Source organism: Dermacentor andersoni, chromosome 1, assembly GCF_023375885.2.
Source record: "Dermacentor andersoni chromosome 1, qqDerAnde1_hic_scaffold, whole genome shotgun sequence".
NCBI classification, from domain to species: Eukaryota; Metazoa; Arthropoda; class Arachnida; order Ixodida; family Ixodidae; genus Dermacentor; species Dermacentor andersoni.
Genome location: NC_092814.1, coordinates 70,897,695 through 70,969,783, shown reverse-complemented (window position 1 = coordinate 70,969,783; position 72,089 = coordinate 70,897,695). Strand labels below are relative to the sequence as shown.

At 44.2% G+C, this 72,089-nt stretch overlaps 2 protein-coding genes across 4 annotated transcripts; both read right to left on the bottom strand.

The window, feature by feature from the left end:
* Positions 1–13,057: 13,057 nt before the first annotated feature.
* On the bottom strand, positions 13,058–16,250 carry LOC126543101 (uncharacterized). Its single transcript, XM_050190243.2, has 2 exons — positions 14,932–16,250; positions 13,058–14,236 (listed from the first exon to the last, which is right to left on the bottom strand). The coding sequence occupies exons 1-2, from the start codon at positions 15,287–15,289 to the stop codon at positions 13,467–13,469; spliced, it is 1,128 nt and encodes a 375-aa protein (XP_050046200.1). The 5' UTR covers positions 15,290–16,250; the 3' UTR covers positions 13,058–13,466.
* Positions 16,251–26,371: 10,121 nt separating this feature from the next.
* LOC126543092 (alanine--tRNA ligase, cytoplasmic-like) lies at positions 26,372–62,656 on the bottom strand. Of its 3 annotated transcripts, none has more exons than XM_055061598.1 (21): positions 62,395–62,656; positions 61,827–62,076; positions 59,614–59,802; positions 56,970–57,115; positions 55,093–55,296; positions 54,822–54,966; positions 52,711–52,850; positions 51,300–51,441; positions 49,897–49,996; positions 49,641–49,765; positions 44,939–45,083; positions 42,069–42,229; positions 37,579–37,695; positions 34,912–35,049; positions 34,201–34,341; positions 33,489–33,565; positions 30,306–30,495; positions 30,084–30,137; positions 29,721–29,843; positions 29,430–29,618; positions 26,372–28,732 (listed from the first exon to the last, which is right to left on the bottom strand). In XM_055061598.1, exons 2-21 carry the CDS (start codon positions 62,055–62,057, stop codon positions 28,499–28,501), a joined length of 2,991 nt encoding a protein of 996 aa, XP_054917573.1. In that variant the 5' UTR covers positions 62,058–62,076; positions 62,395–62,656; the 3' UTR covers positions 26,372–28,498. The 3 variants fall into 3 exon arrangements, with proteins under 3 accessions (XP_054917573.1, XP_054917572.1, XP_050046186.1); XM_055061597.1 differs by having other exon boundaries at positions 62,493–62,656; XM_050190229.2 differs by having other exon boundaries at positions 62,507–62,656.
* Positions 62,657–72,089: the final 9,433 nt, after the last annotated feature.

Below are 72,089 nucleotides of genomic sequence, written 5' to 3'. Positions count from 1 at the left end.
TACTGTTTATTACTGCTTTTCCGCGCCCTATAATTTTTATCTGTAAGTGATGAAACTTTCAAATTGTAAATTCATCTCTTCCTCCTTGTCCGCTTCTATACTACCCACTGGCCAATCCCGCGCTGTGGGTATGCGCCACGAACACTCAGGACGACAACGACGATAAGAACAACTAGCCGCAAAATTACAAGCACAACAATAATTCAGTGAAAATAACTTGCTCATGTCACAGATTGCATGCGTCGTCGACGCTCTGTTTTGATCGTTGCTATATATACAGGGTGTTTAAGCTAACTTTAGCCAGAGTTTAAAAATATGCCCCGATGCACTCTAAGACGACGCGACCAAATGCATGTTGCTCGCTTTTGTATGTAGTGTGTCACGCTACTTTCGTATATTGCTTAATTAGATAATTAGTTAATATTAATTAACCAACTTCTGAAACAACAAAGCTAGAAAAAAATTCCAATCAGAAAGATGCAGAGCGTCTAGCAAAACGTCTGATTAGACAGTTTTTAACTTTCTATCTATTAGGCATTAGTGTTTCTCCGCTTACTGCAGACGCCCGCGAAATACAAAAGATAGCACGTGATGTGTGTGCGTGTGCGTGCGTGCGTACACGGGCGCTTTTAGCATTCCGCCCCAGCCTCTCTCGAAATTCGGCCGCCGCGGCTGGGATTTGATCCCGCGAACTCTTGCTTAGCACCGCAACGCCAAAGCCACCAAGTGATCACGGCGAGTGTTTTTTTGCAGATGAACCGCAGCATATATATTCCCGCCTGCTATCTACAGCCTTCAGTTGTCTAAATATTGTTCAGAAATTGTGAGAACCTGCAAGTGCCTGCAGCATTGAGCCATTCTTAGCCAGCGTATATTACAAATTAAATGATGAGATTTAACGTTGTAGAGAGGAAAAGTTGATGGGTCTTAGCCGAAGCCCGGGTCAGCAGGTAGTGGAACGAAGCGCAGAGGCTTAAATCCAGACGCAGGAGCTGAACATGGGCCAGAAGAAACTACACAAGCTACAAAACTAATCTTCGCTCTCTTATGCTTGCGTCACTTGCTCAATGAGTACCATATTTGTACTGTCTCACACGTTGTTCCCTTTTCTCACGCGCTCTAGTGTTTATATGACAGATAACATACACAGCTTCAAAACTCCTACGAGAGTTATAGGACACCACCTTTATACCTTACCCAATGTACCCAATGTACTCCAAGTGATCAGGTCATCGTCATCGCCGCCTTCACGAACTCGACCCAGAGAAGAAAATACGGGTATCACCCACTATGAAGAAGTGCAATGCAAGCTTGCTGCACAGATTACGATTACTTGTGGCCTTCACCCGGCGCTACCTGTATCTTATCGGCTGGACGGACACACGTTAAAGTGGGGCACAAAAAAGAAACAGAAAGGCCGGACGGACAGTCCGAATTGTGAGGAAAGCGGTATTCCTGAGACGACAGAACACCTCTTGTACACCTGCCCGCGACGTGATGTACAGAGAAAATCGCTGACAGATATCCTGTCGAACTTTGTCGTTGCACCATTGACTGAAAAGGTTCTATTGGGACCTTCGCCTGATCCTCGTCATCAGCCTGATAGTCTGAAGGCTCTCAACAAAGTTTTGTATGAGAACGGACTGGACAAGAGACTTTGAAGAGTCTTGGAGCGCGTGCAAGATTTTCCCCACCATCTTCGTCCTCATAATCAATATCTTCTCCATTCTTTCTTTCTACATCCATTCCCCTTCCCCGCCAACGCCGAGTAGCAGGTCAGAACATTGATTCAGGCCGACCTCTCAGCTTTTCTCTCATAATAAATACCTCTTTCTCTCTCTCCATGTGATAAATAAAGAACTTGAACTTGAACAAAAGATCCGCATTATGCCGGGTGCGCCAACCACGCACTCTTCCGGGCCCATGCGTCTGCGAGAAGTACAAAGTTGAGCAAGACTGTACTGTGCGGCCGCGAAGCTTCCCGGGAAAGCCGCCGTAGATAAATAGCGACGGTGGAAGAAATTGCACAAATCACTGTGATGGACGCCGCATTGGAGGGCTGCGGATTAATTTCGGCCACGTGGTGGTCCTTTAAGGTGCGCCTAAATCGAAGTACGGAAGCATTTTAATGCTATGAGCATTCTCCGAGAGTGAGTGAGAAAAGTTTATTTCGAATCGGAACGATTTATTTCCGGCAATCCTCTAGGAACTTCACCCAGTTTTCTGTATGTGTGTCCGCGCCTAACCTTTTTCACGCCAACCTGGGAAGCCGGATATGTGACACTGAGTGTGTGCTGCTCTTCAATGAACCTCTTGAACGCCAACTTGGGTCACTGAGTATGTGGCGCAGGGTAAATGCTACTTTAAAAAAAAATCATGATATAAAACATGTATCATCACGAATTTCACACCCATCAGAAATATATCGCTAATTGCATTAAACTTGCCAATCATTTTTTTGGAAAATGTTTTTTGGCGCCGCCATTTTCTTTTTTCAACCCGCCCCCATCCGAACGTGGCCGCCGCGGCCGGGAATCATACCCTCGACCTCGTGACCTGCAGCAGAACGCTGACTGAGTCACCACATTTGGTACGTATACCTTTCATTCTACAAGGAGAGATCTACAAAACTGGTTTTTCTACCCAAAATTGGGTACTTGCGCAGGAGGGCTTGGCTAAACAAGGCAGCCAGGGGCGGCTTGCACGTGCGTTTAATAACGAAAATAACGAATTTAAGAACGCGTTCTAGTGTGGAATATGAGTTGTCTAGGAAACATCAAGAACACGTTCTCAAGTTCGTTATTATTTTCGTTATTAAATATTCGTGCAAGCCGCCCCAGACGACTTGAGCCAAAAAGTGCATCCGGCTTTGCTTTTAATTGAAAATTACCACAAGCCCATCTGGTGTTTGCGAAGTAATTTAGCAATGCCAACTGTAATGACACTGCTCAGAATTCATATGACATAATCATATAAGCTGTCAGCACACTTAGGATCTCAGTTCACTCTAATTATGCAACAAATATTTTTTCGGGAGGTGCAGCGGTGGCGTAGAGGTAGAACACCCGCCTCGCGTGCAACAGGTCCGTGGTTCGAATCCCGGTGCCGCGCAATTTTCCACCGGATTAAAAAAAAACGCGTGTTGATAAAATTGCATAAACAGGCTTGGAGTGTGGCCTGATCCCGGTGACCAGAACCGGTAACGCACTCCCTCACCAGAGCAGGATTGGCCACCCTGGTGCAGTACTTGGCCATAACCTCCTATATGAACACAACAATCAAACCCCGGCCCTCAGTCCCCAGCAGCTGCGAAGCAACTGACCACGGCGGCGGTCAGACCTGCGACGCTGCAGAGGGTGCTAAGAATCCCTGTCTCCGGACAGGCCGCCATTGGAATATAAACCTGGCAACGTTTAACGCTAGAACGTTATCTAGTGAGGCAAGTCTAGCAGTGCTATTGGAAGAATTAGAGGGCAGTAAATGGGATATAATAGGGCTCAGTGAAGTTAGGAGGCCAAAAGAAGCATATACAGTGCTCAGAAGCGGGCACGTCCTGTGCTACCGGGGCTTAGCGGAGAGACGAGAAATAGGAGTCGGATTCCTGATTAATAAGAATATAGCTGGTAACATACAGGAATTCTATAGCATTAACGAGAGGGTGGCATGTCTTGTTCTGAAACTTAATAAGAGGTACAAAATGAAGGTTGTACAGGTCTACGCTCCTACATCCAGTCATGATGACCAGGAAGTCGAAAGCTTCTATGAAGACGTGGAATCGGCGATGGGTAGAGTGAAAACAAAATACACAATACTGATGGGCGATTTCAATGCCAAGGTAGGCAAGAAGCAGGCTGGAGACAAGGCAGTGGGGGAATACGGCATAGGCACTAGGGATAGCAGGGGAGAGTTATTAGTAGAATTTGCAGAACAGAATAATATGCGGACAATGAATACCTTCTTCCGCAAGCGGGATAGCCGAAAGTGGACGTGGAGGAGCCCGAACGGCGAGACTAGAAATGAAATAGACCTCATACTCTGCGCTAACCCTGGCATCATACAAGATGTGCGCGTGCTCGGTAAGGTGCGCTGCAGTGTCCACAGGATGGTAAGAACTCGAATTAGCCTAGACTTGAGGAGGGAACGGAAGAAACTGGTACATAAGAAGCCGATCAATGAGTTAGCGGTAAGAGGGAAAATAGAGGAATTCCAGATCAAGCTACAGAACAGGTATTCGGCTTTATCTCAGGAAGAGGACCTTAGTGTTGAAGCAATGAACGACAATCTTGTGGGCATCATTATGGAGTGTGCAATAGAAGTCCGCGGTAGCTCTGTTAGACAGGATACCAGTAAGCTATCGCAGGAGACGAAAGATCTGATCAAGAAACGCCAATGTATGAAAGCCTCTAACCCTACAGCTAGAATAGAACTGGCAGAACTTTCGAAGTTAATCAACAAGCGTAAGACAGCTGACATAAGGAAGTATAATATGGATAGAATTGAACAAGCTCTCAGGAACGGAGGAAGCCTAAAAGCAGAGAAGAAGAAACTAGGAATTGGCAAGAATCAGATGTATGCGCTAAGAGACAAAGCCGGCAATATCATTACTAATATGAATGAGATAGTCCAAGTGGCTGAGGAGTTCTATAGAGATTTATACAGTACGAGTGGAACCCACGATGATAATGGAAGAGAGAATAGTCTAGAGGAATTCGAAATCCCAGAAGTAACGCCGGAAGAAGTAAGGAAAGCCTTGGGAGCTATGCAAAGGGGGAAGGCAGCTGGGGAGGATCAGGTAACAGCAGATTTGTTGAAAGACGGTGGGCAGATTGTTCTAGAAAAACTGGCCACCCTGTATACACAATGCCTCATGACCTCGAGCGTACCGGAATCTTGGAAGAACGCTAACATAATCCTAATCCATAAGAAAGGGGACGCCAAAGACTTGAAAAATTATAGACCGATCAGCTTACTGTCCGTTGCCTACAAAGTATTTACTAAGGTAATTGCAAATAGAATCAGGAACACCTTAGACTTCCGTCAACCAAAGGACCAGACAGGATTCAGTAAAGGCTACTCAACAATATACCATATTCACACTATCAATCAGGTGATAGAGAAATGTGCGGAATATAACCAACCATTATATATAGCTTTCATTGATTATGAGAAAGCGTTTGATTCAGTCGAAACCTCAGCAGTCATGGAGGCATTGCGGAATCAGGGTGTAGAGGAGCCGTACGTAAAAATACTGATAGATATCTATAGCGGCTCCACAGCCACTGTAGTCCTCCATAAAGAAAGCAACAAAATCCCTATAAAGAAAGGCGTCAGGCAGGGAGATACGATCTCTCCAATGCTATTCACAGCATGTTAACAGGAGGTATTCAGAGACCTGGATTGGGAAGAATTGGGGATAAGAGTAAATGGAGAATACCTTAGTAACAGCGCTTCGCTGATGATATTGCCTTGCTTAGTAACTCAGGGGACCAACTGCAATGCATGCTCACTGACGTGGAGAGGCAGAGCAGAAGGGTGGGACTAAAAATTAATCTGCAGAAAACTAAAGTAATGTTTAACAGTCTCGGAAGGGAACAGCAGTTTACGATAGGTAGCGAGGCACTGGAAGTGGTAAGGGAATACATCTACTTAGGGCAGGTAGTGACTGCTGATCCGGATCATGAGAGTGAAATAATCAGAAGAATAAGAATGGGCTGGGGTGCGTTTGGCAGGCATTCTGAGATCATGAACAGCAGGTTGCCATTATCCCTCAAGAGAAAAGTTTATAACAGCTGTGTCTTACCAGTACTCACGTACAGGGCAGAAACCTGGAGGCTTACGAAAAGGGTTCTAGTTAAATTGAGGACGACGCAACGAGCTATGGAAAGAAGAATGATAGGTGTAACATTAAGGGATAAGAAAAGAGCAGATTGGGTGAGGGAACAAACGCGCGTTAATGACATCTTAGTTGAAATCAAGAAAAAGAAACGGGCATGGGCAGGACATGTAATGAGGAGGGAAGATAACCGATGGTCATTAAGGGTTACGGACTGGATTCCAAGGGAAGGGAAGCGTAGCAGGGGGCGGCAGAAGGTTAGGTGGGCGGATGAGATTAAGAAGTTTGCAGGGACAATATGGTCACAATTAGTACATGACCGGGGTAGTTGGAGAAGTATGGGAGAGGCCTTTGCCCTGCAGTGGGCGTAACCAGGCTGATGATGATGATGATGGTGATTTTTTTCGGGAGATCTGTCTGCGTTCCTGAACGCATACAGTTGATTGGTTCGCGCTGGCCAGGCTTACACCTTCCACAATGTTTTTACGTACATCTCTGTTGATTCTAAGTGCGTTCATCTGCTTCACTGTCATGTGCTGGCTCTTCACCTCCAAATGCAGAGCGCAAATCACGTGCCTATAACAGCTTCAAAAACGATGCAAGCCGTGTATCTATTACATACACCATAATCTTTAAGTCGGTACGAGTGCTAAGCTGTGGGGCGAACGCAGCCCAAGCCAATGAAAAAAAAAAGATTTAAAGAATGGTACATTTGCTATTTTCCCGTTTATGTCTTATTTTCTACTAAGCACACGGCTCCTCATCGCTTCTTCAGATGACAATTCATGTTGAGTTTCTTATTGCATAACTTGAGCTGACTTAACAAACTGTATGTTTCTAATGCTGCTGGTCCCAGTCGCCTTACCTTGCACTAATAGTTTGCTTTGGAGTGCATCCTGCTACGCGCTGCGGCCCAGTAAGACGCTTGGAGTGCTCGTCTTGAACCCAGCTTTGTCAAGCTTTGTCAAGTACGCCTAGCAAAAGCAAACGTGACATTGAACAAAGAGAAACGCTTGTTTGGGTTTAAGCAAGTACGTTTTCTGGGCCATATTTTTAATGAAAATCACATTCATCCTGATCCGACTAGGATCAATGCTATCCAAGATTTGAAGCCACCCAAAAACGTAACTGAGCTACAAAGCCTCCTAGGCACGGCCAATCATTTGGGACGCTTGCTGCCACATTTGGCTGAGGTCACTGTTCCTATACGCTTTCTTTTGCACAAAGATAGAGACTGGCTTTGGGGCTGTGATCAGGAAAAAGCGTTCCAGAACCTCAAATATCTCATTTGTTCAGCACAGTGTATGGCGATGTACGACGCTTTGCTGCCAACAATTCTTTCTGCTGACGCCTTGTATTTTGGTCTGGGAGCAGTTTTGTTTCAAAAACAAAAAGATGGCGAACGCAGACCAGTTGCGTTCGCGTCTCGTTCGCTAACTAAAACCGAGCAACGCTACTCGCAGATTGAGAAGGAAGCGCTTGCGCTGACATGAACAACGGAAAGGTTTGATGAGTATATGTACACGTGGTTTGGACTTAGTTTTCGAAACGGACAATAAACCCTTAGTATCATTGTTGGGTCACATGGCTATGCCACCAAGAATTCAACGATTTCGCTTACGGCTGATGCGATACAGTTTTTCTGTTGTATATGTTCCCGGAAAATCGCTCATCACTGCAGACGCTCTCTCACGTTCTCCGTTAGCTCACACAAATCTGTCAAGCTACCTGGCGGTCTCTGAAGTTACAGCCTACTCGAAAGCTTGTTTATTGGGCGCAGAAACAGGAGATGATTTCCTGACAAGGGTGAGAGAGGGTCAAGCGAGCGACGCAGTGTGTAGAAGCCTGCGAAAACTGTGCACTGCAGGTTGGCCGAAGAAACAAAATGTTCCTGGCTATCTTGCACCTTACTGGCAAAATCGAGCATGCATTACGTTGGTGAATGGGCTGTTGCTAAATGGAATGAGCTTGATCATTCCTCAATCTCTTCGAAAAGAAACACTACGTAAGCTGCATGACGGTCAACAAGGCATCTCACGATGCCGTAGTATAGCTAAAGGTTCCATCTGGTGGCCAGGACTTAGCACTGAAATAGCGTCTTTCGTGAAACAGTGTAGCGTTTGCGCAATGCATGCCCCTGAGATGATGGAACCAATGATGGCATCGCCAACACCCTCTTATCCGTGGGAAAGAGTCGGTGCAGATCTGTGTCAAATTAACGGACAACCGTATCTTGTCGTAGTAGATTATCTTTCACGCTACCCAGAAGTAGCCATTCTTCCGTTTACACAGTCTGCCACTGTGATACACAGACTAAAAAGCGTTTTCGCTAGACATGGTATTCCTGAATGTATGGTGACCGACAATGGTCCCCAGTTTGTGAGCACAGAGTTCGAGCAATTTGCCAAATCATATGGTTTCCGTCATGTTACCTCGAGTCCGAGGCACCCCCAGGGAAACGGAGAAGTGGAGCGTATGGTACAGACGGTTAAGCATCTCATTTTGAAATCGAATGACCCTTACTTGGCCTTACTAGCTTATAGAGCAACACCTGGTGTTTTAGGAGTCAGCCCAGCGGAGATCCTAATGAATAGAAGGCTCAGGACTCGAGTCGCAATGCTGCCTCAGCACCGTACTCCGGGACAGTGCTTCCGAAAAAGGCGGTGAATAATGATCGGAAGGTCAGGAAGAGGCAGAGCCGCTACATTGACCGACATCTAAACATCTCCCCATGCTGGAAACAGGCGATGTGGTGTGGGTGACTGACCTCCGTACAAAAGGTACCGTGCTCGGAGCAGCGCCACAACCACGTTCGTATCGTATTCAGACGGAGAACGGGGTCGAAGTTCGACGAAATAGGCGGATGCTCAGCCGTCTTTCGAAAGATGAGATAAACAGTGGAAGTTACGAGTTTCTAGATAGTCAGGAACAGCCCAGCAGTGTTCCGTGGAATACTAGAACAGGTGGCAAAAGGAACGAATCCTGGGTGCGCCTGACTCAAAAGGAAACAAACGCTAACAATTCCCACACTAAGATTGTGACGACTACTAGGTCCGGTAGAGTAGTTGGAAAACCCACAAGGCTGGGTGTAGACGAGTGATGTATGAAGTGATTTTGTTTTTGTGGTCCTTTGTTGGTGCGTATCCAACCTGCCGGCCCCCTTGTATAATTGTATAAATGCTTGAAAAGGGGGATGTGTTGGAATCAGTTATGTGTTCTGTTATGTACGCGCGTATGAGAGGGGTGGACAATAGCTTGCTTCCTTGGGCAGTTGCTTTAAATGTTCTTCCTTTAATAACACTCTGACACCGAGCGCAGACACACAACTACTTTGGCTCGTTGGCGTTGTCGATGCAGAGCCTGCAGAAGTTAGTGGTATCGTTTTACGGACGTCGTCGACGTTCGTATGGGGAGCAGGTGTACCTTCTTCTTCTTTTTTATCCTGTGGCACACACAAACAGCGGGGAATTAGCCAAGCAGACAGGTAAAGTTTCTAATGTGCTTTCTCCTCTTAAACACAGCTAGCTTTCACACTGCAAATACACAACCACCTTCGTGGATAGCGGTGGCTTTTTCCGCAGTGTTTCAGACAACAAAGTCGGCGCCTGTAAGCCACGTCGTCTTTTTAGTACGCCACCATCATTATTCCGCACCTCGCGCGCCATAGCAATTAACGCTCGCACACGCGGACACTAAAAACCGCGCCACATCTATCAAGTGCGCCAGAAGACGATGACGACCCAGCACATGCTACACGAAGTTCACTTATAAGTTTCTCAAACTTTTCTTTTTTCGTCTCTTCATACCACCAACTTGTTGGCCTACCCTGAGTTTGCGTCGCTTCACTTAAATAATAATAACAGAGGCCAACTGCAAGGCATCATGCAGAGATGGTTTGAGAAGATTACCGACAGCAACATAGTAAACATTTTGTTTGTTTCTTTCTTTTTCTAACCATTGGAGCCCCAGTCAAAGAGCTGTTGTACTCTTTGCCAACCAAATTGCAGGTACCAGAGGAGACCGTTTAAGAAAGTATACGCTTCCGCTTTCCCAAAGGAAAAGAGAAACTGCTGCAAATTACCACATCGGCGCCGCGCAGGAAATTACACTGATCCCATGCGGTCATTGCGCAACGAAACAGGAGCACATCACTAAAAGAAGGAGCACGTCTTCACGTGCTCGTAGACCGCAGGTGCAGTGAAGGACGAAGTGCCAAGCGTCTCGCGAGCGCATGACACGCGGATCGAACGCGACCGGCGAATACCGGCCAGAGGCGCGTGAGCTCTCGGACGTTCCAGACGCGTTCTCGAGCCCAGCTCGATCAGCGGTGGTCTGCCGGCGTCCAGCTCCCAGGAACGTAGCTGCTGCCCCAGGGATGGCGACGCTCTCGGCTGTGCTGCTCTTGGCGGTGGCGGCGGCGATTCCGCTGGCGGCAGTCGCCGATGCGCCCACGGCTGCGCAGTACGTCGGTAGGCCCAAACCCGACGGCGGCGCCGGGGAACAGCAGGTCGGGCTGTCGCAGGTTGGCAAGGCTCCTGGCGTCGGGCAACAGCAGGTCGGGCTGTCGCAGGCTGGCCAGGCTCCCGCTGTCGGGCTGCAGCAGGGCGCGCTGCCGCCCGCTGACGGGGCTCCCGGAACCCTAACGGGCGTCTATCCTGGCGGTCAGCGGCACAGCGCGGCCAGTTTGCGAGCCCTGGCGGCGCAGAAGGTTCGTGGCGGAAGGCGGGATGACTACGAGGAGGAATATGACGACGACGACGACGAAATCATGGACGTCTCGGGCGCAGCGCGCCTCAAGAAGGACGACTTGGAGAAGTTGCAGCCTTTCCTGAAGGACATCGAGAAGCTCTACTCGCGCGGCTTCCGGCGCTCGCACGTGATGCGCAGTAAGAAGACTCGCGACGGCTGGCTTAGCATGGTTCACATGCAGCGCCACGAAGACCAACAACTCATGGCCGGAGAAGCGATGGACAAGAACGCTACCGTGGGCGGCGAAGCGCAGCCGTTCGTCGTCGTCGCAGGTCGCAAGCCAGTAAACATTTCAGCTCTGCCCTACCTACTCAAGCAGCCCACGCTGACCGTACAAACGAGGGATCTGAACCGTGACGACAAAGTGGCCTTTTACATGTCTGTGTCATTCGAAGACCAGGTAGCGTTCCATTGGTACCTGAACGGCCGCCTGCTCGAGGAGTACGACAGCATGCAGATCTTGGACATGAACGCGCCCATAGATGCTGGAAACAAGAGCACCCGCTCTCGCGTCTCGCAGATCGAGATAGAGCATCTTCTGAAGCTACCTACCAGCACTGGCAAGTACGAAATCAACTGCACCGCCACCGTCGACTACACGCAATACAGCCTCAAGTACGTCATCGAGCCGCAGTTAACAGACGATTGCCCCCCAGCAAACTGCTACGATCGTCACGCTATCTGCCGGAACGGCAAGTGCGTCTGCGATTCGCCTTACCCGGTCAGGCTAAGCTCCGTACACACTACTTGCCGCACCGAATCGTTCCTGGAGACTCCCTGCCACCACCACGAGCAATGCCAGTACACCACCAACAACAGCGAGTGTCTTGAGCAAGGCTGGTGCGCCTGCAAAACGAGCTTTGGACGGACGCCGCAGCACGTATGCGTCAAGAAGACTGGCGTCAACTCTCGCTGCGATAGCGACGGCCAGTGCGCCGTCTACAACGCCACCTGCATCCTGAGCCACTGCACCTGCAACTCCGACTCCATGGAAGAGAATGATCATTGCGTCGTCGTCAGCCGCTCCGTGAACCGACTGCACTCCAGCACTACTGCCGTCCAGCCACGCTGGGCCGCTCTGGCTCTCGCGGGCGCCTTCACCATCGGAAACTTCCGCATGCTGCTCGTCTCGTGAGCCTACGCCGCAAGCACAAAATAAATTCATTTTTCAGACACTCTGTGCTTTGGATGGCTTCTTTCTTTTCTTTCGTACGCCATGTCTCTTATAGTTATCTCCGTGGAACAATATTACCTGGCGGTTACCCTTGGACACGGCCAAAAATGTTCACGCGACTTTGTTACGAAATGACTAGCCTTCTAGGAGCGTTGCTAAGGATCTTGGATCCGCTACTCAGCAGTGAAATGACGGGCGGAGACAAGCGGCGATAAGGCAGCACTGTCTCATGCCAACGTCCGTTCGTTGAGGGCAGAACCTAAATATGATGCCAAAGGGGTTAAGAAGACTGGCGTCAAATTTCTGCGACGCAAAGCCTAAGAAGGAAAAGCTGGGAACAGTTCAGGTCTGGGGCCCCACGGCAACCTATCACGGGGGATCGACCATGAATCGGGCGGTACGTAGTAAGGAGAAAGTTTAGTAAAAAAAGGAGAATATATTAAATGGATAATAATTGTTAATATAAATTTTAGGGCTATATTATAGAATAGGTGCTATTAGTATATTTGGTACTTGCGATGAGGAAAAAAATAAAAACACAGCGAAAATTAACACGGTAGTCTCTGTTTCAATTACAAAATTAAGTATGGCATAACCTACGTGCCTACTGCAGCATCCTATACTCCGTTTCAAACACCAGGAGCTACGCAAGAAGTGCGGTGACGAAAATTTATCACTCGATCCGCGCGTTCCGTCCACGCTTCGTTGCACGTCAACGTCGTTTGCTCGCGCGAGCGTGCACGTGACGCTTCCGCGACGGGCTGCCGGCAACCCGGTACAGAGAACAGTTCCGCATAGTTGCGAACAAGAACATCGGACTATTTCTAAGTGCGGACGCAGTCACTACTAGAAGTTTCTCTGGCCTCCACAGCGTTGCACCTGATGTGTGAAAGGGAGTACAGTGCCGATGCCCCAAGAGAGAGTATAACAGGACGCGTAATGCCTAGTCTAAGACGGCGAAGGGGACCTTCCAGAAGTCTTTTTTGCAGGTTAAACCTACGACATTCTATTATGAAATGTTCCATAGTTTCCGGTTCACTGCAACAACATTGAGTGGAAAGAGCCAAACCAGACTTGTGGAAATAAAGCAAGCATTGGTATGGGCAACCCTTTCTGATAAACGAAACTTTAAATTTTCCATCGGAACACCGTCTGCTTTGCCAAGGGAATATAAGATGCTGAAAATCTGTGTTATTTAATACATATGACTTGGTGTGTAGCTCATGAACAGAATTTCTTTTAGATCTTGCAGCAGTGATATATGCCGAACGTCATAGAATTCTCAGTACCGGGCCTTTAAGCTCAGATCCGTGTGAGGCGCCCTTTCAAGTGATGGTATGTCGACTGCCATAGAGCGCGGGGCCTTTAGATTTGATCTAATGCACAACAAAATTTCGTAGCATAGATTCCTCTTTGTTCAACACCAACAAAATAATGCGCTTTCTTAGAACAGACACGTCAACATGACTTCGCTGCAACTAAGTTACAAAACGGACCTTTGGATATGTGTTCCACACAGGTTTATACATTCCTACAGACAACAGCCCTGCCCTACGTCCAGCGCCGTCTGCGTTTCTAGAAACTGCTGCATCACCTCGACGAACCGAGGTCCAGCCACGGGGGCCCCACTCGCCGCAGTTCCTTCCAGCGACGCTGTGACCCACCGGCCGGCCACTGCCGAGCCTATGTACAGCGCACATCGCAGCGGCGCTACGCTAACCTTAGTAGCGCGGCTAGAACCACGACCACCGCCGCCGGGGAGTGGCGCACTCCTCTGCCGTACGGCAGTTTCTTTCCTTCCAAGTGTTCGGCCAAGTTCACGCAGCGATCGTTAAGCTCCTTCTTGTGGCTAAAGCAGGTGCAGTGGTTTAGGATGCACGTGGCATCGTAATCGGCACACTCCTCTTCCGAGTTGCAACGCGAACGCGCGCCGACTTTTGGCACACACTTGTGGTCCTCAGTGCGACCGTAGCCCTTGAGGCAGGCACACCAGCCTCGGCTGGTGCACTCGCTGTGCTCCGTGGTGTTTAAGCACTGCTCGTCATACATGCAGGGCGTCTCCAGGTAGGCTTCGCTGCGGCAGGTCACATGCTTCGACAGGAGTCGCACCTTGTAGTAGCCCTCGCAGACACACAACGCGTCCCTGCAGACGCCCATCCGTTCGGCGCACTCCGTGCCGGGTTCCTGGCACGCGTCGCTCAGCGGCACAGTCACGTCCACGTGCACCGTGGCTAGGTCGTAGTCAGTGAGAGTGGTGCAGTTGAACGTGTACACCCCAGTCACGGTTGGCAACCGCGTCAAGCTCTTGATGAGAACGCTGGAAACGCGCCCCTCTGGCACCGTCTCCTCAGATAGCGAGTCGTAGTCTTCCAGCGGTTTGCCATTTAGTGTCCAGAATATGGACACTTGGGACTGATACGCGACGCTACAGTACAGCTGTAAGCCCTTGCCGAGGTGTACGTCGTAAATGTGCGGCTTGCCTGGAAAGGAAAATAGAATTCAGGCTCTGCACGGGTGCATTTTCTATATACTATACGATCCCTATATACGCGTATACTATATTATATGTATATACAGTTGCAAACCGTGCACAACTTCCATTCATGGCTTTTAATTAAAGGGCAGTATTTCCTGGCTTCTAATTTAATCTCGTGTACACCGCAGTTAAGTATGGACGTGCAATCAGTAGGCCAGTAAGACATTTATTCTTCTGCTTCGAGCAAAATGTAAACCAAATGTAAAACTGATCATGAGAGAAAGCAAGTACTCGCTTGTATTTGGAATCCCTCATGTCACCATCCAGCCATAAATAAGCAGGAGGTTGTCACCATACGTCTGTTCAACGCACATACCGATTATAGAAATCCTCACAAAAGCGTCTGTAACTGCAACTTGAAAGTCAACTGCTCTAATTTGGCATAATATTGAGAATTTCAAAGCTTCCTCTCATCAAAACTTATCTCACTGACAAAACCTAGACAGTGGTAATCCAAAGACTGAGCTATTTCTAGGACATTAAAAACAACTACAATGCCACGCGTAAAATTTGCATTTAATGGTACGTTACACGACTATACGAGCGCAGTAGCCGGGTTTGGCGGCATTGTGTAGAACTAGAAGCGCACCAAAATATGCCCACATGATAGCTAGGAGACGGGGCCGGATGTGACCGCACCTTTCTCGAATTTCATGTTTGGCAGGCCGTTCTTGGCAGTGAGAATGGAACCACCGACGGGCGATCCCGAGCGGTGCTCGGGTCGGATCCTCGGCTGCCGGGACTCCTTCGCGGCCCCGCTGCCGAATGCCTGCAGACCTCCGATAAACGGCACTCGACGCCGGTGCAGCAGGCCCGGTGATGGCTGTCGCTCGAGGATGCCCAGCACCGACCTGCGCAGCTCCTCTGAGAGGCGCGAGTCGTGCTGCCACGACATGTTCTGAACGTATTGCGAAAGCTCCGCCCCGGGCCCCCAGCGGGCGCCGGCCGACGGAGCCACCAACAGCGGCAGGAGGATCGAGAGTCGCAGCGACAGCATGGCGCGGGCGGGCCGCGGCTGAACACTTGTTCCCTGGCGGCCCGCCGGCGACGACGAAAAAGTCTCCAGTCGAAATCACGCGCTCGGCGAATTCCACTCTTCCGGCAATTCTTTCTTTTGGGGCTACCGTACTGGGTTACAGCCACAGGAACGTTTGCGAGGCCCTCTGCAACTTTCCGCGCGAGACAAAAAGGATTGCGCGCTAAAAGTGATCTTGATACTTCTGATGCTCACATAATTTTCACTGCAATATTTTGTTATTTGAGCCTTCATACATGTCACAGCACACTTTAATACACATTCACACGATACTAATTTCATTTCACCTTATTTTCCTAAAAAAACTATAACAGTATTTTCCACCACCCGATTCATGGCAGATTCCAAGAGTGGATTGCGCCATTTTACTATAGAGCACAACAGAACAACAGCTTGTCACTTTCTTACCGCTGACCCAGTGGCGTCGAGTTCATGCTCGTTAGTAGACAGCTCATGACAACGCTAACCCTACTAACACAATCAACGCCATTTCACCAATAAAACTTCAGAGTACCTAAGCTTTTCCCGCAAATCAACGACGGGCCATCAGCTAGGATATAAGCCTCGTATTTCATGCGCATAGAAACAGTGTCCATTGCAGTTCTTGTAGAGCAGTGAAACGCACACCGCACCGAAGCAGAGAAAGAGCGGCCCACAAGGAAACCGGAAACGACCACAGGTTACACAGAATAAGGGACCATGCAGCTTGAGGTGACGCCCCGTGACGCAGCCGCGGCCATATCGGCAGCGCATGATTCCGCGCAGGCGCACAGTATGGCGCAGGAAAATAAGCCTTCTGAGATCACTGAACTTTTGTATGTGAATTAGAGAGATGACCTGGGTCGCATACCGGCTTTAGCGGCCGCAGACCGATGAATAATGACATGTTGTTACTGCGAATTCGTTTAGTGTCAAACATTCAATTGCGCGATATACTGGGTGAGTGACTAAAAACTTTATTGGAAATAAATAAAAGAAGGTACAATGGTTGGGCCCCCTATTCCAGGGCCCCACTGGCACGAGCAGCACGCTGGGATTGGTCCAGAAGAGCCAATAAGGCATGGCTTGCGGACGAGGGCCGGGATAGCCATTGGCTCTCCCAGCCCTAGACGGCAAGTCATGCCTCCCACTGCCCATTCCTCGATATGGAGAGTGGCAAGAAGCAGAGACGAGAAGCAGAGCAAAGAAGTTTTGTTCAAGACTGGGCGGCGCGTACGCAGAGCGTGCCCACGTGACACGTCCCAAGCGGTATTGCCCGACGGCCGACGGTTGGAAAACTGCTGCTGGGAGGTCGGCTGCCAACTGTCGTGGCCAGCCATGGAGAGAAAAAAGTCGGGCCAAGGTTGTTTACAAACCACGTCGGCACATAAGTAGCAAAAATACATGGGACCGAGGTTGCAATACAACCATTCTCCAGGGCCGGCTGCGACAGGTTGGTATGCGAAGTGGAAACGTCGTGCCGAAGCACGTTGCCAGCGTATTATGTTAGGCAGTTTCAAAAACGATTTTGCGCCTTTCGACCCCAGCATGAGGCTTTTTCAAAAGCGCCTAACTTAATTAGATTTTACTGAATAATAATTCTAAAATGACGTGTTTTTTTTCTACCTTATTATATGAATAAGGATATTTTTTTTCATTGCTTAGTGCAGTGTATTGTCTTCCCGAAACCAATGTGCCACATAATGTATCTACATTCTTTTCTCTTGAATACTTTCTTGCCTATATGTCATATTGCGTCTCGTATGGTTGCTTCTCTGTTGTGATATCTTTAATGGCACCAAGCGTTGCCTTTAATGCAAGGCAGATACATACAGTCTTTTTAAAATGCGTATTCATATTTTGATAATGTGGTTTCAGCAGTGGCGTAGCTAGGTCGTCTGTCACCTCCCCCCCTCCCCCCGGGTGTAGTGAGGAAGGCGAGGTTATCGAAAATTTTCGGGGAGGGGGAGTATTGTTTCAGCACCAGCACAGCCGCCTTGGATACCGCACATGTCCCCTCTCTCCTTTCTTCACTTTCGTTCCCAGAGATCGCGAATGTAGCAGGTATACACACTGTTTTATTTTCTGCACTGAATACCACAGGGTGCTGTACTGATAACGTGTCATAAGCGCATTTGCACATATGCTGTCAGACTGTAACGCTTGGCAGCCAATACAGATGCGGCATTGTGGGAAATATGGCTCACAAGTAACCAAACAATTCTAATGGAATTTTAATTAGCGACTTTAGAGACGATATTACATTTCCAAAATTGAAGCCCGACAGTCATATGTCCCCCAACAGCAACGTCACAGAATTCGTCGTAGGTACTACGGCGTGCAGTATTTTGGCTGTAGGTAGCCCTGAACCCAAACGAAAATCAAATAGCGCGTCAGTGACAATGATTTCCTGATCCTATTAGGAAACTCCATCTGCTTTCCTGCTGCGCGGTTGACAACGCTATGACAATTGCGAGTTCTCTTCATTCTGATCCATAAAGCCTTTCTTTATTTGCTGCTATTGGCAAACGTCATTATCCGAGCTGCTGTACCGCCACAAGGTTGGGAACGGAATAGAGCACGTTTCGCGTAGATTCCTGGCGTTAACATGCAAACAAAAAACGAGAGAGAGAGAGAGAGAGAGAGAGAGAGAGAGAGAGAGAGAGAGAGAGAGAGAGAGAGAGAGAGAGAGAGAGAGAGAGAGGGGGGCGTAATGAAGCCCGTGCCAGCGAAACCTTGTGCTACTGTTGGTCTGCACTCGTAATGGAGAGGATTGAAATATTGACGTTACTGGTGCAGTATTTCATATTTATTTCGGTACTGCCATACTGGGCCACCCACAGTGCCAAAGTACTGCAGGCTCTAGCACCCAAGACGATTTTGTTTAGAGAAAAAAAATTTTTTGAGTTATTAATATGACTTGAGGTCCTCAATTCCAGAATTGCAATGCCTCTAGAATTGTTATTTACGCTGTTACTTAAGATATCCTACTTTAATATAGCGCGGACTAAACGGAAGAGGGACCCAAGAGCCACATGGCCTAACTGTATGTTTAACGACGTCCGCTCCGATCATGAGCGCAGGCCGAGTGGTTTAGTGACCACTTAGCAAATTAATTTTCTTAGCCCGCACATTCGTGCAATTATTACATAGGATGTTGATAAAGCTGCAGCCTACAATTCTGCGGCACTGCACTTCCGGTACATCGGGTACATAAGCTCGGGCTGCTGGTTATCGGAGTATGTTAACCATTTACGCCCAGTCAAGCCGGGGAAAAGAGGGGGGTCTTCAGACATATATGACACTCCCCACCCCCAACTGGCACCCGGGGCCCACGGCCCCACGGCCCCCCTCCCCTGTTACTACGCCATTGGGTTTCAGTGATCCATTTGTTCTAGTTTACTTGCACAGGGTTTGTTAGGTCGCACAAGCTTAAGCATTTTGCGATTTTTGTAAGATAACTGTTCTGTAATAATTTTCTTAATATGTTCTCTGTGGGGCAGCACATGTTGTACTGTGTATGCTGTACAGCAAGAAGGATGCATGCTTGCTTTTTATCGACCAGGAATATGTACCTTCATAAGCATGAGACATGCTAGAAATCAATCTAAGCCTAATGTAGGCCCAGACATAAGCCGACCTTCAAATTGGCGTGGGCCATCCCAGTGAAAACACTTCGTCCGTAGGACATCCGAATCAGGTTCCAATGTCCATGCATCATTACGGAGGCAAATAGGACATCCACCGAACGTCCAGTTGCGGATATCCTTCCACGGATATCTCAAGGTTATCCCATATGTGCCTTTTTCGGTATACGCGTGAATATTTGGCCTTCAATTGAGGCTTAGTCTTTGAGTTTCCTCATAATCGAATTATGTTTATCACATGTTCGAATTACAATCCCAAACTACCATGCTTGCAGCTCATGTGTGCGTCGCACTTTACGAATTTTCTAAGCAATTTACTTTGGAAACTTCAGTTAGTTCATAACTCATTTGCGCTTGGCGGAAGGCATAGATGAATGAGTAGTTCTGCTGCATTTCTGCACAAATGCGTGCACGCATAACGTGTGCACAAAATATACCGTAACACACAATATAGCAAACACTGTGCAAAACGCCCTGACATGTCCGTGAAATATACGCGGAAAGTCCCCATGATGTCCCTTGTGCACGTGCGAGGGATGTCCGCAGGACACGGAAAATGCGACCAAAGGGTCATGTGAGAGACGTCCGCAGGACGTATTCGACACATCCCTAGGTTATCCATGTCCTGGCAGTGGATGCTTATATCTATAGGACCTCAAAGGATGTTAGGTTCGATGTAGGACCAGGCATAAGCCGACATACAAGTTTTCGCGGCTATGCTAGGTTCAATGCAGGCCCAGACAGGGGCCAGCCTTTAAATTTTCATAGGCCATGCTAGGTTCGAACTAGGCCCTGACATGGACCGACCTACAGATTGTCATGGGTCTTGCTAGGTTTGAAGTTGGCCAGGTTAGCAGCACTCCAGCGGCCACGATGATGCCATTTGGACGGAAGTTTAGGCGGCTGACGAAACAAAGTGCGTCGTTCTCCTCAGTATTCACGCAAAGGCACATTTGAGGCGCAACAGAGGCAAGATTCCCCAGCAAAAAAGTTTCCAAATTACTCTCTGTGGATTGTTTGGGTCGGGCAACCCCAAAAACTTTAGATTCGTTCGGTGCTTTGTCAACCGCTCTGTGCGCATCTTTCTATATGCTTGTGCAAATTCGCTAGTTTGTTGAAACGTTTACATTCATCGCCATCATTGCAATGTGCGCGAGTGCGGCAGCTGCACGTTGCTGGTGCATGTTTATTTTTTTTGAAGAGCGTGCGCCGCGGGCACATGGAGTTTATTTCCTTCCTCCATTCGCGAGTAGCGCGGCGGTGGATGACACAAAAACTTACAGCAGAATGATCACTTGTTGGGCCGCTGGATTGGATTCAATTATTTTACGTAATGATGCATATCATAGTTCTTTCTGCATGCCTGAAGCAACCTGCCTGGCGCACGGGGCCGTACTAGGCTTAGTGCACGGACAGCCCAGCCGTAGTCCGGCCGTACCTGACGTCATGCTCTCAACTCCGCCATATATTTGGCATCTTGTCATATAATTGTCCCATCGTTCTGCCAGCGCTACAACAAATTAAGTGGAAAATGCCATGCCACCAAACCCATGTAGCTACCCTCATCGACTTAACGAGCATTGTCAAACTGTGCAATGGCGGAATTTTAAGCCTATCAGAGAAGCCGCAGGGGCCCTGTGGGCCAATCAGAGCTGACAAGATGGCAAATTCGACGATGAGGCGGAATTCAAACAGAATAGCACTAGGGTTCTACGGGGTACAGAATACACAAATGCCTGGCGCCTACTGCGATACCACTACGACGAAATGCGACAACCAGCAAGGCTGAAGGCCTAGACTGCGATTGGCGGAACGCTCGATTCTGTGGGTGCCGAGTAGTGCTGCGGGGGTTCTCCGGCGCAAGTGCGTTTTGTCGTAGGCGAGAAAACGTGGGCACTCGCGGGTTCCAGTTGTGTGTTAACATATGAAGGAAAGGTCACCCAACAGCAGCTCCGAGCCGAAAAGAATGATTCGTTGTGCCACACCCTCCACCCCATTTGGCTTCGTTCAGTGCTGCGTCAAGGTAAGCGTACTCACTTCAAAGCGGTATCGCAACACGGCCGAAGAAACGCATCAGCACAGCTTGAAACGGGGAAGAATGCTCACGCCTTTATAGGACATCGTTATCCGATGTGATGCACGGCTATTGTTAGGGCGTTTCCACGGCCGGACAAGAGCGTGCGTGTGCTCCAGTCCAGCCTTGACATTTCAATGAAAATGGCACGCGCGTGCTATGCGACGTGACGCACGCAAAGAGATGGTAAGTATGCATACGATTGCGGCCTAATTCACAGAATCCGAAAACGTTTTACTTCATAAAAATTTAAATATTTATGTATTTTACGCGCAAAAGCAGGCAATAAAGAAACAAAAACTGACCTAATGGTATTGAGCTTCAGGCTGTTGTGCTGCGAGACCGAGGTTCTTTAAGCGAGAACTTGCCTGGTATGAGGCAAAGAACGCTTTTCTTTAAGACAACTGCATCTCGGACAAAAATCCAAGAAAAGTGTGCTGGAATTAAGAAAAGTATGTACAATATAAAATTATAACTACCATGTTATGCTCTTGAATACGAAAAAACGAAATTGAGCAAAGCGAATTACACTGTGCAAACCATGTCTGACCGTTTGTAAATGTAAATGTCTTGCCAACCATTTGCTCACTGACCCAAACATGCTAATAATTTTAAGGAACACAACAAAAATGTCAACTCTCCTTATTTGTTAAATCAAATCTATTTGACATATATATAGTGAGGTAAAAAAATCGCAGAAATGTTTTATTGTGCAGTAACAAGTTGTTTCATTATAAAGGCAGTAGCATGGATTCAATGCAATGATTCTCCACAATTTATCAAGCTCTTTCATAAGCTGACAATAAAAATGTGCTCTTTAGTAACCAAAGCCACAGCATTGAATAAAAAATATCAAAAATTGCATCTTGCTTTTCACCATGAGTCTGGAAATGCAAATGATGTACAGTATGATTTTACACTTGTCTAGAATGGTCTAGTGGCTAGCTACAGACTGCGTGTCTGCAGCGGCTACTGCTGGGCTCCAGATCTATTTGTTGCCTATTTGGCAATAGGCATATAGCAGTGACTACAACAAGGTCTTATTGGTGGGTCAGCCTGTCAGCCTGGGAAAGCTGGCAACCAAATTGGCCAATTGACCACTCTCGACAAGTGTGATTCACACTGTACTCATCATCATGGAAATTTTAGTTTTCGAAGGATAAATAAAAATCTTTTCATGCAGCATAACTCTTTCATTGAAATTTCACTTGTTTTGAAATAGAAGATCGAGAAGCACCCTGTTTTTGTCATAATTGTTTGGGTCACAATCACCAGCGTATCGTAGATGACAACTTGATGACAACAGTGTCATTTAATCAACCTAAAGTGACTGAATGAAGTTAGGTTCTCACTTGTAATGAATAATATTCTTCTTAGTTTGGATGATTTAAGTAGTAACTTAGCGCGATAAAAACACGGAAACAAGAAAGGTGGACAAGGACAAGCGCTACTCACAACTGTTTAATGGAAGGATGGATAGCACATATATATCCTCTTGTCACACATGCGCATGCCCAGCAGAAGAGAACAGGCACATGCACATCAAAGGCGATTGTGCAAGAAGTCAAATTCGGCATCTAGTAAGGAGATAGAAGGCTCACTTACACACCTATCTCTATTCTTTTTGATAAAGAAGGCCTCAAGAGCGAGCCTGGAAGAGGAGTTGCCGCTCCTGCCGAGAATAGTAGTCGCAGAAAATCGAGCGTCACAACCACACGCCCTAACATGAACCACCAAATGTGCGCCCTTATCCTCCTTTCTCTTTAGTTTTTGCGCATGTTCCCTTAAACGGTCATTCACGCAACGCTCGGTTTGTCCAATGTAGAGCTGCCCACAAGGGTGCAAGGGAATTGCATACACAACCCCTCTGGAGCACTCAACAAAGGGCTTCTCATGCCTCAAGCGGCAGCCCCGCCTGCTCTCACAGCAAACTCGAGAGCACAGCTTCGAAAGCTTGTTGGACGCAGAAAAAACCAGAGGAATACCATGACGGTTAGCAACCTTTTGAAGGTTGTATGACACCTTGTGCACGTAGGGTATAACCTCTGGTCTTACCTTCAGTCGTTTGACCACTGCTCTCGCCCTTCGTGCTCCAAGCTTCACTTTTTGCAGAAGAGACTCTACTATAGCGTTGACGACCGTCAAAGGGAAACCAGCTGCCAAAAGGCGTCCAACTTGGTACGTAAAACTAGACCACATTTGGTGTACACACGATTTCCGATTTCCGGTCGTCAACGCTATAGTGTTCTCAACCTTTTTTCACTTGTAGACACGAACTCAGAGTAACTGACAGATCAGTTTATTGGGGGCATCGCATTATTTTGCTCGAGAGGGCGCGTTCCTTCATGCTGCAAGAGTTGCATGAAACCCATCCGGACATGACAGCAATGAAAAGCATCGCTAGCACAGTCTTTTGGTATCTGAGGCTGGACCGCAATATAGAAAGCCTGGTAAAAAGTTGTTTGCAATGTGTGCAGTGTTTGCCACTACCTGCGGCTCCGTTTCCTTCAAGTTGGCTGAAAACCAACAAGCGCTGGTCAAGGCTGCACATAGGCTTTGCTGGTCCAGTGGAACGGCATATGATCCTTGTCTCGGTGGATGCAGGGACGAAAGGGATAGAGGTGGTGCCACTCAAAACTGCAATGGTTGATACTACAGGAGAAGTGCTTCGGAGCATCTTTGCCCATTTCGGTCTGCATCACACAGTTGTGTCCGATAATGGACCCCAATTTACCAGCGCAGTGACAAAGATATTTTTCCGAGATAACCATGTGCGTCACGTAACAACTGCTCCTCATTATCTGCACTCGAATGGAGCAGCAGAGCGCGTGGTGCGCACCGTCAAAGGAGCACTAAAGAAAAATAAAGTAGGGTCGCTGCAATGTCAACTCGCTAAATTCTTGCGTTACTACAGGATAACGCCGATGAAAGACGGGAAATCACCTGTAGAGATGTTGCTGGGACTCCAACCAAGGACCAGACTAAGTGCTCACTTCCCAGACCAGGAGGCCCCAAGTGTTCCAGTCAGGAGTCAGGTCTCGGTACCACGTACCCCGTTGTTTCCTCCCAGAACACGCATCTGGTTGAGACAGTATAACTGCACTGGACAGAGCTGGCTGCCTGGCGCAGTGACTACTGCTGTTGATGGATGCTTGATCACGGCCGGCAGGGTAGGTGGAGAACAGCGGCGACATGTATACCAAGTGCAAATTCGGGAAGTCCAGCAGGAAACCGCCGTAACAAAACAAAGAGAGAGTGAAATGGAGAACAGTGGCAGAGGTTCGCCACCTCATGAACTATCAACAGATGAAGTCTGTGAGAAAACCAACACAGGGTTGAGTACAGGTCAAGCTGCAAGTACTGAGGAAGACCTGAGCCTACTCAGACGATCAACTAGGAAAAGGAAACCCCCAGACAGATTTTAGGAGCAGGAAGTGCTGTATCGTGCCCACAGCAGAACTGTGCATACGCGCATCAGCACGGCGCATACATCCATGAGCTCTCTGACTGAATAAGACGACGACCAGATGTGTCTGCAATAAACCCTGTTTTTACTTGTAGCTCTGGCGTGAGTCGGGATCTGGAGGACACTTCAGGACCACCGCTGTATTTCGTCACACACTTTGTGAATCAATATCTCAAAACTGGTGTCATCCTTAACTCGTTCCAAGTGCCTTGCTTCATCAGACACAATTTGCAAATTACAATGCGTGCTGTAATAGCAAAAAACTTAATGTGTGATAATTTTTTTTTACTTGGTGATTATGCATTTCAATTTCTCATGCAAGTAACGTCTGCCTCTTGGAGTAATCTAGCTCAAGGTAAAAAATTGAGCTAGCTGCCACAGGCGATTCTTTTTAATTTTTTGCGTATTCTCTCTTTCTCTTTACACACACACAAGCACACACATGCATGCACACACACACACACACACATACACAAACACAGTTCTTTGTGCAGAGCTAATGACCTTTGTCAGTGCAAGTATGTACTGTACAATGAGTACATAGTGACTGCTGATTTGAGGTTAGGCAGCTAAACATGCTAGAATACTGGGCACATGCTAAAATTTCCATATATTCATTTCTGCATTAGATACACATAGGCACAACTGCATCAAGACATCATGCGATCTGCATGGAAAGCTATTGTCAGTACAGTTGAACCTTAATTCAAGAAAAACAAGCAGAACACAAGAGAAGAGGATGGACAATGGCACCAATTACATCTGGAACACTATTAAGAACCCACAAATCAATAATTCCAAGAAAACCTCACCTAAGTCACGCATCTACAGAAAACCAACAATGGTCTGGGTGCAGACAGCAATACCATTCATGTGCCTTCTAAACGGTCTATCTCCTCAGTGGACATTGTAACTGAAAAACAACACAATTATCAGAGTTCTTGAACATAGGGCACACTTCAATAACTTCTAGCATAATCTTACGCCTGTGCCAGAGCAAGCTACCTGCATTCTAAACAATGCCAAGCTCACACAGCGATCAGTCAAGCTTCTGGCTTTCTTGTTGATAATGTTAGCACACTCCCTTAATCTAATATTTATGTACCTACATGAACACAAGAGGCCAGGTAATTGTCCGCTCTCATTTTCTTGTGTTCTCCTGGGTGCCATGGCACCATACTAAATCTATACAAACTACTAGACCAAATTTCAGGTGTTCTTCTGCGACATGCATATGTAAAACAGATGGCTCAGTGTAGAAGATGCAAGATTATCTTCAAGGTTAGAGAAATAGAAGGTGCAAGTTAGAAAGCACCAATAGTGAAGAGAAACAGTGCCTTTCACCATGCTTTCATTCACTGACATTAGACAGCAATGTTGGTGTAAGCTAACACCAAAACAATGTTTCAGTTAAAACGTATCAGCTCCAAAGATCAACACAATGCTGGTGCACTTGCCATGGTGGCTCAGTGACTACTATAATGCTTTGCTGTTGATCACAACGTCACTAGTGAGACACTTTCCTGCGGCAGCCACATTCCGATGAGTCGCAATGCTGAAATGTTCATGTAGCATGCTTTGGTTGCACATTAAGAGAACCCCTGCTAGTCAAAATTAGTCCACAACATCCACCATACGTCATTAAACCACAAATTGCTTTCTTGGTGTTTCCATACGTGGAGAAGTAACACAGTTCACCAAAAACACTCATTACCAGTGCCTCTCTGATGCTTCCTGCAGCTGATCGACTGACGTCTGAAGTAGCATTTGTCTTGTTGCATGGGGCTCCTCAGTCACAAGGGCAACATTGGCCTATTGGCCTGGACCCTTACCATGTAGATCAGAGGAGAGGTCCTGAGCAGTGACGAGGCAAAACATAGAACGAAAAACAGGACATTTATTTACATTGTTACATAGAGCGGTCAGCTCCGAAAGCTGCTCGAGAACAAAAGGCCAAGGCTCCCTGCTGGGAACAGTCTCACCCAGGAGAGGGAAGGAACCATTGGCCACAGCATGGACGGCTGGTGCTTGGTCATCATATCTGGGCTCTGCCAGGCTGGCACCTCTGTGTTGACTATTACTCACTTCTGCATGTGCTAGCAAAGGAAGTTTTGCATTACAGCACGAATGGGGCTTCTGGTGTTTTGAAGCATTGAAAATGCCTTTGTTGTTCTAGCAATAGTTTGAAGCACTTGGCATCATTTTTGATCAAGTGACACGAATTTTCATACCGGAGGAACCCACGACAGTATTTGCGTGGGGGTCATCTATTGCCCTCATCATTAGCCTATCTATGTCTAATGCGGGACAAATGGCCTCTTCCAGTGATCTTTAATTACTCCTGTCTTGTGCTAGCTGACATCATCTTATGCCTACAAATTTCCTCATTTTATTGCACCACCTAGTTTTCTGCTGTTCCAGACTATGCATCCCTTCTCTTAACACCCATTCTGCAACTATAATAGATCACCGATTATCCACCCTGCACATCACATGGCCTCTACAACCTCATTTCATCCACTTAATGTCAATTAGAACACTGTCTTCCCCCATTTGCTCTTTAACACATTCACTGCTACGTGGGTCACGGGTGGGTCACAGAAGCTAATCCCCCTGTGTGGCTGTGCAGGGCTTTCCTGCAGTGCGCAAGTGACATCTTCACTAGAAATTAACGGAAAGAAAAAAGACTTGTTTCTTCTGGTCTGACGTTTCGTGGTGCTATCTTTCTGAGCCTTGAGGAAGTTTATAAAAAGTTCATCCCCCTGGTGACTCACCAGTAGGTCACGACGCACCAGAGGAATATTACAAGTGACCCACTGGTGGGTCATCCCGTACATGAATCGAGAGTTCAAAAAATGCTGTCGCAGTGAATGTGTTTATCACTAATGCTGTCTTCCTGTCTATTAATGCTGTTTCATTGCTCGTTACGCAGCCCTTAAGTTCTTAAACTACTCTGTTAACCTCATGTTTCTCCCCCATATGTTAGTACCAATAGAATGCAATGATTGTGCTTCTCTCTTCGACAATACCGGTAAGCTACTAGTCATGACTTGATAATGCCTACCGTGTGCGCTCTAACTCATTATTGCACTCCAAGAGCAGCTATTGGCAAATTCATAGCTGATATGGAAACCACCCTAAGCCCTCAAATGGCTTCTAATTCCCTTTTGGTTGCCTGTGGAGATTTTAATGTAGACTTTCTCAAAGATAACCACTGGTTGAATCCTTCTCTTGCAATATCTCAACTGCAAAGCTGTAATAGGGCTGTAATAATAAATATGTAATAGGGCATGGAATAATGCACTTTGCCAGTGCATTTAGTTACCCAATAGCTCTTTTGAATGCTGGGTGCAAACCTAAAATAGCTATTAATAGCTTTGGGAGCCTTACAACAGCTATGGGTTTACAGCTAAAATTTACAAAAAGCTATGGGTTTGGCTCCCAATGTTGGCAAGTTGTATTTTTCTCCACTTTCATTTCCCTTTACCTTATCATTTCTACATTTAAGTTAAAACCACAGGAAATTTCCTTTACACTTTCCTTGGCTTCATTGCCGGCTTTATGTTGTTGTGCCTAACAAAAATCTAGCCACTGGTACTGTCATCCTTGTGTTAAGTTGCTGGCCGTACCTGTTGATATGCACCAACTAGCCCAACAGAATACTGTCACATTCCCCTTCTTGTTCATTTGCAATGCAAACACAGTTTCTTTTTTTGCACAGCTAATAGGATTCCCTAAGAGATAGCATAAATGCTTTGATGTGTGGGCACTAGCAATAGTTCAAATGACAAGAAGTTTTTTAATTCTCCAGAAATAGCTTCCAAGTCACGACATACAAGCCACCAGAGTTCTGTAGCCATGGAATGGAATTTCACAACAATTTTTAGTCTGTCAGAGGGAACCATAGCTTACTAGAGAATGCATGTGTTTACAAAATAAAGACAACAGACAAACTGGCTATGTACACATATGGAAAATACCTGCGCTACAAACTGTATATCTTATCATAATTGGACATCTGATGTTTTCTTGCTCAGTTTGCCAGCACAATGACTTTTGGCAAAATTGACAGCAGCTTGCTCGACAAATTCGAGATCTAAACCTGGCCCAAATGATGCCCTCACATAACAGTAAGTCTTAGTGGTGTGAACTTTGGGAGACACAAAATTATGTAAGGTTACATAAGGTCCAACAGCCTTCACCCAAGCCTCCGCTTGAAATTCACTGGTCAAGAACTCCTGCAGAAGAAAAAAAAAGAAGGGGAAGGGGTGGGAGGTAGGAAAGCATAAGCAAAATTCTGAAATAAAAGGGGCTTTTTTTTCTTCATCCTTCCCTGTGTCTCAGTCCATATCTCATGGTATCACAATCAGTATCATACCATCACTGAACATTAAAGTCACTGAATTCTAGTAGATTTATTTATGGCAGGGTTTCAGATCACTAGGAATGCGGGCACATGAAGTTCGTGGCATAAATAAGGATACTGACAATTGTATAAGCACCGCTTCTATCACTCTATAAAAAAATGAAAATGACTGTCTTTGCCAATGGTTGCGTGCTACACGTGTGTAACGAGTGGTTTCCCGCATGAGCCTTGTTTTTGAGCATTTCAGTATGCTGCCGAGTGACATTTTATGGTGTAGTTACGAATGCAGTAAAACTGGTTGAAGACCAGCGTTCTTCCTGTCCTGTCAAATTTTCTCTGTTCTTCTACGGTGTTTCTATTTTTCCTGAAGCACTATAAACGTCTCGGATGTCAAAGTTCCAACTCGCTCAGCGTTCCGCATTAAATAGTCACTCAAGCAGCAGCGCATCAAACTATTTTACAAAACTTCAAATAAAAGTTGACCAATGCACTTTATATTCAATCCCTCACAAAGCTTGCAAGGGCAAAATTGCAGACCATGATTAATTATACTGCAATGAGAGACACACCTTGGGGACAGCACAGTCTATGCGAAGTTGGTCAGTACTTATGAATGCTGCAATGAAGTATGGCTTAGAACTGCATTTCTTGTATGCCAGCTTTGACACAAGGTTTCCATCCATGCAAAAGTCAAAGCAAGCCACAACAAAGTTTGTGTGCTTCCACTTCTCCAAGGCCCTGTTCAACTGATCTATCACCTGAAAAATATATGCCACATAAGTTCATCCGGCACCACAATAATATTTTTAGACCTACAACTTTAGCCAGTTTGGAGGAATGTCAAAGAGTAATAAAGGTACCTTCGGCTCTCCAAAATTCCGGTTGTACTTTCGGATGATGCTGTCTACATGACGCTCCAGCTTGAGAAGTTCTGCCTCTGCTTTCCTCTGAAGCAGCAGGGAAATTCCACGGGCAGCTACAAGCTGGCTCCATCGAAAAAAAAGAACGAACAAGCTTAATTTTTAAGACGTGTCCCAAAACATATTCAAAGTTATTTAGCCTGCTTTATACAGACTGTAAAGCGGAAATTTGCATGGGAAATAACATGCACATTTGTTCAGTTAGCTTTTTCCATCAAAACAAATACAATTGCCATTTTCACTGAAAATAGCCCACCCCCACCTACTTAATAACACACACTTAAAGAAAAAAAGGGGGAATACCTTTCGCACTTCAGTAAGTTTTCTCTTGGAAGCTGCCATAGTTACGTATTCATCCTAGAGACAAAACCAAAAATGTGTGTCACATGCTCCATGCCACTTGCAATGTAACTGTTTCACTAAGTAAATATACACTTGTTACACAACAGTTACAAAAGGACATGCAACATATCATATAAGGGAAACAAATAAAATCAATACATAGCATTATAAAAAGGCACCTACCAGTGATACTCGGTTCAAAGCTTCAACTTCTTCTGCTAGCTCACTCATTTGCCTCTGGACGTGCTCATCTTGAAAACGCAAAGCAGCAGCCAATGGCCCAGCTACAGCACAGATGGACCTTACCATGGTGCCCACGGAACGGTGTGATGTCACCACAATTTCTCCCAGGTCCGACAAGGATGAGACGTGCCTTCAGGTGACATATAAACCACATTTAAAATGCAAAAAAAAGACAGTGATATGAAACATGCTTTAGGAAATATGGTCATTTATTGGGCTACTAAACCATCTCAGATCATTTAAAAAAATAATAATGTGCTCCTCTCTAGGCTTTTCAAGTTCCTTCTTCACATTTTGTGATGCCAACAGAGTCATGCACGTGACATCACCAAGGTAAAAGCTGTGAATTGGTCCACATACGAAACACATCAGTTCAGATAAGTCTGCTAGCACGCCTTTGCCATATAGTCACACACCCTCTCTTCCTCGTCCTCTCACTTGCTTGTCGTGCACATAACTGATTTCAACTCATGTGGTGTGTCTTTCACTGCATGTGCAGAGGCAACAATGTTTGGCCGAACAGTAAGTAAACGTGATAAGCAGGAGTAATGGTGTTTACAAACAGGAAGCGAGCACCAACATGACATTTGGTATTGACGTAGTGCCCACATGTCTCCTATAGAAGTATGTGGCAAGAAGGAGAGAGCACCTATTGGGAGGCTAGCAAAGGCATGAGAGAAACCACTGGCTTGCCTTTTAGCTCGGAGTGGTTTAGGGACCCTTTAAAGAAACAGGATCATGCATCAGCATTCAGTCTCATTCTACAGTAGACATCCATTAATTCGACTCCGTTTAATTCAATTTTTTCTATTAATTCGATCCCAAACGAAGGTCCCGGCCGGCGCTCATGCACTTCAATGAGCCCAAACATTCATTATTTTGATCCTAAAATTGGCATTGGCCGTATAATTCGAACTTGACCAGTCCACACACATGCGCTTGACCCATATGGTAACCCCAATACCGACCCTTTAGTGGCAGCATCTCTCTTGGCAGAGCTTAGGGGACAGTGAATGCGTTGAACACACGTTATCTCCTGTGAAAAACACCTATTTTCGGCCTGCCCTAGGAAGCTTTTCAAGCAATAACAATAGCTCACAATGTCTGAATATGGTATTTACCTGATTCTAAGGGGGCACTTTTTATTTTCCAGGGAAATTGGGCCGAAAATTGCTTGCATGGAGCAATCAGATATGAAACCAAAACCGCCTCTATGGCATTCTTATGCTATAATGCATAACATGACTGTATGGCAGCGAAACAGACTTTATAAACTGTGCGGTCAAGCTGACTTTATTAAACCAGCAGCCATCCTAAGAAATCGAGTGTGTGTTAGATTTCTACTTTGGTTGTTTAGAAGCTTTAAGTCATTTCTACGTTGGTTTTCTACTTCGGACACATAGAAAGTTGGCGTGTGTTCAATTTGGAGGCATGTTAAACTCGAGAAAATACTGCCAAACGACTCAACGGTATGTTTTGGCATTTTCTTTCTGCATCTTGATTCATTCAACCTACTGGATAATTAGATCAATTTGGTCAGTTTCGTCAGGGTCGAACTAATTAAGTCTACTATAAGACTTCCCTTCACAGTAAATAATTTGGGAAGAATTTATCCAAAATGGTTGATTATAGTTAGCTCATAGTCTCTAATGATGAAATTGTAGTACGCTTCCCCTTTTTATAACATTCAGCTCACGGTAGCGCTATTATAAAAACTGCTTTTAGGTCTAAACAGCTATTGGTAGCAAGTTACATCTAAACCAGCACAAAAATTATTTAAGGGGTATTTACATCCAATTGTTACCGTTGACTGCAAGAAAAACTTAAAAAGAAATAAGAGGTAAGAAGACAGAAGGTTTAGAACACCTGAAAGTTGTGCATGTTGGTAAGGATTCATAATTTATGGCTGACAATAGGTTAGGAAAGATTTATGCTGCTGTGCAGAGGAAGAAAGACTAATGAAACTGCAAGAAAAGACTTGACAGGTGTTACGTAAAGCACATTTACAAGTTTGCAGAATGCTGTTTGAGCATAGTTTAAAAAGTTATTTTTAGCTGCCGTCGCTTTATGTATGGCAGACAGGGCATCAATCACAAGTTAAATACACATAAATGTTTGTTGACCAATGAAGCACTGTCTAACCTCTTGTTACATTGTAACAATTGCAAATGTACTCTAATATTTGTAGACAGAATTTATGTCTGCTCAGATATCAAAATGAAGAAGAGCATCTTATGGATGAGCTATGGCATAATAATAGTAGTAGCACATGGATTACATTATAATTAGTGCACAAACTAGCACAAAACTGCACAAGGTAACAATTCATGATTAAACAGCATCATGAACAATGCAGCGTACTTAGTAGTACCACATGACCTCACAGAAGTGGACGCATTTTAGGCACTGCTAAGTGAACTCTGCTTATCATCAGATACTACTTCTTCACTACTGTTACAGCTTCTACACTGTTAAATGCCTCTTTTTTTTTAGACTAGGGTAGTTCATTTTAAAGTGCAGTTTGTTCCATGCATTGCCCATTGCGTAGAACATCTGGCCCTGTGCCTGTTATTTGCCACTGCTTGAAACTTCATGTCATGTTCTCTATACGCTTCTTCGCCCTCGGGCATTATAACTTTCTGGTGCTGTTCATTTTTCTTCAAACACATTTGAGCTTCCAGTGGGTGTACCCATTACCCCTACCTAAAACAGCACCAAGGTGCTTCAAAAGTACCCAATAAAAAAGGAAGTGCATGAAAATTGGCATACAGGTGATTGCATGAGCCCATTCTATACTGCAGACATTTGTTAAGACTGCTGTATTGTAGCTTTAAAAGGATTGCTCTTTTGCTACCACAGTGGCATTATTTGTTATTTTTCACTTCACATAGCATCCTTCTCAGTTACAGCAGCACTGGCAGCATATGCGCACATGAAATTGTGAAAAGTTACATAAAGCAAAACTTTTCTAGAACTCCTTACGTGCTTTCTAAGGTGAATGCTGTGGACCTATGTACTTTCAACAAGAAGCACTATATATAATTAAAAAAAGAAACATAAAAATTGATTGTCAGTTCGTCTAACTAAACATAGAGGCCACTGGCAACACAGCAACGAACTTACGTTCCACAACAAAGCTCTTGAGAAAAGATGTCATCTTCATTTCCAATCCTTATCACGGAGACAGTTTTGGGATAAGTCTGCACAGAAGAAAGTTAAAAAAAGAGCAGGAACACGACACTAAAATTCAAGAATTGAAGAACCTCAGAAGCTCAAATAATCCTTCAGTTATCACATTTATTTATGCAATGTTTAAAACGAATTATGCTACGCTGTAACATTCTTATGATATGTCAGACCAAAACATTTCCAAAGTTACTTAAAGGGCATACGGTCACAAACATCCGAGCTAAATATTACTCCTTTACACTGAGCAAGAACTTTCAACCACCCTAAGAAAGCTTGTTTTCTACTTTTTTGTTACTGTCCTTTAGAGGTTTATTAATGCTGATATTCATTAAAAAATGGTTACTAATGTGTGTCTATTATCATTCCCAGACACCAGCAGCCATGAGAGACAAAACAGTGAAAATTTGGCTGGTTGGTGCATGTTACAGATGAAAAGAGTAGCAGCGCATGGGACAGGTCAAATGAAAAGAACGGACAAATTACTGCATCCATTCTATCCGTTTGTCCTGTCCAATGCACTGTTACCTTTGCCAAGAGCACGTAAGTGCTCAAGTGGAACCTTACGTTCACTTATGTTACAGTTTTGTGCAGCTCCAGTACAAGTTGTCATTACTGCAAAAGGCACCAAAGCATTATGTAGCCGTACCTCATTTGGAACTTTAACTAGCTCTGGTAGGGCCAAAGCATTTTCCAGAGGCATAGTCCTTCTTACAACAATGCGACCAGCTTGGATTGCATCACGACAGATCTCTTCAATTTTTGCTACCTGCTCGTTGGTCAAATTTTTCTGAAAAACAGAAAATGCAGAAGAATGCAAAACAGTATAAGTGATGAATTCCCATTCTTTTCTCAAACACAATCCTTTGCTAAACAGTCCTACACCTAGAACAACAACTTTGCGATTCCAAAGCATGCAGCTTTTCTTCCAAACTATCCAAACCTTGTCAAAGGAGGGTATTCAAGATGACAAGAACGTTGGGTCCAAAGACATCCTATGTTTGACCGCTGTTGATTACTTCGTCACCACCTCCCTGTGAAATTCTGTTTTGTTTGGGCAGCTATGTTAAAAGACACAGAGGTTTTTTTTCTATTTTTATACCTTTTTCTTCTATTTGGTAACTGGCGAGTTGCTTGCCCCTTTCAGCCCCATTAAGTTTCTATACTTGCTTTACAGGGATAAATTCAATATCAGCACTTCGATACAAGTTTGTTGCACTACTTCACTTTGCACACTGTCAACTGCACACAAAATTATGAAGTTCTCCACAAGCTTAGACTATATTTTGAAATTTTATAAAAATCATGTGCATAAGAAAGCCAAGATAAACCTTCATAAACTGGGATACAAGTTACTCACCTTACAGACAAAATCAAAACGCAAGTGCTCACTGTCTACCAATGATGACCTCTGCTCAGCAGAATCAATTACTGCTCTCAGTGCAGCATTCAGGCAATGCGCTGCAGTGTGGTGTATCATGCACTGCAATCGATGTTGCTGTTATCAATAAAAACAGAGAACAAAGAATTACACAGTTACTAAAAAGAAAAAGCCGAGTCTGTAGATGACAAAAAGGTGGGAAATTGGCTGAACTTACATGAAAAATAAAAAATATGTGGATCCCACGCACTGTGGGAATCGATGTAAGCAAAGCTTTCCGTGCTGTTCAAGTTGACTGACAATATTTAGCTGTGAAATTGACAGCGCATGTTTAATTTCTTCAACTTTTAGTCCAACACAAAAGTGGTGAGTTGATGTTAAACGTTACCTTGTGAGCACCACTGTTATTTGTCTGCATAGCACACAGAACACAAAGGGGGAGGCGTTTGCTAGAGGCATCGTGTGCCATAGTTCATAACCTCTGAGACGGTTGAGCATTATGATTGCCTCACTTGGCGCATTGCATCCGGGCAGAAATATTAAACTTTAATTGCATTATGGGCCTGTACATGCCAAAACCACAATCGGATTATGAGGCACATCGTAGTGGTGTACTCCAGATTTATTTTCCCACTATGGTGTTCTCTAGCATGTCCCTAAATCTAAGTGCACGAACGTTTTTTATTTCAACCCCGTCAAAATGTGACTGTCGCGGTTGGGATCAAACTCGCGACCTCGAGTAATCCCATAGCCGCAAAACTACCGCGGCGAGCACAAAAGTGCTGAATTGACCTGTGACCGCTTCCGTAGTGTTGCCTAGACCCTACAGTGCACTTTAATGTGACTATGCTTTTGTGTGCCCTGCGTAAGTTGGCCGCTTGACGAATTTGCCTGGTATTTATTTTTTAGAAATAGCAGAAACGTACCGTACCGCACCTTGAACTTAATTTTATACCATTTGCCTATAACCGCTGCGTTTGATTGCCTTCTCACGTCACCTCTTCGCAATCCCACCCCTTGTATGGGAATTGCGAGCGAAGAATGGAAAGGCTGTTACCCACTCGTTTCGCTTCTGTGTCGGTTCTACCCATTCTGTGCCTCCTCTCTGCCATTCTATCCAGCTTCCCTCTAGACATGCACTTTAGTAGAAAGGTCAGCAGTGCAATTTTTGCAATGCTTTTGCAGGGTCACAGATAATTACAGCTGTCAAGAGGCTAATGTGGCAATGCCCAGGGAGCTCCAGAGGGCATTGTGCCCATTCGACGCGGTGCAAAGGTCCAAACGAGTTTCTCGCGTCGCCTTTACTCTCTGCCACGCTTCTGACATGTATACACACGCTCTGAACTACCTTTCGACACGGTGTGCCAAACAACAGCGGCAGCTCAGGAGCAGCAGCAGTGGTGGGAAAGTCGAAAGAAGAGGCAAAGAAAGCTTCACTTTAAAAGGCATGCAAACATTGCCTAACCAAACCTTTGCCCATTCTGCTTGCTCGCCAACTCAATTTGGCACCACCTAGCTACCTGGGACCATCATAGAATGTCAAGTCTGCTGTTCAATAGTGATATGGTGTTACGGAAGCAGGCAGGATGAGCAGGAAGGAGCACAACATAAATGAAACACTGAGATGACTGTAACAATAAAACTCTGACCTGGAATCAAGAAGAAAAGCATGCAACACACACCTAATATGTGGTTTCATCCTATTCATTTATTAATTACACATTTGCAATGAACTTGCTCAATCATCAACATAACCAAAAGCATCAACAATGGCTTCTCCCAGGGCTCCATAATCACTCATGTCCTGTGCTAATCGTGCCCTCTGTACCAGCTGTTTCAGTGAACAGTTCAAATTCTTAAATAAAGTGTGGCGGAGACAATGAGCTTATTTTTTTTGGCAATGCATTATTTGCACCAACAAGCATCACAATTTGCCCGATAAGCACTGATTAACTCATTAACTAAACTGCAGTAATAATAGGTTTATGAATGGCATTCGAGAACATGCTGCGGCAGCTGAACTGAAGACGGTCAGTGCTCAAGGCATATCTATGTAGTAGGCATCATGAGCCTACCACCAGTTTCAATCTGTTCGAACATCTCCAAAGTCTGGCACAAAATGTACAGTTGAATTCCTCCACAACAAATGCTTCTAAAATGAAATGACCTGTACGACAAAGGATTTCGTATGCACTGACCGAATTCCTAACTGCGACATGTCTTGTGAATGCCTCTAAAACAAAGAAATTTTGGCATCCCCAGGGCTGATTTATTGGTTGTAATGCTCGTAGCGGTGCCACCACATCCACCTGTAGCCACCACAGAGTAGCGGTGCACATGAGAAGTGCCAACGTACGAAAAGGTTCTGACACCACAGTAGCTATGGTAGTCCCTCCCCACTGTCGCCTATTTTTAACTGGCATGATAATCTCCTCAGAACTGACGAATAACAACAGTGTTGAGCCAATCAAGACGGGATGGAGTCAAAAGTCGACAAAGGCGGCAGTGTTGAAGAGCCTGTAGAATAACAAAGAATTTTGACGTGGCAGGCAATAGCAGCATTCGATGCTGCTGTTGCCGTTGCCGATGCTACATAATATAGGCTGATGATGATGATGATTATAATAGGATAAATGGTTTTCTCACTTTATCAATCCACATTTCTGCATCATCACCCTGGTGGATTAGTCCAGCTGTGACCACACCTTTGTGAAAAACAAAGCCACTGCAGTTTTTCACATCATGAACAGTGACTTCACCACTCTGAAAACAAAGATAATGTGGTGCAGACATCTTAGACCAACTTACAGAGATGCTATAGCACACAAGGGATCGAGAAAAAGAAAGTGTGTAACCAGATAGAGTTGCACACTGAGTTGCGTTCTTCTTTTTCTTTTTTTAATTTATGAACTACTCTTGCTTTAGTATCATCACACTGTGAACTTCACAATGAGTTGTAACATCACCTAAAGCAAGTACAAAAACCAAACATAAGAATTCCCTAATTTTTCACAATACACACAGCAAGCTTATTCATATGCAATAGCTGCCACTATTGGCCATATTTCCCTATCTGTATTACATAGAATTCACATCACAGACAGACACATTATTTCCCTCTCTCAAATTCAGAACATACATATTTTGTTGCGCTGGCCACAAGAAACAACAAATGAAAGTGTGACAAAGAAAGGACATTAGTTAGGCTCTGCAAAAAGTCTGGCAGAAGCTTGCCTGACCCCTTCATTGCAACTTAGTGGCTTCTTGTAGAAGTACCTAGCACCAAGAATAAGAATAGTGATGTGGGTGAGTTGGTCTAAGTTCATGGTGTGATTTTTACGGAATGAAAAGAAAAAGTAAAGCTGTACGTGCACAGTTAAGCATAAAAAGAAATTTGTGTACCGCTGCATAGGGGTGTGTATTGAATACCATTTATATGCAGCTTCAGTTATATAGGTTAAACAGGACGCTGTATCAGCAAAACGTTAGGGGAACACAAAAACAACTTAACGAAAGGAAGACATCTAACCTAGTGATGTACTGCAACAGCTGTAAGCCTCAGTTTAAAGAGAGAAAGTGCTGGATCACCATCATAATCCGGGGAAATGCAGGAAATTTCCAAGGCCTATTATATTAAAACATATGGCGACATGTGCCTGAGCCAAGCATCAGTGGCTTTACAAGATAAGGAGTTCACGCTTTTGAGCCTATGCCAACACTAAATTTGTTTGGTTTTTATACTATCAAAAATTCTCACTATGTAATGGATTTTTACAAATTTTAACTGCTGGTTTTGACCTTCCAATGTGACTAGTGTCTCTGATACAGTGTTTGATAACCCTATCACCTTGTGTATATATTTGTGTGTTCTTGACCAGTAAATCCAGTTAGTAGCCAGCGCCCGTGTTTTTCTTTCTTTCGCTAACCCTTCATTATTTTTCTCTACTTTCCTCACTTCAGTGCTTTGTACTGCAAAAATTAGGCCACGCACTTCTGTACATGAACATATTTTACTGCAAACATAAGTTGTGAGCTAGGAAATGTGTGTGTGTGTACATCACACTTTGGCTTAGGCACAGCATGACGTAGCATTAAAAAAGAAAAATAACCAAGCAAGTATACCTGGGACTCAGTCAACAATCATATGATTGAAGCTGTGCATACTAGCCACAACTACTTGGCACAAGCAAGCTGATAATACAGTAAAAGAATTAATTGTTGGGCTAGTTGGACTTGCATTGCTGATGAGGAAAATCAGCACAACAAAAAGACAATGCACACAGGAAGACAAGGCAAAGACAAATGCTACTCGTAACTATTTATGAGCGGGAAAGATTTCACATATATATCACCTAGTCATAGATGCTCACAATAAAAATACGGAAACATCGCAGGGAGAACACGTGTCCATCAAAGAGAGTTGCGCAAAAAGTAAAACTCTGAGTTAAGTAGTGCGATTGATGGCTCACTTACACAATGATCTCTGTTCTTTTCAATAAAAAAAGGCTTCCACAGCAAGTCCCCAAGAAGTGTTACCGCTCCTGCATAGAATGGCTGTCTCCGAGAAATGAGCCTCAGAACCACATGCATTAACATGGGCCACCTTATGTATGTCCTTGTCCTCTAGCTTACTTTTTGCGCATGTTCCCTTAAGCAATAGTTCCCAAAAGGTTCAGTTAAGGCCAATATACATATATTGCCGCAAGACATGGGGATGGCATATTATAATACAGGCTCGTTAAATTGTCCTTCCATGGCAGCAAATTTTCAGAATAAGAAAAAGTAATAGTGTTCTGAAACTATTAGTGTATGGAGTCTGGAGTATGTGCTCTCATGCTACTTTGTTAAAATTAAAAATTAGATTATGGGGTTTTACGTACCAAAACCACAATCTGATTATGAGACATGCCGTAGGGGGCGACTCCAGATGAATTCTGACCACCTGGGGTTCTTTATTGTGCACCTAAATTTGAGTACACCATTTTGTGGAGCCCTCATTAAACAAGTATGTCCCGCATGCATACTGCAGCAAATGCAGGATGCAGCAGAATGAAAGATGCATGCTGCTGCTGAAAGTCACAGGGTAGACTAAATCGTAAGCAGTGTCAGTAACGGTGGCTGCTACGGTGCATGCGTAAAACATATCTGTTTTCAATGCGTGCAATGCACTGTAGCTGTCAGCATCTACACTGACCATGTTAGCACGTAGCATAGCTACGTGCTGACATGGTCCAGGAGTCCAAGCGTTGACACTTTCCAGGTGTTTCAAGGAGTTGACCACATGCTTTGATTCTTTCTATTTTTGTTCCACTCTCCCCGTGCCCCTATGCTAAGTAGCTGGCGAGAAGAGAGTTTCAGGCCGATCTTTCAACCTTTCCCTTACAATAAATCTCTCTCAGATGATCTCCAGGAGCGCCAGGCGTTTCTTCTCTATAGATATACCAAGGAGTAAGGGGGTTCAATTGCTTTTTAGATTAATGGAATTTTTTCAGAGAACTTCTGGAGTCTAAGAGTCTTTTCTTCTTCTTCTTCTTCTTATTATTATTATTATTATTATTATTATTATTATTATTATTATTATTATTATTATTATTATTTAAATGTTTCCTTGCCTTGCAGCTTGTTCAGTAAGGCTTCCTATTTCTCTGAGCCTCTTCAGCAAGCGCTGTCGTGAAACAATTCTTGGTACCTTATGGACAAGACAAAATTTTGATGCAAGGCTTGAGACCAGACAATTCAATTATGCCAATCAAGAAAAGCCTGATTTCAAATGAAAATGTGAGACAGCACAGAAACACAGCCATGCTATATCAAGCATTCCTTTTGTAATGCGGAACAGTTTTGAAAAGCTGTTTATATGTGTTTAGGCTGCTGTCATTTTCCCTACTAAGCTACATGGCTAGGCAGACATTGATAGCAAGAAAATTTTCCACCACAATTAGGCTAAGCAACTTTTAGATTATTCAATTAGGCCACATGTTGTAAAATTGAAGCCAAGCAGTAGTGACGTTATATATACTAAAAGGATTGCAGACGCCAAATTCTTGGGTGACAATTTTTTACTCTTGGGCAATATGCAGCATCTAGGGGACCATGATAACAACTGGCACAGGCACAATCGTGTCCTCAGTAATGCAATATTGTGCAATTTCTACTACACAGTTTCTCATTTCAATATTCCCATCAGCAGAGGTGAATAACCTTTCAATGACGTTAATGGCAAGTACCCGACGTTACAGAGGTCATGTGAGACACCAAAGGATGGACAACAACAAACTAATGCGTCAAATGCTCAATTTCACATGTGCGCCCACGTTTGTCAACACGAGAGCCAGGTGGAAGACGCACACGTGTGTCTCCTGGCAGTGTTTAGGCAAACGTACCTGCAGCCGCTTCGAAAATGCGTCGCCACCCACGCCTTTAACGTCACACTATTTTGCTCTCAACAATGACGTTTTCATCACAGCTATCCCGACATGTCCAGATAAGTGAGCCACGTTTCATTTCTAGAGTTTAAAATTGAAATAAATTACCTTTTAGCTGTCTGCTGTCAGTCCCATTTTCTGAAAGCGTTCCAAAGCATGCAAAGCTTATGCTACATTCAATTCAGCCTCTGAATTTGGTGTCTACACTCCTTTAACAGAAAACCTGAGATTAAAATAGCACTACTTTCCAGACAACAATCCTCAATATGTACAACGAAATACATTGAAAACCTAAATATGTCTCTCAAGAGTGTTCCCCTTGCAGTTTGGAATGGTCTTGGTGGGAACACCAATACATTTTTTAGCTGATTCTGGAGATGTATATCTCTAAAGTGGTGTTATAGTCTTAGGACATCTGCAAAACATACATAACTTCAATACTACTGCTCTGCTTTAATTCTCAAATTTCATCATGTATACTAAAATTAATAATCATAAAGTTAATTAGTACATTCTCGATAATTAGCCTAACTATTGAAAGTTTTCTTGCTGCTAACATAAGCCCAGTCACGTAGTCTAGCACAAAAACACCAGGGCCTAGCTCTAACAGATCTTTTTTTAAAGTGTTCCACATAAGAAAAAGAAACACTAGGTATGCTGTAAAGAAATCAGCTATAACTTGCTTGTGAAATACAATAACAGGACAATTACCTTGGTTTTGATGCATCCAGTGTCAGAGACTTGGCCCCCACTTTCAAAGTAGAAGTTTGTGGCATTGGTTACAACAAGACAGTGTTCTCCTTGTCTGGCACTGGTAACTCCCTGGCCATCGCAAAAGACAGCTTTGACAGTTGACTTCAAGGATGGGAACTCTATAATAAAAATAAGTAGTCTCTCAGCATGCCATAATAAACAGAAAAATGTTGCTGTGATACCCGTTAGCTTATGTAGCACTTACAACATAGTCCCCTCTAAGATTACCTGTTCAAAAACAATGTTTCTGAAAACAGCTCTGTTCACAGTGATAGCAAGGCAAACTGTTTTTTGGTTTCATGCTACACTTACCGCCTGCAGTCAAAAACAATAAGCCTATGTTCTCAAATGTTTACCATCCTCACATAATACAATCTAACTCTCGCAACTCTCGGGACACCACTGACAACAATCACTGGCTTTTGTTTGAATACACCGCATTCAAGGTTCTAACCAGAAATTTTGGAGGGTTGGACATCTTGCGACTGGGGGGGAGGGGTTACACACACAACTAAGTTTTTCTCTCTCTTTTTTTATTTCCGATACAACCATACTGCCATTTTAAATTGTAAATTCAACAATTTTGCATTTTGGATGCATTAACGAAACTATCGCCAACCAGCAACACATCCTGCCCCGATTGCCAAACATAGCCAGGACAAAGAAAACAAGGAAACGCACAGCTCGCTGTTGTCAAAATGTGCGCTCAACATGCGCTGGTGATTCAAATCTGCATAAGCCAATAGGTGCATTCAGTACTGTTTCTCTGTGGCAGCAGTAATCAATTCCAATGCTAGCTTCCTTTTTTCATTCGCTTCTTTTATTTGTGCATGACAAAATATGATGCTGTGCATACTTGAAGCTCAGACATCTCCTCTTAACGATGGTTTTGAAATGGTGGCATTGCATCAATGGAAAGTTGTACTAGTCACGCGCTCTACAGTGCAATGGCACCTATCGATACCAGGTTTTCTACCCAATTTTTGTCAACAGCACACTAAAAAAGGGCGATTTTCTCAACTTCTACGTCACTTTTCTTTCTAATATTTCCCCACATGATACAGGAACACCGAAGGATTGCAAAAAAAGGAATTGGAAATTTCAACGAGTCAAACCAAGCAGTGGGTGGTAAACACAGAGCGGTGGGTGGTAAACGGGAGCCGAGGGCAGAATTTCCACCGTTGCCCACCGTGAGGAGAACCAAAACTGCATTCTCATAGTTCTCCTGTATGTATAAACATGATGGAATGTTGCCAGATAAGGCCTAGTAAACAATAGAACATAACACTGCAAAAACACTTCAGAAACAGATGACACACAATGAACTGGCTTCGTTTGTCCCAGCAATTGAATTCACACTCCTTATACAAATGAGAACATAATTCTTTCAGCAGCAGATCTGCACTTCTCACCTCTATCATTTACATTTGAACTTCTACAATTGACATTTAGTGTCAATTTTGTAGCTGGCCTCCATATTAGTCCACATAAAGTTTAAAATCTAATATTAAACAACAAATAACACAATTTCCAGCAACCAAATTGAAAATTTAGAGATAGCCTCCATTACTAGCACTATTACAAGCACTATTAAGCACCATGTCTGTGTTTTCTTGCCTTTTTGTATCTTTTGCACTGTATGTTGCAAGTGTGCATCTATGCCAACTAACTCAGCTGTCAGTCCTCTTTAGTTTAATGAGGTAACTGGAACTGTGCAGAGTTTTTCACAAAAGAATATTCACAGAAATAAAAGTTACCTCCCAATTCCGACTTGAATTGAGATCCTGCAACATTCCAAAAATGCTGAGATAACCATGTTTCTAGCCTTTTTTCATTTTCCACTGTTTTTCCATTGCAGGTTTTTTCCAGTTCCATTGGAGGCTCCATAACATAAACATTAACAATGTCAAAGCTTGAGCAACAAGGACTGAGATCACCCAGATACTAAGTGCAATATGTGCAAGTGCAGATTTGGAGTTTTACATGGACTACAAAGTGACTGCCTAGGGGAGGGGGGAGGGGAAACAGAAACAGAAGCACCATTTATCTCACATCCCGGCCATCATTTAAGTCAGATCAACAAAAAGAAATAAAAGAAGGTAGTTTTGATACAAAGTTCAGATCTGCTAATAGCAATATATGAACCTGTGCTCAGATAGTACCATCCACACCATCTGCCAAAAACAATCAGCTCTTTTGGCAAAGCAGCAAGCACACAAAAGCCAGGTGCCCTTCATTGGGTTGCACGAAGTTTTCGCACCTGTTACAACTTGCGCCTTTAGCTTTTTACCAGGTGCCTGCTTGCTCGCACGCCAGGATCAAGCCAGCACATGAGAAAGGCTGATGTCCTTCATAACATGGAGAACAGATGTCTGGTTTTCACAAAGCAGGCGTGTAGCCAAGCTGGTGTAAACGGTACTGCTGTCCACATGCATTTGAAGCAAGGTTGCATCACCTTTGATATACCAAGTGATTGCTTAACTAGCTTTGCCATTTAAAATCTGCTTTATTGACTATGAGGCTCTGTGAGATTCGATTGATTTGGACAACCTGAGAATTCCGACAGGCACTTAAATCTCATGACAGAGGCATTGTTTCACTCTGCCCACCATCAAGATGCAGCTGCCACAGCTTCTTCTAACATGTTAGCCAATACCTTGTATGTGTTAGATGCAGGAATAAAAAATTTCCTAACAAAGCAGCTCACAAGAATAAAGTAAACATAGCTTATTCAACAGAGGCTGAAAAACCACACAAAGGTGGTCTCAAATGAATTTTTTTAGTTTTAGCAACCACAACAAAACTGAAAATAGCAAGCAGACACTCACCATAAACGCCGTTAGTAGATGTGCAGTAGTAAATGCTCTCAGTATCGGTAGGCACAACACCCAATTTCCGAAGGTGCTCAGCATGATCAGAGAGTTGATGGAACGGATTTAATTCATCCCTTGAACGACCTGATGCAGACTTTTCCTGGAACATATGAACAACCATGCATCTTGGTAACTAGGTAAAAAGAAAGCCCTTGCCCTTGAATTAATTTTATTTATTTATTTATTTATTTACTTATTTATTTATTTACTTAAAAATACCTTACAGGGCCCCTTTATGGGAAATTGAGTAAGGCTGGCAGAATACTAGTTATACAAATAAAAGTAAAACATAACATAAAAAAGTCTCAGTTTCACCCAAAAGGCGAAGCATAGATTGCAATTGCAAATTAGTGGACAGCTATACGAAGTAAGGATAGTAGTTAGATCGGCAGTATACATTTGTAAACATAACCATACTAACTAAATTAACAAGCATGGGGTCATGGGCGCACAAGCAAACATGAACACATCTCACTCGATGATCGTGGAAACTCACTGTCAAAACGCTGGAGTGCGGAAGTGCAGCAGCAGTAGCCAGCGAATTGACCTTCGTGCTGTGTCTCACATCAGCGTTAACTAAGCACTAGAAAGGCAACGTGCAGCGGACTTTGCCCCCAGCACAGATGGCTTTCAAGACACAGCGGCTCAGGCGGGCACATACGGCCGCCCAGAGTAGAACGCACCCCTCTCCCTACCCTTTCCCTAGAGCCTTGCGAACGATGGAAGACAGCACGCTTGCTCCCCACTTCTCTCCCTTGCATGAATAAGATTGAGCTGTCATCGCCGGCTCACCATCGCACATACAGCATACGGTGCACGGCGACTCTTTTATCGCCCTTAGACTTTATACGGAACCTCAGAGCAACGGTGATGCCAACAGCAGAAATGCGCTTGGAGTGTCCATATAATTGCTATCCCAATAAAAATTGTAACAAGGGTTAACTGATACGCACATTAAGTGACTGCTGAAACTTTTCTTGGTTAGCTTCTGCAACTATGCTTTTTGGAAGGTTATTCCACAGACATATGGCATGTGGGAGCACTGACGGATTAAGTGCATCTGTTTTACCATAAATGTGGGTGAAACTTAGGCGATGGCGTAATCCACATGACGTGTACGACCACATTTCCAGGCGTAAAAGATGGTGGTTAAATTTATGCACATACTTATGAAACAATTCCAAAATGGCTATGTCACAATGGTTATTTAGCAGCTGTAGGGAAAGGGAAAGTTTAATTTGTGTTATGCTTTATTGGCAGTCATAATTTTGAGAAATGAAAAAGCGGCTCTATATTGAATTGTGGTTAGGTAGTTCTGATAGGGTGACCAGATCAGAGAGGAAAATTCAAGTTGTGGGTAGGCGAATGTTTGAAGAGCTACCTTACAGGTAAAAGAAGGAGTTTTAAAGGTTTTGATGTAAGTACCCCGATGATCTGGTACCCCAATGATCTGGCTGCATTGTCACACACTATGATAATATGGAGAGACCAGTAGAGGTTTGGAGTAAGGGTGACGCCAAGACAAAGCCTGAGATAATGTGATGCTTTTTATACCGTACAAAAATTTAGAATTATAAAGTTTTTGGCTAAAAGAGATTCATTTGAATTTATTTAAGTGTAAATTCATTAGCCAGGTGTCTAAATTAACAAAGCAATGAAAGGAAGCCATCTCTTGGCAGTTGAAGAATGTAAAAGAAAATGAGATTCACTTCAATTGCTTTTATGTCTGCAATGTGAAAGATCTTCAACACTTCTTTTTGTATGATGCTGCCATAGACAAGCTATTTTTGCCTTATGCCTGCTTATATTTTATAGCTGGCTTATTTCTTTGTAACAAATCACAAAATTTCCTTAATTTACACACCTACTTCACCTCACAATAAAATCACATTACAGCACAGGCTGCTTAGCACAAAGCCCAAATTCGATGACAGGAATTCTAAGATGCAGATAAAATGTGAATGCTCTAAACAGACAAAAAAAAAATTCGAATGGAAAGGACTGGAGGAAAATTGATAGACATTTGGCTGTGTCGTATGAGGGAAGAAGAGATAAAACTCAACTATTTACACAAAGCTGCTCATATTTTCAATGGCTGGCTTCAAATCTTCCAACAACTGCATTAACAACTGGCACTTTCATGCAAATATGTGACCACAATTTTAACCCAGTGAAAAGAAAGTACAGCCATCCAATAAATCAGTAATCTTTGTACAAAGCAGTGGGCTTATGTTAATTTCTCCCCTTAATTTGATTGCTTGCAGTCAATGACAGTGCATTTATATAGCTTGAGCCTTGTGGTGCTTTTATCTAGAAAAAACAACAGCACACATTAAAAAAATTTGACCTCAGCTGTTGTGCGTGCATGCATATCAGCCAGGCACATAGCACATAAAAATTAAACTCTGAGGTTTTACAAGCTAAAATCCCAATCCAATTATGACGATGAGCAAATCAAGAACAACGTAAGAGCGGGAGCAAACGTTTCGACAAGTGGACTTGTCTTTTGACCTTAAAATGACCTTAAAGTAAAGCTAGCAGAAAGAAACTATCCACAAATTCCTTTCAACACAGCTTATGACGTCGCGTCAAGACTGGAGAGGCAGTCGGAATTAGCTCAGAAACAGCCTCCACCAGAATCTGAGAGACCACCAGCCTCTATAAGAAAATATCCTGATGCCCTCGCAAACTTAAACAACATCCAACGAAAATACCGCACATCATCATCAAGTAATCAGCATCTGAGAAAAGCGTTCCCGGTGGTATCAAGGATGGCCTATCGCCACAACAGAAACATTAAAGACATGTTAGTGCATGTAAAAGTCAGCCACCTATCCCCCGTAACAAAAGCATGTTGTCACCCCAGATGCAAAACCTGCAGGCACCTTCAAAGTGACATTAAAATTAAAAGCACCGCAAATAGTTATACACACGAAGTGAAAACTAGCTTTACTTGCACTAGTTCTGATCTGATTTATATGCTTGAATGTTCCATCTGTAAGAAACAACATATCGGCGAAACGGGACAATCAATGAACATCAGTTTAAATGAACATCGCGCGGACACAGCTAGAAAGCTTCTCAAAGCCATCAACCAACCAGGTCATAACTTTGATGCACTTAAACTCTACAGCCTACAGTCAAATTTCCATTCTGTGCGAGACAGAAAATACAGAGAATCATACCTCATCCTTAAGTTCAGCAACCAATAGACATAAATGTTTCAAAGATATTTAAAATCTATTTGCTATGCTAAATTTCAAGCCATAGGCAATAGCACTTCATTATGCTTTATTGGGTTGCTTAGCATTTCCTTCTTTTGATTTTTTTTCTTTTTTTTTCATTCCTCCCTTCTTAAATTATTTTTATTTCTTTTCCATGAGCACCTTTTTCTGACGCTTCTTTTATTCTCTCTTTCAGAGACACGATAGCTCACTGATCTCCAGAGAAGCAGATAATCCCCCCATTGTCCAGGTCCCTGCCACGAAGAAACACACGGTAGGCTGACACACGGCGCTACCGCATATTCCCTTTCTAGCACCCCTTTCTTTTCAATTCTATACCCTCGCCGCTAACACACCCTCGGTCGTTGCCTCGCCCACCTGCATTACCCCCTCACCCCTTTAGAAGAAGCCTACCTATATATACAGTGCCAAGGAAAGCACATGTTGCCTTGAAAGAAACAAGACCACTTGTCGAAACGGAGGCTCCCGCTTTTACCTTGTTCTCGTTTTGCTCATCGTCTTGAAGTTCCATCTCCCATCTACCCCGTGTTTTCCCTGAATCTGATTATGAGGCACACAGTAGTGGGAGACTCTAGATTTTGACCACCTGAGGTTCTTTAACATGCATCTAAATCTAGCATACAGTGTTTATAGACACGACAGAAGTGACAAAAAAATAAATGTCAAATGCAATCCTACTTTCCACTTAATTCTTACAGGTAAACATAGAAAAGAAAAAAAGGAGTCATTCCTGCCCGCAAGCAGTACATCAAAAGTCTACCTGTCTGCCCAAGGAACCCATCAAATTAAAGAAAAATAATTTCACAGGACAAAAATACACAGACATTAAGAATTTTCATTCTGAGAAAGAGAAACGAGAGAACAGAAGGGGGAAATGAGAGAATAGATGGCAGCAGGAGACACTGATACTGTTGGAAAGGTGCTACCTCCCTACAAAACATTTACCTTTAATATACTCATTAGAAGAACTCATCAATGTAAACACTGAAGTGGAAACCCACATTGACATGTCGCACAATGAGGCAGCACAATGGGTGGCAATATTAAGTCACAAGCTTACACATTAGTTTGTCTCAACACAACAGAAATAGCACTCAATGCTACAGTTGCTACAATTTTGCTTTCACATGAGACCAGTGCCAAAGAGGCATTGAAACACACTTGTGCACTGCATGCTGCACTCTTTCAAGCATTTCCTTTCACAACAAAAAAACAGAATTAAGCCTTTTTTTTTTTTTTTTAATTTGATCGACTTGAGAATTCAACCAATTCTTGCAGCTTTATCATGGTGAAACGATGGGTGTTGAATACAAAAGCACAAAAGCAGTCTCAAAGAGAGGAAAACAAAAACAAAAAAGCCATGTTATGAGCGAAATAGAAGTAAATAAATAAAACACTAAACTTGTGCAGACCTGAAATTCCTTGAAGAGCCGCGCAAACTGTTCCCAGTCAACAGACAGGCCTCTTTCTAGAGCCAGATCAGTAATCAGCTCCTTCTGGAGGCCATGCTGAACATAGAGTTCCCAGGCAATATGTCCTAAACAAAGAAGAAATGCAAACAGGAAGAAATCTTTGTGAAGCACAAGCATCTCATGGTTGGACACACCTTACAGTAGTGCCTATGTGATAAAGCTACTATACAATGTTTGCAACAAATCGTCAACATACCAGGCATAACATCAGCCGACTTCACACCATTCAGTGCAGCCTCCGCCTTACTCATCTGATGAAGGTATTTGTCTTCTTCGGCATTCACAATATTTTTCACCTGCAACAACATAAGGTGTGCAAATCATGCCACATGACATACAGACTGAAACACTTCACTCAATAGCACAGTGTGATAGCAATACAAAACACTGCCTGGTAAAAATTGAAAACTGCCAATAAAAAGATACTATGTATGCCCAAATAGCAAGGGTGGAAGCCTGGGTTAGTTGGTAATTTGTGACAAAACTAAGCACAGCACATAATTGAGGACTTGAACATCAACAAATGATTGAGGACCTTAACTGAGAAAATGTAAGAGTAGGGTTAAAGATTAATATGCAGAAGACAAAAGTAATGTTCAATAGCCTAGCAAGGGAACAAGAATTCATGATGACCTAAATCCTATCACCTACAGTCAGCCCCTAAAGCCCCTAGAGTCTGTGCAGGAGTAAGATTATCTAGAGTAAGTTTATCTAGGCAGGCATTACAAAATAATGACTGGAAGCTTACCGCTGTTTTTGAAAAGAATAGTGTACAATCACTGCATTCTACCAGTGCTAACATATCGAGCAGAAACTTGGAGGTTAACAAGGAAGCTCAAGAACAAGTTAAATAAGGACCGCGCAAAGAGCAATGGAACGAAAAATAGTAGGCGTAATGTTAAGAGATAGGAAGAGAGCGGTGTGGACCACAGAGCAAACGGGGAAAGCCTATATTCTAGTTGACAATAAGAGAAAAAAATGGAGCTGGGCAGGCCATGTAATGCATAAGGCAGATAGCCGGTGAACCATTAGAGTTACAGAATGGGTACCAAAGGAAAAGAAGCGCAGTCGAGGATGGCAGAAAATTAGATGGGGTGATGTAATTAGTAAATTCGCAGGTGGAGGTTGGAATCAGCTAGCGCAAGACATGGGCAATTAGAGATCACTGGGAGAGGCCTTGTCCTGCAGTGGACGTAATAATGATGATGATGAAGCACAGCACAGAAGAGCGGGACACAGAAAGACACACAAAATGCTGGTTCTTTTTTTCTTTCTTCCTTCAGTGCACACCTCCATATATGTGACCTTTGCATCACCAATAAACACTGTTGAAAGTAAGTGCCATTGGTGTGTTTTTTTTCGGCCCCCATTTTTCGCATTTTTCTTAGTTTTGCCATGTCCATATATTGGGTAACAACAGTCACATCAGCAGTTCCAAACAAGAGTCACCACTTGCTATGATGGCCTCTAATAACAAGAAAAATCTTTACATATATCCTTGGCAGCTGTGCATTTGTACCAGGTACTTATATTAACTGCAAGAACACACATGATACAAAGACATTAAGTAAAACAATAATAATTTTATAATGTAGTTACCAGTTCTATATTAATTCCAGGGTAAACATCACCCAGAAGATGCTGAACATCTTCTGCCAAGAGGGCCAGAGTTCCTCGATCACATTTCAAATGCCAGATTACTGCATGAGAAGCCTTGCGTATAATTCTCCGTAACTTGTTCCTGGGAGTAAAGTGAGAAACAGAAAATGTATTAAGGCAGGTTTTCATGAAATGCAAGCAAGTAAAGATGTATCAGCTGTAACTGCATATTTTCTTCACAGAAGCATGATTACAAAGAGTAGAATAGGTGCAAATAGTGAGTAGCAGTCCACATACTTGCAGGATAGGCTGTTACAACAACGTATGCTGTACGTCGTTCATAAATCAAATTTTCTTTCCTCCACTTCCTTTCTCTTTAAATCCCCTTCCCCCATTACAGGTTATCAAACCATATTGTTTTCTGGTGGTCAACCTCCTTCCTTGCCTTTCCACTTTCTCTCGCTTGTATGCAGAGCACTACACAGGCAAGCCTGGTTTTTGCATATGAAATTACACAAAGCAAATACATTAAGCTGGCTGTTAAACTTGACCTGCAATGTAAAACTCACACATAACTATATACAAAGATACTAAGCTAAGTGCAGCATAATACATGCCCAGATGTTTTGCAGCTCACATCCTTTCATTTTCGTGCAATGGCACAAATAAACGTGACACTCTAGCATAACTGCGCTCTCAAGACTAAGGCCCTGTGTATAAATGTTGTGATACAATTTACTCGAAAATTTCACTGACGATTATAATACTCCCTAATGCAACTTTGAGTGCAGTCCTATACATGTTTTCGTTTCGCAATATATTGGCTGGCACATACAATCAGTCTCAAGTGGCACACTGCAAACGGAGCAAGGTGTGGTGCAACTACCTCGATAGTCTGGAGATCGTGGAAGCCAGTGATTGGGGTCAGCACATAGGTGACGCGTGGGCGCAATTCACAAAAGTTGCCACGGACAGACCTAGACAATGCGCGCTACTCTGGTGCCATCTCGTAGTCACCGCTGCAAAGCACCTCATGCGCGGCACTACGCTTTTCTTCTCACACTTTTGCCATACCCTCCTCCACTTTCTGCCTCATGGTTCCGATGCACCCTCCTCTCTGCTTTCCTCCTCGCGCCTTTTCTCTCGTTGCTTTCTTCATCCCCCACTACACGTCACCTTCGCTCTCATGTTTCGCTGTGCTCATTCGCTCGGTTACACCGCGAACACCAATGCTCTCCGTAAGAACGGGCACCTAAAAGCTGCACTCTAAAATTTTATAAGCCAATTGCTCTAATCAAAACACAGAAGAACAACAAGGTAAACTACAGCACAAGCAATAAATTTGTAGAGCCAGCTTGACGCTTGTTCGAAGGCCTCTTAAAATGAGCAAGACTTGAGCTACTGAGCTCACCCAGCATCTGCATGTTCTGGAAGTACACCATCAGAAATGGCCATTGTGAACATACGGGCATGGTCTACAGCAGTGCGATAGGCAATGTCCACGAAACAGCCACTGCCTACCAGGCCACTGTAAGGCTTCACTCTAGCTTTCTGCAAAAAAAAAACATTGAGAAATTTCAGGAGAAACTGTGAAAGTTTACAGGCTCAATTTTGATCGTAGGCAACTAACCCCACTAAGGTAGGCACTGCATTACAGAATAGCTCTGAAAAGTTGATTATATTCTTTTAAATTGAGCTCATAAGACTTGTATTCTTAGGCCAGCAGCATGGTATGTTGCATGCATGTCATTAGGTTTCTTAACATGAGGCAAGATCATGCGAAACCTAAGAACTGGGACAGTGTCACAGCAGGTGGGGCAGCAGTGAAGAAATCGATCTATAATTTAGCAAGACTAAGATGCCACCCATCAGATTCAGATACGTGCATGCAAGTTAACTGCTACAGAAAATGGTGCATACAGCCTGTTAGATGTCCTCCAGTTGATGCCTAAACCATTCGGTCAGTGCAGCCATGACATTGGTGTTACAGTGGAATTGTTGTCCCTACAACTTCATTTTGCATTCAAAGATGTGAGAACCGCATGGTTACACTATAGACTATCAGATGAATGATGAAAAACCTCACCAACTTTCCTGCTTTACTGCATTTCGCACAATTTTTTTTAACATCTTGTAATATTTCTAATCATCACAATAAAACCGATTCTTTCTAATCATCACATGCATGCAAGCATCTAGCTTTTTGTGATAGAGGCAAAATTGTACAAAACTATGCTGGGGTGCTTATACTTGAAGACTTCAAAAGGCTATATCCAACACCTGCAAAGTGTTCTTGTAGCACTTTGCATTGATATTTAATTATTTATGTGTCTGACATTCTGCTGCTACGAAATAAACTCACACTTGCTAGCCCATCTTGGACAGACTCTAAAATCACATTGTCCATATTGTGAATCATGTCCAGCACAAAGAACGTGCAACAAGAATTGATGTTTGCTTGTTTGTACATTAGTATGCACTCCCCATGATGCTATTACTCTATCATTGGGCACCACAGGTGCCAGTCCATCTGACATTGCACAAATAGGTTTACATTAATAATGCTTCATGGTTCCTCAAAGAAAAAAATGCAATTATCAGTGAAAGGTCAAAATTGAAAGCTGTTTTAATAATAGCAACCAAGAAAGAATGCCAGGAAGTAAGTGATAGTGAATAAAAGTGGCAGCAATTGTCACAAGAGCAAAATAACGTTTTAACTTTTATTTTTCTATCACATTCTCAATGACACACAAGGTTCCCCCCCCCCCCCCAAAAAAAAATTATATTGTAGTGAGAAAATATATTGTAGTGAGAAATAAGAGCGCCAGTAGGAGACGAAGAGGAAGAAGACGGTTGTTGTTGGTGCTCACGCTTGCCCTGCTCAGCCTTTGTCGCTTTCTGTACATTCATATAAAATGCCGAGCGCATCTAGCCTTAAACGCATACTATCAATATATATATATATATATATATATATATATATATATATATATATATATATATATATATATATATATATATATATATATATATATATATATATATATATATATACAAAAGAGCACCTGAGACTTTCATTTTATCCCATTCCTTACATTCACAGAAGCCCAATATTTCTAGAAATAAAGAACACACACTCGTATCTTCATCATTCCTTCAATGCACAAGCAATGAGATTTGTCTGCTCCATATAATCACATAGGTACTCCAAACAAACTTGCATTAAGAGACTTTTGCAGCTATTAGGTTGTAAAGGAAGTTAAACCAAACATATTTAGCATCTTAGATAATTAAAAGAGCACAAATGTGCACACTCGCAACCACACACACACCCAAACACGCATACACACTAGATACGTCCACTCCACACTATTTACACTCTTTTAATTATCTAATATGCGTTATCAACTAGCCTAACAAGTTCTTTTGGAACATTCAGCATGCACTCAGCCATAGCAAAATGAAACGAGAATTCTATAAAGAGGGGCGTCCATGTTATGAAAATAAATATTAAACCACTACCTTTTGCAAAGCCTTAATGAGAGGTGAAAACAAGTCCGTGTCATAGTTTGATTTCACATTCTGAAGAACTGCAGTAAGGCGTTCAAGTCCCATTCCTGTGTCCACATGTTTCTTTGGTAGTGAGTGCAACTGACCATCAGCGTCCCTTAAGAAAAGAAAAACCTTTATTTCTCTTTCTAAAGACAGGATGTCAACTTTTCCACACAAAAAAATGGGAAGTGAGTAATTCCCACTGCACTGCATTCCCACTGCATTGTGGCAAAATGCTCACCTGTTGAATTCCATAAACACAAGGTTCCAAAGTTCCACCATGTCACTGTGTCCAGCATTGACTCGATGCACAGGAGGTGATGAAGCAAAGCTGTGCTCAGCAAGGTCAATGTGAATTTCAGTACAGGGGCCACATGGTCCGACACTGCCCATTTCCCAAAAGTTTTCCTTCATTCCAAAGGGAAGGATGTGAGCCTCCGGCACACTGAAAATTGGAAAAAGAAATGATGCTGACACAAGCACAGGATCGAGAAAACTGCCACTTGACATTTTTTATTTCTATTTATCCTTGAAACTGACCCAGTAAAATTATGCAGTAACCTCTCAGACTCAACCCTTACCCCACCTCTACATCCTTCATCTCAAAACCCACTGCCCAGTGGATGATCACAGCCACTTCATACAAAGACCAAAGGTATTTTTTGGTCTTCACTGGTGGCACGATAACTGTTGTGAACAATACTCTGGACTGAGGACCCTGACAGCATACCCACCTTTACTGCCAATAAATCCTTGGCTGAGTCAACAGTCAACTTCATTCACTACAAGAAAAGTAAATGACGCCCTTCTTTTAAGTTGATCTTGTACAAAAGTCCAAGAAAGTTGCCATGCTCTTAAAATTCCTAATTTAAACTCTCAGGTTAGTCAAACCAATTTTGGATGTCTGATGGGCATTGAGAGATAACAACTCGACTGAGAAACACAAAATGCACCCAAACACAAATTTTCATGGAAGTCGTACAAAATTTTTGCCATGAAAAGGAGCACTGTCATCCATATGAAAGTAGCCCTGAAGCTATAAAGGAAATCCATACAGGTTGCTAAAATGCAAGCTCCACAGTTGAAGACCATTTTGTCTCAACTTTGGAAGTTTTTCCACCTTGCATAGTTACACATAACTTATTTGCTTATACTTTTTATTGATTAATTTGCCCTCACAGTATCATGTGCTAGTCTTATGGTTAGCCCAGTTTGTAAAGAAACTGCCCCAGAAAGCTAGTGATACGAGGTTCGTTTCAAGGTCCATGAAAAAGTGTTTTATAATACAAAGCTTTCTTTCTAAGGAACCCTTATGGGTTTTCTTTGTAACTTCGTGCACTTTCCGTGCATACCAGCTCTACCTTTCAAGAATGTTCTTCCACCCTGTGCACTTCCGCAGAACTTAATTGCTAATTAAACATTGATGGCACTTCCTGGAAACAAAATTAGGGACCACACATCACAATTAACACATCTCAAAAGTTACATCTCAAGTAATGCCATTTCTGACTTGCTGGAACCAATAAACATCCATGTCACATTGAATTCGTTGGGATGTCTGAACATAGTAGCAGCCACGCAGAACACATTTCAAGGACAATGCCTAAACTTTCCAAAATAACTTGGGTGACTGCTTGCCGCAGTTTTCATACACTAGCACATTCAATAGGACACAATTTCCTAATACAAAATTGGTGCACTTATGTGTACAAAATTTTTTCAGACTACACACTTCCGCTTAACATGAACTATAAGCCTTGCAAGGCAGGCTAAAATGCTGAGAGACAGTCGATGTGCCTTTGAGAAAGCAAGCTGTTGAAAATTTTTAATGTTTTGAAAATAACAGAATATTTGTGAATGCAGAAATTCAGAGCACTATGTGTTTCTGCATTCATCGCAAAAACTATTAAGCATCAGTTTCACTGCTTTGGTTTCTCCAACGCACAATGTCGGTACTGACAATAAAAGGCAACATGTAGCTCATTTTCAACACATAGCAGCACTCACAATGCTTTCAGTGTCCTTACTGTATAGGCTATAACGTAGCAGCAGTTTTATGTAGCTGTTATCCTAGTACACACAAATAAAGGGCTAGTGGCCAATGCCCAGATAGCTTACCCAAGGTCCAACCACACATGACGACACTCTTCATCTGGCTGCAAACCTAAGGTATAATCTCCAGCAAAGTAAGTTACATAAAGCCTTTCCTTCGGCAGCTGATAAACTTTTGTGAGCAGTTCCCAGGCCATTGCACACGCTTCCTTCTGTAAAAAACAAAAAGAGTGGGCATTCCAGAACTGAATTTTTTAAAACATACTCAGGCACGACCACTCGCAATTAAAGGTAATAACTGATATGTCACACAACTGACAAACAGCAAGTAGTAGTAGTAGTAGCAGTAATAGTAGCAGTAATAGTAGCAGTAATAGTAGCAGTAATAGTAGTAGTTCTTATGAAAAGATGAAACAACATGGTAGCTGAAATTCTAAGAGCATAAATAAAGTAACTATTTTTCAGAATTTAGTAATTGACCATCTCTAATGCTTAGTGCCTACAGACCTGCAAGTAGTGATACAGGTACAATGTCAAGTTGTAGGGAAAGCAGTAGCCCACAAAAAACAACATGCCAAGCCCATTCATGCGAGGTCCGATACAACCTTTTTTTTTAATGCATTCTGAAAAATGCAAGATAGAAGTGCCAAGAAGATTGAAGAAATTTTTTACGAATGCAGCCAAAAGCACAAGCCTTGTGCCCGAACATTTAAAATGCTTTCTGCTACATTGGTGGAACAAGCTGATTCAATAACAATTTCAGTTGCATATACATGGCATCACTGTGTCATGGGTGACATAGGGTATTCCTGCTGTGTGGCAGCAACAATACAGGTCTTTTTTAATGAGTGAAAACAATATGTTCATGAAAAAATAGTGTAGCTGTAAACATTTTTGTCGCAATCAGTTGCAATGGGTATGAACTTTGAGTCAAGTACAAATGTGACCAACCAGTGTCACATAATGTACCTTATAAAAAACACAGTGCATACCCAATGCCCTGCTTGGTTTTATCAAAACTCCTCAAGAGAACTGCTCAATGCTTAGAAGACACAACTAATGTACACTTGTTGCTCACAGATGTTAAATAGAAGCTTACAAAGCTAAATAACTTCCAAAACCTGGCTGGAAACATGATGCTTTCTTTATGATCTAGAACCAAATTCATGGACACAAGGATAGCGCATGTTTACGTACACACATTCTCTCAGTGCTCTGAAGTTATTTTTGCATTCATGAAACTGAAGCTCCTTACACTTAGATTACTTAAAATAATACATGCAAATGTCCCCCCAAAAATACCTACATAACTCTAAGTGTTTGTTAACACTACAGAGAATTCAGAAGAACCAAGTCAACAATGAGAATCATAGTAAAGCAAAATCAAGAATAGTCTAGGCAATCAATTTCAACTACAACCAATTTGCAGGCCTCTTTCTGGTTTCCTCCACCCGCAATAAATTGTCACAGCAGGCCAAGGCAAAGAATTATAGCATAGCAGCTGCATAGCTGCCACGAGAGATGCAAACAGTGTCTTACAAAAATATGGACAAGTTTCTGTACGTCCACATGTTCTTCCAATAGGTGGGCCTGTATAGAGCCCGTTAAAATTTTTGATCATCTTAATCGATATTGATGGGCTAGTTGGTGAGCCATGATATTGATGAAGGAGCATACTTGAATTAGACACATTGACGCACACATGAAAAAGGACATACAAAGGTGCTTCATGAATATGCTTAATCATCTCTCAGGAGTGCCAACCAGCATGACACTCAGTGCCATGCCTTGGTCAGCATACTCACTAACACATACAGTGACTGCTACTTGGTCCATGGTCATTTCACAGGTGTGATATCTTACGCCTGTGATGAAGGGTGTGAGTGGACGTGAGTACGAACAGGAGTGAGTGCCGGTTAATGCAAGCAGGAACAAAAGCCAGGATGGTGAGTTTGAACGGATGCATCAACATGAGTGACTATTGGCAAGTGTGAGTGGATGTGGCGGGAGTTGACATGAGTATGAGCATGAGTGGGAGCCATGCGTGAATTGAAGCGAGTATGAACACGAGTGGGTGTTGGTGAGCACGAGGAGAAATGTGAGTGCCAATTAATGTGAATGCACATGAGCATGAGGAAGTACATAGCCTACAAAATTATTGGTAAGCGAGTACGAGTGAGCATCCGCTTATTCTGCTGACCTATGGTGCCATGTCACGAAGTGTGCCTGCGAAATTAGCATGCATGCAGAGTGTCCTCTTGTCTGCTCAACTACTGAATTCAGTGCACCATAGTCGTTTGCTGTTTATAAGCTTGTCTATCGCTTGCGATCTTTTATAGTAACGATTATGTGAGCACAAGAATCCCAGGAGATGACAATCAAACATAGCAGGTGGGAGTTACATGCCACTTCCGCAAAAATGTGCGTGCATTTCTGCTTGCATTGAAAGCAGATAAGCAGCAGGGGCTATGTCGAGCTGTACAGAATAGCCTAGCAAATGATGCATGAATAAGAGGACACTAGGTGGACGCATATGTGTACCCTCGCATCTTTCGCAGGTGCATTCTATCATACGGTGCTGACCATCATGTTGGTCTATGCTCCCTTGAGATTTTTAAACACTTGAAGAACTGTGCCTATCACAACAAGTTAGAGAAACTCAGCTTTCATCACAGTAGCAAGTAAAAAGTTACACAAAAGCTTTATTTACCTTGAAATAGTCTCCAAATGACCAGTTTCCGAGCATTTCAAAAAAGGTGTGGTGTGACAAGTCCTTTCCAACATCGTCCAAGTCATTGTGCTTGCCACCAACCCTGATACACTTCTGGTAGTTTGCAGCTCGCTGCAAGTCATATAAAGGGCTGGATGGTTCCACCATTCCAAGAAAAACTCCCTTGAACTGCAAAACAAAATCATGTAAATTAAATCTGCGCTAAAATTGCCAAATACAAAGAAATGAAAGATAGCCACTTAACCACTCGTTTTGTTTCTCTAATCATTCTTTTACCCTCCGTTCCTTTGCTCCCCAGTGAATTGAACAAAGAGGAGGAAATAAAGTAAATCAGCTTGTTTAAAATGACATTAGTTACAACAGAACAGGAAAGTGAGACAGAGTTGACAATTAACACCAGTATCAAAACAAACACTCTGTAGTTAGTACATGCTGCATTTCATATACCTGGTGCACAAGGTATTTGAGGTCAAGGCTTTGAATTGTCATAGTTATTTACATTCTCACTCTTTCTGTTTAGGTGCTAAACTTTGTCCTCACCAACCCCTCTGTCACTTATCTAGCACATTCATTCCAGGGTATCATCCTCCAGTCCGACAAAAGTGATGAAGCCGTACACTATCCAAGTCTTCTTACACGTGGAGATCGCCACCTTCCTAAATGTCGTAAAATCCGTTATTTTCAGGTGAGACTACATTTTATACCCAGTTATCATGTATGACAAAGAGGAATAAGTGCTGCAAGTAGCCAGATGCAGGCAGTAGTCTCTCAAGCAGGTGGAGGCTATGAGGAGTGAGAACCCTGAAAGGCTAATCATAGCCATTGTGGCACAGCTTCAAGTGGCTGAGTCAACAGCGAAGCTTTCGGAGCACGATGTCATTAGGTGCCACTCCTAAGTAATGGATTTCCTTGCTCCCACAGGGCCTGTGCCACCCAAGAGTGGGTGGCTGTAAAGTTCTGCTGTCACATCACCCTCAATGTGGCGACTTAGCTGCCATTATAAACCTGCTACGCTGCTATGTACTGGGGGCGCCAGTGATAGGGAGGGGAAACTAACAAACAGCCACACAATGCTAAAACTCCCTAAAGGTTGCTATTGTGGAACCACTGCCCAAAATCAATACACACTGTCTGATTAGAACATGCAGCTGCTATAGGAGCTAAACTTAAGTCAATAATTGGCACCAGATACAGTTTTATTGAACAGTTTCAAATAAAGAAAGTAAAGAAAAAAGAAACAATGCAAAAAAATTGGAATGAATGTAACTATTCTAGTCTGAAATATTGTTGATATTCGTGAAGTCATCATTATGTCCTAACTACCTCATGCACCCAGTTACTTCCAGGACAAATACTTTGTACACGACCATATAGTAAGAACAGTTGGTAATCTTGTTCATCAAAATGCTCAGTGGTGATATTTCAGCCTTCCAGTCTTTTACACAGAAGTGAAAGTGTGCTCCAAGTGTTTTATCAGTCTGGATTTCTTGCAGCAGCGAGATGAGACAGACCTTTCAGTCTGCCAAACCTGGTTCGGTTATAGCATATATTGTTGGGGAAGTTGGTAAATATTCGACGTAAGTAAAGAAAAGTGCAAATTAGGCCAAAGACAAGCTGAAAGTCAGCATTATGAAGACTCTGGTTTCCTTACAGGATATATTATGAACTCACTTACTGGTAAGCAAGATGTCAGCTTTAAAAAATAAGGGCATTTTGCACATGACCGAGAAATTGCACACACGAGAGTTGAAGTGAATCACACGCCTAAAAAAACAACCTGCTACATGCCCTTGAAGGCTTCATGCCGATACAACTTCAATCTTGTAATTATTTTTCAGGTCGGCTACAAGAAGTGCTTTTCAGAACATAACAGTGCTCACTATATTTGAGAAACAGGTGTCTGAAAGCTAGAACTAAATTGATTATTGTTAATATAGAGTGACAGAATACAGCCTTTTAGGTGTCGAATGCCTAAAAGAAATTGCCTTACAATAAAACATGATTTCCCACGACTGTCAAACAGTATCACTGTTGTGTTTCGAGTACACGTCACAGGAGAACGCTGTACATGTACTGAATCTTCTTTACGCATGTGTACCCTAGTTGTAGACAAAACGACATGGTATACAGAACCGCTACAGTTTTTTACACACAAATATCAATAAACTTCCCGTCATGAATAAATGGCTTGCCTGGTTCATGCCCGCATTTGTAAAAAGAACAGATTTGTCCGCGGCTGCGGGCACAACAGAGCTGGATGGGACGAACTGGTGTTCATGGCCTTTGACGAAATATTCGACGAAGGTCTGGCGAGCTTCACGAGCGGTGAATTTTCTAGTTGGACAAGTGCAGAGACCACGCAGATGTTTAAGTCTCAGCCACGTCAAGTGTCTTCCCCACAATTTTAGTGTTTTCCCTGTCATTTTAGATGCCAAGGAACACCTGAAAGTTGGAGAATGTTGCCGGTTCGTGAAGTCATCAACAGCACCTATCAGGCATAATGCAAACATACAGCATATATGCGCGCATAAAGATAAACTCTGCAATCGTCATAATCATGCCATAAAGGTATCCCGAGGTTATAAATAAAAGGACACGCGCCAAAAAAATACTTGGTTACTTGAGTTACGCAATCAAAACAAACACGGACAACGCACTGATATTTATACGACAAGTACCAAGACGCCTGGATTAAATAACTAGTATTAGAGTTGATTCAACGGCTGCCTATACGACATAATGAAATTAGCGCATAAGCACCTTGATTTTGTCACCAAATAATCATCATAGGTTTCCCGGCACTTGGGATTACACAAATATCAAAACAAGCAGATCGCCCTCAACACGTGGTAATGTACCTGTAACCCATTACCTAAATTCAAGCCTAACGCTTGCCTAACGTAGCGAACCTTACTGCATGAGCGATAACTTTAGCATAAACTAAAACACGTAATTCGCGTGATATTTGCACGCCGCCCACTATAACGCCGCTTGCTGCATGGTTAGCATGGTCGCTGCCATTTCTGCTAGCGTCGTCATAGAAACAAGAACTACAATTTCACATCAACCGTTGAAAGGCAAAGAACTATGAAAAATATATAATTTATAATGTCAGTCTTATTATTATGCTTACAAAAAAGGTATTTGCCTAAATGACGCAAGCACTGGCCCTAGTTCCGCCAGTTCTTTCGCCCTGCTAAACAAAGCGCGCGAGATTCAAACTTTCCATTAAATTCGTCTCCTGCTTTTGCAATAGAATGAAGGCTCTAAGGCTCCAGCACCTGTTGTAGTAACGTTGTTGTGATGATGACGATGATGATGATGTGCCCCTCCTATGGTGCATACCCACTAAATCATACTTTTTTCAGCGTACTTTCCCTTTACAACGCAGGAACTAATACCATGCTAATACGTTCTTCCTTTTCGCCTTTTCTCTATTACATGAGGGCCTTTCAATCAATGCAGATGACCACACTCTTCGATCTACATCTTTCATGATATTCTCGTCCAAACAACGAGAAATGACAGCAAGCTGTATTGTAAAACGCAGCTATTAGTTAGTCTACTGTAATTGAGAAGCATTGTTTGCCCTTGAACGGTGTAATCCGCGTGCGCCAATTCAAGAATTAACGCAGTGTCGCGTCGTTGAGTTCCGCTTGTCAAAATAACCTGGATGGCATGAATATTGAAAAAAAAATGCACCCACGATATCTCAGAAATTTTGTACTTGTCTTGCCTTAATTATTCTTGTGGTTGTGTACAATACACTGGCTTCATGTTCACTGTCTGCAAACTATTAAACAGGATCAGCAGCGTGCACGATCCGCAGATCCAAGGCAGATATGTCCGGATATCCTGACCCCCCCCCCCCTCCCCCCTTAAAGTTTGTGTGCGAAGCCTCCAGCGTACGGTACGAGGCAAACTCATGAAGTCCTTCTTCCCAGTTCTCACTGTTATTTTGCTCGTGGAGATACACGAAGGGTTTAATGATTATTGAAGAGAACCTGCCAGCATGTAAAAAACTAATCACCATCATCACCAATCACTATCTCAAAGTCATACACCCCTCTCCCTCATTCCTGAAGAAAACCAGGATACGCGCTTGCACGTAACCGCATACGTGTTTGATGTACAGCTGCTATTGTTAGAAGGTTTTGGTTATTACCCTTCACTTTTCGTTTTAACTGTAGCGCTTGTATCGTCCGTTATTTTGTCTTTGTCCTTGTCTGTTATCTGCGCTGCCTACATGACGAATGTAATCGAGCTCGCCCACTTCTCTATTCTTGTGTCAAAAATATAATCGCATGGTTGCATTATCCGGCGTGCATTGCTTCCGTGTTTCCATTACAAGGCACGCGGTACGAGAGCCACGGAGTTACTGAAAGTTGGAAAGAGCCCTGCAGAAGCCGTGATAAAGAGCACGTGGGTTGTATCAAAGAAAATGGATGTCCCGACAGTCTAGTTACAGAACACCTATATCTAGTAACGTTGGTCCAGGCAATGCGATGAGCAACTATGAGGGTCTATGGTCGCAAATGAAGCCTCTGCAATATCTTTACAATCTAGGTCATTTAACACATCAAGCGTTGAGCTTGACCACATCCTATTTCTGCGAAAAAAAAAAAGAAAAGAAAGTGATGTCTCATTACCATGTTCACACAAGGTCAATCATATGGTGTAAAACACATATCACTAAATGCAACTAAATGTTGGCTTTTTCATAGGGGGAATACGGAAAATTTCTTGCATTATTAAAAAAAAGTGAGCTTCTGCATTTCTTTTATTGATGTTAGTTTTTCTTCTTCACTTATTTGCAGTCAGATGCAATAGGAAGTAGAAACTATCAGTGAATTGCCCAATATGGATAAAAACGTTACTATGGTAGGCTACAGACAGTCAAAGTAGACATTTAATAAAGTACTTTCTTAAAACAAACGAGTCCGTAAACTATCCCACTAACTCATCAAAGAAAAGCAAGCCCACAGAATGTGGTATTGCGATCAAACGCACGCGCGTGCACCGTATCCTAATGCAATTAAGAGTCAAGACCTGCAGGCTATTTTCGAAGTCGCTGACATTTAGGGTCTCGTAACCAAACTTCTATATCTCTATGTAGAGATGAACCCGGTTAAGTATTGCTCCGGCACTCAACCGTTGTCTCGTCGGAAATTTCAGTCGTTTTGGGGTGAGTCGTCATTTGTCGAATAATAATATACCTGTACTCGCGCTATTTCATCGTGGTGAAAATACGTTGCCCCCCGTATATGTGAACTGTAACGTAAGTTTTAAATCCCGATGCATGGTGCAGAAAAAGACCATCTCGCTCCCGGCAAGTAGCAATGAGCATCCGAAGTGTCTTTATAGGTATAACGATTCTCACTTCTTCAGTCGCCACGTGCTTCTGCTAGCGAGCTCCGGCGGCGTGTGTGGGTGCTTGTGAAGGTCCTTTAATTGTGCTCATCGCAAGTAGTGGTCACGCTGCGACCGAAGTGCCGCACCTTCGGCCTCAGTGGGGACGCAGGGGCACAAGTGGCGCACCTTCGGCTTCCCCGACTCCGGGTTGTTCTCCAGGGAGTCGGGCGAGTCGATGCTGAAGCACATCAGGATCACGACCGTGTCCGAGTACGACAGCGGCTGCAACTGGTCGTTGTCCTCCTGCCGCCGATCTTGCTTCGCCTTGCCGAGCTCGAGTAACATGGCCGGATCGTTGCGAAGGTCCTTTTTGTTCCCCGCAAGGATGGTGGGGACGCTGGGGCACAAGTGGCGCACCTCCGGCTTCCCCGACTCCGGGTTGTTCTCCAGGGAGTCGGGCGAGTCGATGCTGAAGCACATCAGGATCCCGACCGTATCCGAGTACGACAGTGGCCGCAACCAGTCGTTGTCCTCCTGCCGCCGATCTTGCTTCGCCTTGCCGAGCTCGAGCAACATGGGTGGATAGTTGCGAAGGTCCTTTTTGTTCCCCGCAAGGATGGTGAGCACGCTGGGGCACAAGTGGCGCACCTCCGGCTTCCCCGACTCCGGGTTGTTCTCCAGGTAGTCGGGCGAGTCGATGCTGAAGCACATCAGGATCACGACCGTATCCGAGTACGACAGCGGCCCCAACGGGTCGTTGTCCTCCTGCCGCCGATCTTGCTTCGCCTTGCCGAGCTCGAGCAACATGGGTGGATAGTTGCGAAGGTCCTTTTTGTTCCCCGCAAGGATGGTGAGCACGCTGGGGCACAAGTGGCGCACCTTCGGCTTCCCCGACTCCGGGTTGTTCTCCAGGGAGTCGGGCGAGTCGATGCTGAAGCACATCAGGATCACGACCGTATCCGAGTACGACAGCGGCCTCAACCGGTCGTTGTCCTCCTGCCGCCGATCTTGCTTCGCCTTGCCGAGCTCGAGCAACATGGGTGGATAGTTGCGAAGGTCTATTTTGTTCCCAGCAAGGATGGTGAGCACGCTGGGGCACAAGTGGCGCACCTTCGGCTTCTCCGACTCCGGGTTGTTCTCCAGGTAGTCGGGCGAGTCGATGTTGAAGCACATCAGGATCACGACCGTATCCGAGTACGACAGCGGCCGATCTTGCTTCGCCTTGCCGAGCTCGAGCAACATGGCTGGATAGTTGCGAAGGTCCTTTTTGTTCCCCGCAAGGATAGTGAGCACGCTGGGGCACAAGTGGCGCACCTTCGGCTTCCCCGACTCCGGGTTGTTCTTCAGGGAGTCGGGCGAGTCGATGCTGAAGCACATCGGGATCACGACCGTGTCCGAGTACGACAGCGGCCGCAACCGGTCGTTGTCCTCCTGCCGCCGATCTTGCTTCGCCTTGCCGAGCTCGAGCAACATGGCTGGATCGTTGCGAAGGTCCTTTTTGTTCCCCGCAAGGATGGTGAAGACGCTGGGGCACAAGTGGCGCACCTCCGGCTTCCCCGACTCCGGGTTGTTCTCCAGGGAGTCGGGCGAGTCGATGCTGAAGCACATCAGGATCACAACCGTATCCGAGTACGACAGCGGCCGCAACCGGTCGTTGTCCTCCTGCCGCCGATCTTGCTTCGCCTTGCCGAGCTCGAGCAACATGGGTGGATCGTTGCGAAGGTCCTTTTTGTTCCCCGCAAGGATGGTGAGCACGCTGGGGCACAAGTGGCGCACCTTCGGCTTCTCCGACTCCGGGTTGTTCTCCAGGTAGTCGGGCGAGTCGATGCTGAAGCACATCAGGATCACGACCGTATCCGAGTACGACAGCGGCCGCAACCGGTCGTTGTCCTCCTGCCGCCGATCTTGCTTCGCCTTGCCGAGCTCGAGCAACATGGCTGGATCGTTGCGAAGGTCCTTTTTGTTCCCCGCAAGGATGGTGAGCACGCTGGGGCACAAGTGGCGCACCTTCGGCTTCTCCGACTCCGGGTTGTTCTCCAGGTAGTCGGGCGAGTCGATGCTGAAGCACATCAGGATCACGACCGTATCCGAGTACGACAGCGGCCGCAACCGGTCGTTGTCCTCCTGCCGCCGATCTTGCTTCGCCTTGCCGAGCTCGAGCAACATGGGTGGATCGTTGCGAAGGTCCTTTTTGTTCCCCGCAAGGATGGTGAGCACGCTGGGGCAGGCCTGTTTGACGTCAACCTCGATGGCGGTGACGTAGTTCTCGAAGACAGTATAGGCACATGCGCCTGGAAACACGTCCTTACTGAAGACGATGAATACACAAGTCTAGGATAGGATAAGATAGGATATCCTTCTTCGATGGCGCGTACCCACTGCGGGGGATTGGCCAAGATTTGGAGGATATTAGGAAGATGTTGGTAGTTCCCAAGAGAGGGGGCTCCTAGAAAAAGGATATTTATAATGGGAAAATTTAAACAAAATTGCGTGAACATTGGTTCTAAAATGTTTTTTCCTTAAAGAAGAAAAACGGCGGCACAAGTCTAGCACCTCCCCCCCCCCCCCCGGCGTTCTTCTTCTTATTCTACTCCTTCTCCGTCTTCTTACATTCTTACAACCTTATTTCTTTCAATCGAAATCCGCAGGTCTATGGTTCACACTGAACAATTGAGTTATAACATCCCAAAGCCATGAAAAATGCTGTAGTGCGGGCTCCGGATTCATTTTAACCAGCAGGGATCCTTTAAAAGGACAGAAAAATTACCCAGTTTAAGAGGATTCGTAGCTGCTTTCGGTGGCGCAACAATACGTGGAAAAAGAAGTTGTGGGCTGACAGTACATGCGCTGTTCTCACAACTGTTTTCACAAAGTGGTAACGTGTGCCAAAAAATAGCATGTCTGCAGCGATTCCTTCGACTCTGAACTCATTTACTGCAACCGCAGCATTCTCCCACAAGAAATACCTCAATGTTGTTGTTATTTTGGCCTCGACACATGACTCATACCCACGCGGGGATTGGGCCCATTGGAGTTAACGAAAAGTGCACCCAACAAGTACAAAAAGGGGTAAGAAAAACAATAAATAACTAAGCATTAGGCAGCTGAATTATAACAACACTGTGATAGGGCTCCTTATAAAAAGGCGAAAAAATAAATAAAGTACACGTCTGTCGGTACTATATATAGCTGCGTAAACTTCCCGACGCTTCAATGAACATATGCAGAGAATAACAGACCCGTGACGTGTACCTAATTGACATTACTAGACGGAAGCACACATTCTGCGGAGGCAGGAGAAGCGCTGGCAAAAAAGAAGCAAATGGTCAATTGTTTTTGGTTCCTTACATAAAGAGTATAGGTTAGTTATAGATAAACGAGATATATGAAGGTAAACATTCAGGCGGGGAACTCTACAACAGAAGCTTCATAACGTCATCCCGCATTGTCGGGGAAGACATTTGCTCGTGTTCCACGGGAAGTATAGCTGTCTAAAATCACCAGAGGAAATTGGAGATGATTAATCACATTTTACAAATAAAAGGCGTTTAAATCTATCTCATGTTAGAAAAGAAAATTTGGGAAGAACATATAAAACTGGACCATTGAGTGTTGGCTGCGAGCGAGTCCGCGGACTAATATAAGAAGATTTAGTGTGTCCGGAGACCCAGGCAAGGCGGACTTCAGACAAACTGTTCGGCACAAGTGCCGGAAATACCGGGTGTTTTTTTTTCTTTTTTCTTTTTCGGAAGGTACAAAATTTTTAAAAGTTGCGCGTGGCAGCGCGATTCTAACCCTTGATCTAAATTACTCGGCGAGGAACTGCTCGCGTGGACGATCTCGTGACTGCGCTTGCTTCTCGGCGTTTTCTCTGTTTGGTGAATGAAAGTTCGGCCGGCGACCAATCTATAGGCCTACTTTGACCGCGACATTGTTTTCCATCAGGGAATATATAAATTTCCCGCTGTGTGCGCGCCAGCGCACTTTATGCAACATCGCATCCAACACCGTAACAATGTTTACACCCTTAGGGGCGTTGTCGCACTGGTAACACCCTTATTGTTAGCACCTTTAAAAAATTATAGAGGCCGACAACGGAGCTCTAACTAGACGCGCGATGACAAAAGACGTAGTTGAAAACTATGCAAACATTCTGACAGCCTTGGGCGCATAGAAATATCCAACAAGAGAATTTCACAGGGAGAGATATGAAACTCTCCTGTCGGATATTTCTGGAAATTAATCAGAATAGCATTCATGGCATTGTCAGACCAGTTTTCTTTCAGGCTATCTAACCCAACGTTACTAGACTAGGTTCAGTTGTTAAACTCTCCGTAGGCGCCGTACATCGCAGGTGCCCCCGTGTCTTGCTTTGCCGCCAGAGGGCGGGAGCACCGCAGGTAGCTCTACGCGGGCGCAGCTCCGCGTTGGCGAAGGGGCTCGGGTCCTCCGACTTCGGCAACTTACGTACTCAGCAAGTGTTTTCATCGATGCGTTATTAAATGTTTGTATAGTCTCGCGTTTAGGAGATTGATTAAAAAACTTTACGTAGCTGTGAAAATGCTGCTGCGCTGCCCCAGAGTGCGCTGTGGAGTCCTTAGTCCAGGGCTGCAGCAGCCCCGGCCGTCCACTGCGCTCTATTAATCAGCTGTTGCTGATGAGTAGCTGTAAGTAGCTGATAATTAGTTGTAATAAGCTGTTGCTGCTTAGTACTAATTAATTATTAATGCGGACGCATGGTATGACTCATGAGGCGATGTTAGCGCGACCACACGATGGTCCAAAAAAGTCACGGGAGCCCAAGCCAACCAATCGAGGCAGTTCACGACGGCAGTTATGGCAGCGTGGATTAAGCAGAGTGAATTAGGCGAAGTTAATTAAGGCACGGTTAATTAAAAGAGTTAAGACACCCGAATACGCGACCGTTAGTGTCAATTAGGGCGGTGTTAATTAAGGCCCAGTTTAAGATCTAGTTAAGGCACTCGAACCCACGACATTTAGTGGGAGTCCAACACACGACATTTGGTGTTCATTAAGGCGAAGTTAATCAAGGTACAGGTAATTAAGGCACATGTTTAATTACGATAGAGTTCATTACGACACTCGAACCCACGAGCATTGGTAGGAGCCGAACCCACTTACTTCCGTGGTAATTAAGGCGAAGTTAATTAATATATAGTTAATTAAGGCACTCGAACCCACGGTCGTTGGTGAGAGTTGAAGCCTCGACCTTTGGTGGTGGTAATGAATTACCTAACTAGGCGAATTAAATAAGAAAGTAATTAATGAATTCCGCAAATATCTAATTAGCCGAAATATTTATTGGTTAATTAAGTAAAACTAATTTATTTATTACGGCTTACCTCACTAGGTGGATTAAAAGATTAATTTTCATACCTCCAAGTGACGGCAAACAACATTACCTTGGTTGAGTCCAGCTACGCGGCATTCGCATAGATTAAAGCTCTGGCTGAAGTTAGCTGGGACACACGGTATATGCACACTCTCAGCACTTCATTTCGGGATGAAAAAGAAAATGAATCTAGCACTATTTCTTTCATCAGAGCACCGCACTCAGAAGTGCAATGTTGAAACCTACGTGAGCTTCTCTCGCTTGCGAGCACACTTGCACATTCAAAGTAGGTTCTCGCTGCAGGAACGGAGCATAAATATGCATTAGCGTCACCAAATAAAATTGGATGATACGGCCCGTAAACTCTTCAAAACGCACACGGTATTTAAAACGCACAAAAGTGTCGCAAGAATGCACCGAGACTGCAGCGCCACGAGATGCGAGGATCGGTGGTGGGTCCACGCAGTCACGGGAGTTTGAAAACTGAACCTAGTCTAGTAACGTTGATCTAACCTAACTAAAGGCGCGGATAGAGTCCAGCGTTTCCGGCATGCCAGGCAGCGGTCGGCGCAGTCACGTCAGCGACGCCGAGACCGCCAAAAATTTGCCTTTTGCATGTGCGTAGAATGTGGTCCACGTATAGCAGCGCGGCGATCAGCTGTTGGCTCAGCGCATGTCCACAAGTGCGCGGTGAACGAGCGCTTGCTCATTTAGCGAAAACGCAAACTCAGCACACTCACTCCTGCGCACCTGAACTGTATGTCAGCATGCTGCCGGGCCAGCCAAGGTAGCGCGCGATGCACTCTGGTCTAGCGGCTCCGGCGGGAGATAGGAGGTGCTCTATTCCTGCGCCAGCCGCATCCGAGCACGCCTAACGGCGCCGATCACGCTGTCTCCGCGGTGACGCTAGAGTGTACAGCGTGCACTTGCGTCCACTTTTCGCGAGCGTGTAGCGTAACTGCGCCGTGCGTGGCGCGTGCCCGCGTTACGTCGGACTATATCCGCGCCTTAAACGTTTTCGCGGCCCGATCCTGAATATATATTGCAATCTTAGAATCTGGGCCGATGCTGAAGGTGGTAGTCTAAAAATGTTGGCGGATGCCGAGAAGTCTAAAATCCTTAAAAATTTTTCCGTTGCTGGCCGGAAATGAACCCGCTCCACACGGGGTCTTCAAGCACAGTAGCCCGCGCTGCACCACGAACGCCCACGGGGAGGGAGCTAGGTATTGATTACTCCTCAGTGTTCGAACGCACTGTCGTGCCACGCATTTCAGAGGTCACGCCCAGACTTCGCATGCGCGCCGCTAGATGCCGCAGCATGTCCAGGGGGAAGCACAAGAAAGGAGCCCGGCTGCAGTACATACCTGATACGTGACGCGTTTCTGCTATTCGCGTACATGCATAGTCATCGTATATGCTCGGTCCAAATTTTTCATAGTGAAATTGTTTTAGCTCTGACAAACACGCATCCTTCTTGTGCCCTGTTTAACCAGCGCTAAAACAATTTATGTATAATGTGCTAATTTATGGAGAACCGGAAAAGCGGTAAATAGCCTTACAGGCAGCCGGAACGGTGAGGAAAAAACCGGTTGTGCCTACGGAAAAACGTCCAAGTGGCGACCCATCTACTCATTACATGACCTGCCAAGACTCGCAGCTGTGGCTCAGTGGCTATAAGCTTCTGTTGTTGCCCACAAAGTCGCTGATTCGGTTCCCGGCCGCATTTCGATGGGGGCGGAATGCAAGAACA

Excerpts from the sequence above, each read along its gene's own strand:
- LOC126543101 (XM_050190243.2), bottom strand. The coding sequence starts at position 15,289 with ATGCTGTCGCTGCGACTCTCGATCCTCCTGCCGCTGTTGGTGGCTCCG. Across the intron at positions 14,237-14,931 it reads AAACATGAAATTCGAGAAAG|GCAAGCCGCACATTTACGAC; the intron begins GTGCGGTCACAT and ends TTTCCTTTCCAG.
- LOC126543092 (XM_055061597.1), bottom strand. Across the intron at positions 59,803-61,826 it reads CAAATGCGGGCATGAACCAG|TTCAAGGGAGTTTTTCTTGG; the intron begins GCAAGCCATTTA and ends TTTGTTTTGCAG. Across the intron at positions 30,496-33,488 it reads CAAGAGCTTTGTTGTGGAAC|GCACGTCTCATCCTTGTCGG; the intron begins GTAAGTTCGTTG and ends TGTCACCTGAAG.